The sequence below is a fragment of the Oncorhynchus nerka genome, linkage group LG13 (genome assembly GCF_034236695.1).
Source record: "Oncorhynchus nerka isolate Pitt River linkage group LG13, Oner_Uvic_2.0, whole genome shotgun sequence".
Lineage (NCBI taxonomy): Eukaryota > Metazoa > Chordata > Actinopteri > Salmoniformes > Salmonidae > Oncorhynchus > Oncorhynchus nerka.
The window spans coordinates 21402221-21474309 of record NC_088408.1 but is presented as its reverse complement, the minus strand read 5'-3'; the positions used below and the strand labels follow the sequence as shown (position 1 = coordinate 21474309).

The window sequence follows — 72089 nt, the reverse complement described above, 5'->3', positions numbered from 1 at the left end:
GGTAATGACAACATTGACATCTGTCTAAAGTAGGAATTTGACAACATGATAATGATGGCAAAGTTATTTCCTACCAAATAGTTGCCTACTTTAGCAACGTAATCGTATTTCCAGGACACATAGTGTAATTTAGAATAAACAGTCATTAGCCTCAGTCCAGAATGACTGGGCTTATCACGACTTTTGGGCACCACTATGGCGCCGATGGCAGAGGGTGGCTTGAGAACATTTATGATATAGGCTGTATTAATTAAGACACCTGGATAATATAGGCTGTATGAAGACACTTAACCAGTCTGGATGATATAGGCTGTATGAAGGACACCTGACCAGTCTGGATGATATAGGCTGTATGAAGGACACCTGACCAGTCTGGATGATATAGGCTGTATGAAGACACTTGACCAGTCTGGATGATATAGGCTGTATGAAGACACCTGACCAGTCTGGATGATATACTGTAGGCTGTATGAAGACACCTGACCAGTCTGGATGATATACTGTAGGCTGTATGAAGACACCTGACCAGTCTGGATGATATAGGCTGTATGAAGACACCTGACCAGTCTGGATGATATACTGTAGGCTGTATGAAGACACCTGACCAGTCTAGATGATATACTGTAGGCTGTATGAAGACACCTGACCAGTCTGGATGATGTAGGCTGTATGAAGACACCTGACCAGTCTGGATGATATAGGCTGTATGAAGACACCTGACCAGTCTGGATGATATACTGTAGGCTGTATGAAGACACTTGACCAGTCTGGATGATATAGGCTGTATGAAGACACCTGACCAGTCTGGATGATATAGGCTGTATGAAGACACCTGACCAGTCTGGATGATATAGGCTGTATAAAGACACCTGACCAGTCTGGATGATATAGGCTGTATGAAGACACCTGACCAGTCTGGATGATATACTGTAGGCTGTATGAAGACACCTGACCAGTCTGGATGATATACTGTAGGCTGTATGAAGACACCTGACCAGTCTGGATGATATACTGTAGGTAGTATGAAGACACCTGACCAGTCTGGATGATATAGGCTGTATTATGACTGTAGGCTGTAGGCTGTATGAAGACACCTGACCAGTCTGGATGATATAGGCTGTATGAAGGACACCTGACCAGTCTGGATGATATAGGCTGTATGAAGACACCTGACCAGTCTGGATGATATAGGCTGTATGAAGACACCTGACCAGTCTGGATGATATACTGTAGGCTGTATGAAGACACCTGACCAGTCTGGATGATATACTGTATAAGGACCAGTCTGGATGATATACTGAAGACACCTGACCAGGCTCTGGGCTGTATGATATAGGATATAGGATGTATGAAGTACCAGATGGCGAGGTGGTCGAGGAGGATGCTAGTTATTTGACAGATGCCCTCCCTACCTCCCCCACCCTGCCCTGAGTCATGTGCCTGGCCCACCTGTTTAGGCCAGCAGATAGGCCCTGAAAGCGTGCATGGCTGTGTGGATACACGCAAGGAGAGGTGGAAGGGGAGCTGGGGTATATCAATTCTGGCACGTGCGAGTCTTTGGAATAGTGTGTATATCTATTTGTGTGTGTGTGTGTTTGTATGAATGTGTGTTTTTTGTGTGTCCAGTCCCTCTCTCAAGGCTCGGACACAAAGTGGAGCATTTGTGTGTGTGCGTGTATGTGTTTGTGTGTATTTGTGTTTGTGTGTGCGTAGGTGTGTTTGTGCGTGTGTCTGTATGTGTTTGTGTGTACGTATGTGTTTTGTTTGTCTGTGTGTCTGTGTGTCTGTGTGTGTGTGTGTGTGTGTGGTGTGTGGTGTGTGTGTGTACGTGTGTTAGGCGAGGCAGGAGGAGTGTGCCTTCTCTGCACCCCCACGGACACCACACGCCTGGCCACCTGCTCGTGGATTAGGGAGCATGCGGATTACACACGTCACAATGGAGACACACTAACACAAATTCACCAAACACCACACACCACCCGCACAACAAAGGATACACAGCATCGCCTGTCAACATGACCCCACAACAACTATAGCTTTTGGCATTTTCATTAGTTTTAAATAAGGAGACATTTCATTGGTCTATTGTATTGAACTGGAGAGAGGATGATCAAATCCATAGCATATAGTGCCAATGTTTGACATTCGATACTGTATGCATGTGTTGACCCAATGTTTTTGTGTAAGGATAGTTGTGGATTATATTCAATATTATGATGGTGTAAATATTTACAGTTCATAGTAACCATGTGAGATGTGGTTAACAAGAGTGTGAAGGTTTTCTATGTATTGTGTTTGTGTATTCCTGTGTTTCACTTGAGTCATGTGTTTATCCTATACAATCTGGTGTGTTATCTGGGAAAGAGTGGGATTGTGTTTGTGGGAGTGTGTTGTTGTTCCAGGGAGTGTGTTTTCCACGCAAGGAGGGACGAGATGACGCACTCTGACCCACTACAGCCCCACTGGCCTAGTTTAACCAACAACAACACTGTGATGTCACCATCCTAGATCCAGCAAGCTGGCACGACCCGGGAAAAGAGGGTCAAGTGAAGAAAAAAACACAACAACAATAATCCACAAGACAACAACATACAGTAAGCAACAATGACCATTCAAAACAACACCTTTGAATTGCCATGTACGTCCTTCCATACAAAGCACTTGTTATGGACAATGAGTAGGCCTAGCTAGCCTACTGTGACATGGGGAGATTCTTTTGTGACCACATTTTTTTGTTATTTTTTTTGTTTGGATGGTTACAGGTACATTATTCGTTTCAGATTGTAATATGTTTATGTACCTGTAGGCTGCCACTCAAATGAAAGAAAACTGTAAGAAATACATACAGAGTTTAATAATAAATAATAAAACCAGGAGGATAAAAAAAAGAAGTGGACCTCCACCCTCGCATCCCATCCCATTCCATCCCATCCCATCCCATCCCATTCCATCCCATCCCATCCCATTCCATCCCATCCCATTCCATCCCATCCCATCCCATTCCATCCCATTCCATCCCATCCCATTCCATCCCATCCCATTCCATCCCATTCCATCCCATCCCATTCCATCCCATCCCATCCCATTCCATCCCATCCCATCCCATTCCATCAAGCCTAACCAACCAACATGTGTCCATCCACATTTTTCTATGCTACAAAAGGCCGCCTTTCAGATCACAAGGCATTATTGTGAAATATTGGACTATGGGCATGCCATTTTGATTCCCAATTACATTGTTTTTCAAATTTGTGTCAAACAGAAATTGCGGGAGAAATGTATTTAAATGTTTTATTTAATCTTTATTTAACTAAGCAAGGCCATATACAGTGAATTCGGAAAGTACTCAGAACCCTTCACCTTTTCCATATTTTTTTAAGTTACAAAAATGTATTAAATGTATGTTTTTCCTCATAAATCTACACACATTACACCATAATGACAAAGCGAAAACAGGTTTTTAGAAATGTTTGTGAATGTATTAAAAATAAAAACAGACATATCTTATTCACATAAGTATCTAGACCCTTGCTATGAGACTCGAAATTGAGCTCAGGTGCATCCTGTTTCCATTGATCATCCTTGAGCTGTTTCTACAACTTGATTGGAGTCCACCTGTGGTCAATTCAATTGATTGGACAAGATTTGGAAAGGCACACACCTGTCTATATAAGGTCCCACAGTTGACAGTGCATGTCAGAGCAAAAATCAAGCCATGAGTTCAAAGGAATTTCCCGTAGAGCTTCGAGACAGGATTGTGTTGAGGCACAGATCTGGGGAAGGGTACCAAAAACGTTTTGCAGCATTGAAGGTCCCCAGGAACACAGTGGCTTCCATCACTTTTAAATGGAAGAAGTTTAGAACCAACAAGACTCTTCCTAGAGGTGGCCGCCCGGCCAAACTGAGCAATCGGGGGAGAAGGGCATTGGTCAAGGAGGTGACCAAGAACCTGATGGTCACTGACAGAGCTCCAGAGTTCCTCTGTGGAGATGGGAGAACCTTCCAGAAAGACAACCATCTCTGCAGGACTTTATGGTAGAGTGGCCAGACTGAAGCCACTCGTCAGTAAAAGGCACATGACAGCCCGTTTGGCGTTTGCTGAAAGGCACCTATAGGAGTCTCAGACAATGAGAAACAAGATTGTCTGGTCTGATGAAACCAAGATTGAACTCTTTGGGCTGAATGCCAAGCGTCACATCTGGAGGAAACCTGGCACCATCCCTACGTTGAAGCATGGCGTGGCAGCATCATGTCTGGAGGAAACCTGGCACCATCCCTACGTTGAAGCATGGCGTGGCAGCATCATGTCTGGATGAAACCTGGCACCATCCCTACGTTGAAGCATGGCGTGGCAGCATCATGTCTGGATGAAACCTGGCACCATCCCTACGTTGAAGCATGGCGTGGCAGCATCATGTCTGGATGAAACCTGGCACCATCCCTACGTTGAAGCATGGCGTGGCAGCATCATGCGTTGGGAATGTTTTTCAGTTGCAGGACATGGAAGATCAGTTAGAATCGGGGGAAAGATGAACGGACCAAAGTACAGAGAGCTCCTTGATGAAAACCTGCTCTAGAGCGCCCAGGACCTCAGACTGGGGTGAAGGTCCACCTTCCAACAGGACAACGACCCTAAACACACAGTCAAGACAATGCAGGAGTGGCTTTGGGACAAGTCTCTGAATGTCTTTGAGTGGCCCAGACAGAGCCCAGACTTGAACCAGATCGAACATCTCTGGAGGGACCTGAAAATAGCTGTGCAGCGACCGCCCCCATCCAACCTGACAGATCTTGAGAGGATCTGCAGAGAAGAATGGGAGAAACTCCCCAAATACAGGTGCCAAGCTTGTAGCGTCATACCCAAGAAGACTTGAGGTTGTAAACATTCTGAATACTTATGTAACTGTGATATTTTTATTTTATGTTTTTAATACAGTTTTAAAAAATTCAAAAAACCTGTTGCTTTGTCATTATGGTGTATTGTGTATAGATTGATGAGGGGAAACAATTATTAATCCGTTTTAGAATAACGCTGTAACGTAACAAAATGTGGACAAAGTCAAGGGGTCTGAAAACTTTCCGAATACCTTGCCATATACATTTTGAAACTGCACTATGGATTTTATCCCAATAGCCAGAAGGGGGAGACAAGTGAAGCATTGACCTACCAAAATTCAGCCGTGGCAATGTATTCATTTTGACAGTGGATATTTGGCCGCGAAAGCAAGTGGGACATTAGCCCATCTATTGAGGTCAAATTGAATTGATCTGAGCGTTCTGTTAAAGCTTCTGACAATGGTTTTATGAAAGGAAATATATATATTTTAAATGGGAAACGATTGGGATTCCATAAGTAAAGATGGAGTCCTCCATCGGGGTCTTGAGGCAGTAGGGAGGATTTGGTTAGATTTATTTTATAACTTGAGATAGAGCTGAATTTGTCTATGATCTTAAAAGCTTTTGGGAGGGATTGAGATACATTGTCTAGATAAAGTATAATATCATGAGATGACGTGATCTGTAGAATTGAGAGATATTGGTGTAATTGGGCCTCGGCCAGGGGCGTAAGAGACAATAAAAATAGAAGAGGTGAGATGGAATCACCTTGCCTGCTACTTCTAGTTATTCTGTACGGAACAGAGCATGCATTTACTGCTATTGCTATGGCTGAGGTATTGGTATATAGTATTTTAATCATATTAATTAAATTGGAGCTAAGTCCAATATGTTCCAAAACTGACCAAAGATATGAACATTTTAGTCTACCAAAAGCTTTTTCTGCATCGAAATGTAGAACTACCCAAGGAGCTTTAGTTTCTGATGAAGCATCTAAGATATGTAACAGATGACGGAGATCATCTGAAGATAATCGTCTTTTAACAAACCTGCTTTGGTCCAGATGTACCAATTTGGGTACATTTCGAGACTGGGTGTCAGAATTTTAGAAAATAGTTTATTATCTGTGTTTATCAACGATAGAGGGCGATAGCGAGAGCACCTTTTTTTACATCTTTTTTTACAAAAGTAAAATTAGTGCTGTATTTACATCCTTTGTGAACCTCTGTGTTATTCATTTCAATTAACAGTGGTTCTAATTGGTTACAATATTTTAAAAGACCTCAGGAGGAATACTGTCACAACTAGGTGATTCACTGCCCTTTTGTATTCATGGAGAGAGATGTTGGGTTCCAGCAAGCCGGCTTCTTCAGTTGAGAGAAGACTCCTTATATCTTTATAAAATGACTTCATCTGACTTGGTGTGGATTTACGATCAGTGGTGTACAACTCTTTATAGAAACGGGAGGATCTTTGGTTGATTCATTTTGGCTCTGATATCAATTCACCCGATTCAGATTCAATAGTCGCAACATCGGCTAATTGATAATTACTGCGAAGCTTGATAGCCAGTCGACGACTGGGTCGATTGCAATGGAAGTAATAGCCAAGTCTAAGTCGATGGATGGCAAATTCTGCTCTCTGCCTTATCAATGGATACAGTTCTGTCTTGACTTTGAAAAGAGTAGTCGCTACCTGGTCTGAAAAAAGTGTTAGTTGAGAATGATCTAACGTCGTTAACAACTTTTCCAATTCTGATATCTTCTTTAATTGTTATTTATTTAGCCCAGATGCAAATGCAGTTGCATTGTTTTTAATAAAACCTTTAATGGCCCCCATGTCACGCCCTGACCTTAGTTATCTTTGTTTTCTTTATTATTTTGGTCAGGTCAGGGTGTGAATAGGGTGGGTATGTTAGTTTTTATATTGTCTAGTTTTTTTTGTATATCTAGGGTTTTTTGTAAGTCTAGGTATATGTAGGTCTATGGTGGCCTGAATTGGTTCCCAATCAGAGGCAACTGTCTATCGTTGTCTCTGATTGGGGACCATATTTAGGTAGTCATTTTCCATAGGGTATTTGTGGGTTCTTGTTTAGTTGCCTATCTGCACTACTCATATTAGCTTCACGGTTCGTTTTGTTGTTTTTGTTAGTTTGTTTAGTGTTCTTTCTTCATTAAAAGAAGAATGTATGCATATCACGCTGCGCCTTGGTCTCCTCATTACAACGAACGTGACACCCCATCAAATCTGATGATCATCAAATACATTTTTGTTAGTCAATATGGATTCATTCAATTCAGTTTCAAATTGTTCAGAGAAAGTAGGATTTTGTAGCAAGGAAATATTAAAGCGCCACCTTGAGGTTCTTTTAGGATATTCATAAAATTGTATCTAGCAATAATAAGCATGATGATCAGATATGCTCATATGTCAAATGTATATTTTCTTGATTATTAAATAAAATAAAGGAGTAGGTAATAGCACAAAATCGATTAGGGATCATTTTTTGTGCCTATTTGAATACTACAGTAATGTCCACAAAAACACCAGTAAATACTACAGTATATTACATCTGCAAAAACACTACAGTAATTTCTATAGTATTTACTACTGATTTTTATATACTATAGTAATCTGTAAATATACTACATACTAATATACTACAGAGTATACTACAGTCATGTCTGCAAAACTACAGTAAATACTACAGTATTCACTGTAATATTTTGGTGAACTTTAGTCTCTCAAAAGCACTACAGTGAATACTACACTAAAGTCTGCAATAGTATTTAACCATAGTATGTCACGCCCTGATCGGTTTCATCTGTCCTTGTGCTTATCTCCACCCCCTCCAGGTGTCGCTCATCATCCCCGGGGGATTTATACCTGTGTTTTCTGTCTCTCTGTGCCAGTTCGTCTTGTTTGCCATGTCAACCAGCATTTACCTCCTAGCTCTTATTTTTCCCAGTCTCTGTTTTTCATAGTCCTCCTGGTTTTGACCCTTGCCTGTCCTGACACCAAACCCACTCGCCTGCCTGACCTTTCTTCCTGCCCTTACCTCGAGCCTGCCTAATGCCTTGTACTGTTTGGACTCTGACCTGGTTACTGAACCCCTGCCTGTCCTGACCTCGAGAACGCCCTGTACTGTTTGGACTCTGACCTGGTTCATGAACTCTCGCCTGTACCCGACCTGCTTTTTGCCTACCCTTTGTGTTATAATAAATAACGGAGCTCAACCATCTGCCTCCTGTGTCTGCATATGGGTCTCGTCTTGTGCCCTTACATAGTATCCTATAGTATTTTTTCATATGGGGAGGAGGGAGGAGAGGAAATGTGGAAACAAATGCGCTTGTATGAAATGAGACTCTTCACTCACGTGTCATCAAGCAAATTATGTTTACAGGGTTGCAATCCCAAATTAGTAAAAATACATTTTGATAGTTGTGCTAGACATTTTATAGATAAAAGGATAAGTAGCATATTGTTTGATGCATGCTTTTCTCCTCAGAGTAAACAACAGCTGCTTCAAAGGAGGTGTGGCAGATATCAAAACTATTTGGCGGGTAGAGGCTATCGAGGAGGCGAGGACACTCCTCCTGCTAACTAATTGACACTCTCTTTGACCACTCGATCACTTATCAGTTTCCGGGTCACGGAGGAGAGATAACGGAGTACGAACAAGTCGAGGAGAGGACGGTATTTTGCCCAAATGTAAATCTCCCACAGTGTCCCTCATGCTCCACTATCATGTAATGACAAGGGTCATCCCAAGTCCCCAAGCCCATCCAGGGTCTCCTCCAAGGGTCTCTTTGTGGATATGAGAGGTCTTGAGAACAGAGATGACAGGAAGGCAGTGAACCAAGTGGTTCTTCACTTGGTAGACAGACATCATTTGTTAATATGTTAGTGGTGGAGGTGGAAGATTAATTTAGCTCTGGTCCAGGGTCAGTTAATGGTTAAATAATGTTGCGTTTAAGGTAGAGAAACTTATCCTAGAGCAGCACTTATTACATGGACGTCAATCTTTTGTCCTCATACTGAACCCACCATTATGGTCCATCACAGTGCCACCAATAGGTTTGAGGATGTAGTGCATGGAAAAGAATTGACATAAAAGGTGAGAAGTACAGTACAGTAGCTTAGTGATTTTCTTAGGAATGGAGAAGGGCATTCTTTATAGTGATGTCACACATTTCTATCCTACTAATTAGATGAGGAATCTCACTCAGTAGTGATTATTTCTCCCCCCTTTGGGGCTTGTTGTGTGGGGTTGGGGTTGGCAAGAGCAAAGTTTGGGGGAGTGTGTGAGAGGGGAGATTTGCGCAATTGGGGGTAACTCTACTGCCCCTGCCACCCCTAGCCACCTCCTCCGGGGTTTATTTTGTTGATGACATGGTATTACCTCTGTTAATTGGTGGCACACTGACACGATGTTGTCCTCCAGGAGGGCCTACTTCACGTCGCTGTGGAATAAACTCTAAAATTTCCCCACAGCGACCTGAGAGACTGATCATCAACCAAAGGAAGCATTTGGTTGGAGTCATTGCAACTAAAGGTGGCACAACCAGTTAGAGTGTAAGGGGGCAATTCATTTTCTCTGCATATTTTTTTATAGCGAATGTTATCAACCAAAATCTAATATTAAATAAAGGGAACCTGAGAAAACAAATAACACAACAATTACATACTTGTTTAATTTATTTCCTAAAGAATGTTATGCAACACCCAATGCCCCTGTGTGAAAAAGGCAAGTACTTTTTCACAGCACTATATGTCAGCTAATGTGGCACAAAATTACCCTCCTGAGGTGTTGAGAGGAGCTCCACCTTGACCAGGAGAAATGTCCACTCTGGCAACCTGTATCATTTTTATAATCTGGCAACCAGGAACATTCCACTTGTAGCCCATACGCCTCTGAAAGCAGACAGAAATGTCATTGTTAGAAACGCCCGTGGCCGTCCATGGCCATGTGTCTGTTTACACTCCATTACTCAAATGGGTCTAGGGTGTGTGTGTACGAGAGATGGGAGAGAGAAATAAACGGGGGGATATAAAAAGAGGGAGAGCTGCACCCATGACTTCAGAAATGTGCCACCCATGACTTCAGAAAGTCCCGCAGTGGTTATCGCCTATCAGAAAGTTTGTGTGTGTGTGGCTGTGTCTGTGTTTGTGTGTGTATGTGTGTGCGTGTGCACACATTAATTGAGTAGCCTTTTCACACATATTCAATATACAGTGTAGGTGCTCCACATAACATGTCAAATATGATAATAATGCATATGATGCAATACTGCAAATGTTCCAGCCAGGTCCAGCCAGGTCACACCTGATACAAGTCAGTATTCGACGTCCATCACTGTCTGAGGACGAAGGGAGATTACATGGAAAACGGCCACTATGGGCAACAGTGAGCACTGTTAACTTCAAGTAGATTTTAGTTTTGCTAGGGCATTGTGGATGGGAATGTCAGATGGGATCTGCCTCTGATTCCAAAGGTTGCTAGTTTGAATCCAGTGAGAATGTTTTTTGGAGATTTTTGGAGATTTTTATTTTAACAAACCTTAACCTTAAAATTTGATTTGATTTGATCCATTTGGAGTTAATGCCTAACCTTAAGATTTCTGAGTTAATGCCTAAACTTAACCATTAAAACCTTAAACAAATTTGTTGTTTTGCAACAACTTCAGAATTGGATGAACATGGACAAACATCTAACTCTGATGTGAGACTGTGAGAGCTAGTTGAATGTTCGGGTGCATCAGAGTCTATAGTGTTGTTGGCGGGTGAACACTGAGCAGACTACTGAAGTAAGGCAGGATGATAAAGATGAGAGAAGAGGGAGGAGGAGAAGGATGAGTAGGCGGGAGGAAGAGAGGAACAGGGAAAAAAGAGATGGAAGGAGAGGTAAAAGGTCATTTAGCTTCATCCTCGTTTGAAGGTTTCAAAGTCCTGCCATTGAGTTGTGGCACAGCCTCACAGTAGGCCAAAGACTAGCATAGGTACCAGTCTTCCTGCTACATTTGAGGGTTTTCTCATCTAAACAGAAGGACCTATGGTGTTACAAATATGCCATGCTTGAAGGTGAGCACCACTGGGACCCAAGACAGGTAAGAGGATTTTAGAGGATTTCATTCACTTGTTCATTCACACACATACACTTACAGAGTGAAGCACACACACACACACACACACACACACACACACACACACACACACTCTTCCTTTTCAGACTCAGCGGGTGGCAAGTAAAAGTCATATTTGCAGCTCCCTCTCTCCCTGCCCCTCTCCCCTTCTCCCTCCTTCCCCCACTCCCTCCTTGCATCCCTCCCTCCACTCCAGCCTCTATCACATCGGCCAGGGTCTACTTAGAGCAGTGCGCCACCACAGAGAATAGGTAGAGAATGGGTATTATGACAGTGGGTAGAGAAAGAGAGGGAGAGAAAGAGAAAAGAAAGGCAGACAGGGTATTATGAGAGAGAGGGATGAGAGCAGTGAAGGCATTTGGAGTCTTTATTCTCGGTTCTAAGCCGCAGGTTCTGCTCTGCAATCCAATTGGTCGATACAGCCAGGCATGTAAATGAAATGCAAAGCAGAGTGAGGCTGACTTTTCCTTCGCCAATTTGTGGCCCCCTTCTTCTTTCTCTCTTAAAGAGAAAGGGGGAGAGTTTAAATATGTGTATCACTCTCTTTCTTTCCATTTCTGTGTAGCACTCTCTTTCTCTGTTTCTCTCTCTATCTGTCTCCCCCTCCGCTGTTCTATTTGTCGTTGTTCTCCCCCTCCGTATCCTTCTATGTCTCCCTCAACATCTGTCGCTCTCTCCCTCCTTTACTTGCTCTCTAACGCTCTCTCTAGCTCTTTCTCTCTCTCTCTCTCTGAGGAAATATAATCATTTGCCTTTTCAGTGGGAGCTGAACTGTGCACTTCTCTAATGTTCTGCTCTGAGGGTTTTAATCCACAGAGGCTTTTTGAGTTCCTGGGAGACTCCAGTGGTGATTAAGCACATGCACTAGATTTATCGCTCTCTCCCCTTTTTCTCTCTTCTCTCTCTCTCTCTCTCTCTCTCTCTCTCTCTTTTGTGTGTGTGTGCTTGTAAGTGTGTAAATATGAGCCCTTTGTTTCGACTGTACTTTTACTGCTGTGTATGTGACAGTGAAGTCAAGTTGCTCTGCCAGGCCAGTGTTTGTTCAACTGTCTGTCTGCATAATTACCTGTCCAAGCATTCCAATGTGGCCAACTGTATTTGGCTATCACCATCCAGAAACAGAAAGGTAGATATGATGCAGTGTGCCACATCACGTGGCTGGCCTAGGGTTTTGGCTATACCCTAAGAGGGTACTGTGCGCTCCGAACACTCACCAGGGGGTAGAGTGGTGTTAATGGGGTGTCTGGCTGACCATAAAGCCCCCAGTTTAAAAAAAAGCCTGATCAGCCCTAGCAGTGTTTAGTGCACTAACAGGACTAGGCTGGGGCAAGGCGCACACACACAACAGACACACACACCACACACACACACAGGGGGTAGTCAGTGGGACTGTTTTTAAGTGCAGATACACACAGACAAGGACAGTCTGTGACAGATTAAATACTAGCACCACTGTAATCCCTGGCCTGTCCCTCAGCCAAAATATAAGCTTTCCTTTACCCCTCGGAGAGAAAGAGAGAGAGGAGGGAGAGATAGAGAGACAGAGAGAGACAGAAAGAGAGAGAGAGAGAGAGAGAGAGGAAAATCAAAGAAACAGACATGCAGATATATAGACAAAAATAAAGAGGGGTAGATGGGGATTAGTCAGAAAGAGAGAGAGACGAGATGTGTTCTCAACTGCCTCTGTTACTTTTCATTTAATTCCCATGTTCATTCTCAACTAACCCCTCAACCCCTCCAGGACATATTCACCCCCACATGCATGCACCCCAAACTGAAGCCCTGTGTGGTAGTGTGGTTGTCTTGGTTCAGTGGGGTCCTCTGGTTGCAGTGGAGAGTTCTCCAAGCAGATACTGCCCTCTGCAGGACACTGGTATATGGCCTACAGGGTTGGTCCAAGTTGACCTCAAGAGTATATCATCCTAACAACACTAAATTATGATCCTGTTTCCTTATTTAGTCTTTTCATGTCACACACAGGGTGAGTTTCCCAAAGCCTTTGTTGTTTGTTTTGCGTGGCTGCGTGCAGTGTGTTTGAACGTTGTGACGGTCTATGCTGTGTGTGCCAGAGAACTCTCTCTCTCTATTGTGTGATGAAGCTTAGAGAGCTCTCTGCAGACTATCAGTTCACTGACAGACATGGAGGAGAGAAGGCCTGCTCTATTCTATTCACACTATGGGCCAAAACAACACTTGTGCCAGCTCCCTCATGACCCCACAATATACTCCTCTCTTCAACCCCTCTATATCTCCTCATCAGCCACCATCTCCTGAATTTCACTCCTCCTGCTCTTCACCTTCCCTTTCTTTCAGTCTCCTCTTCTTCCTCTCCCTCCTGCCATCTTCTTCTTACTTCAACCCCTCTCCCTCTCCTCCTCAGTCCTCATCTCCTCCCCCCATCTCCTAGCTTTTTTTTCTTCTCCCTTTCCTCTCCTCGCCCCCCACAGCCCACCAAGCTGACAGCTCCAAGCTCCGTGGCAAATGAGTCTCGCTCGCATTACAATCGCGCGGGACAGATTCCATTAGCGCTATCTGAAATTGAGTGTGATGAGCAGGCAGGCGGCAGCGCAAGAGGCCGGTTATCAGAGAGGGAAAGAGAGCGCTGGAGTTGTAACCGACGACCTCATTAATCTGGAGGGTGGGATGGAAGAACGCACACAACGAAATCGAACAACCTCGCGTTTCCCGCTCTTGTTGCGACAAAAGGAGCCGTGTTGAGACTGAGACATTAAGGGAGAGAACATGTTGAGAACAAATGCCATATGAAGGAAATAGTGATGAAACTGAGGAAAAGATCAACTCTTTCTCCCTTTTACACACACACTCCATTTGTCTCTTATTTCTTACAACCCTCTTGTCAGGGGATTTGTAATGTATTAGTCAAGAGGTTGGGACTCTCTCTCTCTTTCACACACACCACTTGAACCCCCCCTCCTCCCCAATATACTCATCCTTATAGTTATTAACCCTTGACACGTAATCCAAGGGTATGCGGTATGCGATATTAGGTATGGGGGTGGGTCATATTTTATGTAGAGAGCTCTTTCACACAAGATCACTCAATTTAAATAGACCACCACTTTGATGTCTCTCCTCCCTTCTGTCTCTTGAACACACTCTCATTTCCATCTTGTAGCCCTCCAGTGCTGCTACGATAAGGAGTAATGAGAAATGTTTTCAAATTACTCATAGGCATAGGATGCCGACCTGTCTAATAGGCTAATTGAGCCTGTAACTGATGCCCAACCTCACTGCTGGCTACTTCATATCAAGAGTGCCAATGTCTACTCTGGGGACTCCACTATATTACACCCTATTCTGGAGCCAGGATCAACAAGGAAGGAGAGTTAAAGAGAAGAGTTGAAATATTAAACACAAGTGGAGAAAATTGTGGTGGATGAGGCATACACACACAGTAATGAGGAAATAGAACATGTTCATTAGGCATCATTTACAGTGTATTATGGTGTGGTCCCTGAGGGCTGTATCGTTCCCACTGTACCACGCTGACAGTTGAGACGTTGGGGAAGAAAAGATGGCTGTTCTTATGCTTGTATCCACCATCTTCATTTGTCCTCTATTTTGAGTATAATCTCACATAGTCTTATAATTGTTACCAAGCTTGAGAGAGCTGTGTTCAAGTGGTTATGTCGATACTCAATTCTGTATTATTGAAAGTAATATGTGGACAACTGTTTAGTCCTACTGTAGTCATGGTATGAAAATAAAATAAAACAGACCTGTGCCCAGTTAGACATGAACAGTCTGGTCTGAACAGTCAGTTAGGTCTACAGAGGACAAGACACAGATATTTTCTTAAAGGCCAAGTGCAGTCAAAATCAGGATTTCCCTATGTTTTATAGATATATTTCCACACTCTAAGGTTGGAATAATACTGTGAAATTGTGAAAAATATGTCCTTTTAGTGTAAGAACTGTTTGAAAATACCACCTTAAATTTCAGCCTGTTTAGGTGGGATGGAGTGACATCACCAGGTGGCAAATTAGTTAACGGGCCAATAAGAAAGAGAGTTCCAAACCTCTTTGCCAATAGCTGCTAGTTTTGAGTTTTTCCTTCCCCACTCAGACCACTCCCATACCGTCCTGGCAAAATTCTTGCTTGGGAAATTGCTCTTTGCTAAGAAGGTATGTGTTTCTTTTTGACCATTTTAATGGAAAAATATCACAATAAGGTATTTGATAATGATATTGAGATAAAAACGGCTGCATTGGACCTGTAAAAGGAAAAGCACACAGACACCGGCAACAGGCTGGGTTTTTAAAGAGACCACTCAGAGCGATGGGAGACACTCAGGATTACCACAACACCACCTCCCTAATAGGATAACACAGCATAATAAACTCCTTTCAATAACCAAACTTATTATAACTGCTAACCCTATTTAATACATTATTCTCCAGCTTACACATACACACACTGGTTGTTCTACCCACATAAGAGGATAGTATTATAGCTAAGACTATGCACGGGACAGCTTGTGAAGCCTTACTATTGACTTTAATTGGATTTGTATATTGTGTGGCTAAATTAGTGCATTCTGTAGCATCCCTGACTTAGCAAACGAAGTGTACAGGAAAGAATAGAAGAAGTCAAGTCTTAAAGTGATTTAATTGCGGCAGGCCCCAAGCTTAATTCAAGTTGTAGTGCGTTAATGAGTGAATTGATTGAACAATAGAGAAGATGGCCTCTGCTGCTCTGATCATCGCTCCATAGGGACACAGAGGAAGAGATGATTATAGAACCCAGTGATTACCAGAGACACACACAAGACGAACGAACACACACAAACACAAGTCCCCTTCAAACTTCCCTGTCACAAATACCCAGTTGTGCCATTGAGGGCTCCAAGTTAATTAGCCAAGATCAAAACCTGGAAATCCCTCCTCATAGAATTGAAACTGTTTGACTAAACCCTGCCTCCATCTCCATCACGCCTGATTTTCTGACACACACACACGAGTTACTGACATGAACACACATACCCAGTCACACACACACAGTCTGGCCATCAATATTGCACATGAAAATAAAGGTAATTACTGTTCAATTATATATGTTACTGTTATACAATAAAATAATTGAGTTCAGCTTGTATCTGCACTGTATTATAGAACAGTATTAAGGTTTCTGCTCTCTCAGATCAGTTCTAATGAAAAGAGTTTGCTGACACAGTGACAAGAGAAGAGGGTCCCCTCCTGAAGAATTTTGGCAAACCAGTTCATATTTGGAATATACAGTGTATAAAACATTTAGAACACCTTCCTAATAATGAATATGAATGTGTACTCAAGCTGCTTCCCAGGAAATGACCCACCAACAAACTCTGAACAGCTAGCTCTTTGGATCTCACAGAAACTCTCTTTCGCTCTCCTCTCCCTCCTCTCTCTTTCTCTCTCTCTATGGAGGATGAGGTGAAATACTCTGTGTCACTAAGATACCCATGAAATAGGCTTCATAATCTTTTTAAGGGGAAAAAACAGTCTCCTCTTCAGTTGAAGAGTGAAATAATTTCTGAACAAACTTTTATGTAACAGTCAGCAGGTTCTTTCTGAGTTTTCAGGCATCCAAAGAACAAACTGTCTCAACTCTTCCTAAACATTTATCTTCATATCGAGGTAGTTCTATTATTACGAGTAAAGTAGCATAGCGTCTTATCTGGGTTAGGGTTGTATACTTAAGGCAGTCAGAATGACTCATTCTAATCAGTGAGATGAGTTGAAGAGGTGATGCAACACAAGAACAACCCTTATATGATGGAGATTGTGGATGCATTCCTCTACCCAAGCGTTGCTGACACCTGTCAGATCTTACAATGCCTGGATAGGTATTTTACATATCAGCTAACCACATCATATGTTATGGCAATTTGTCAGTCAATGACACGGCATGCAGCCATTGGTTGATGCATACAACCGCTAAGCAGATGAACCCAACCGATGAGCTGATGGCCTCAGTCGGAGTTAGCAGAGGCTGCCCCCTGGTGGTCTGGGTGGAAAACACATCTAGGGTCACCATTTGATGTCTCAGGCACAAACTTCAGTCAAGTCATCCTCAAATATTTTCTAAATAGTCAACTCATACAGGTATATTCTCTAGATATCTCATTTCCACTATCAATATAATTAGTGCAGACAAAGACAGTCACCAGAATCTGGGAGCTCCAGCCCATGTGATAGAAGGGTAAAATAATGATATTCAAATGAAAATGTTTATTTAAAAACATTTTTTATTTTACCTTTATTTAACCAGGTAGGCTAGTTGAGAACAAGTTCTCATTTACAACTGCGACCTGGCCAAGAAAAAGCAAAGCAGTGTGACACAGACAACAGAGTTACACATGGAATAACATGGAATAAGCAATAAACAAGCCAATAATACAATAAACAAGTCAATGACACAGTAGAAAAAAGAAAGTCTATTTACAGTGTGTGCAAAAGGCATGAGGTAGGCAATAAATAGGCCATAGTAGCGAAGAATTACAATTTAGCAGATGAACACTGGAGTGATAAATGAGCAGATGATGATGTGCAAGTAGAGATGCTGGTGTGCAAAAGAGCAGAAAAGTAAATAAAAACAGTATGGGGATGGGGTAGGTAGATTGGCTGGGCTATTTACAGATGGACTGTGTACAGCTGCAGCGATCGGTTAGCTGCTCAGATAGCTGATGTTTAAAGTTGGTGAGGGAAATATAATTCTCCAGCTTCAGCGATTTTTGCAATTCGTTCCAGTCACTGGCAGCAGAGAACTGGAAGGAAAGGCGGCCAAATGGGGTGTTGGCTTTGGGGATGATCAGTGAGATATACCTGCTGGAACGTGTGCTACGGGTGGGTGTTGTTATCGTGACCAGTGAGCTGAGATAAGGCAGAGCTTTACCTAGCATAGACCTATAGATGACCCAAGCCAGTGGGTCTGGCGATGAATATGTAGCGAGGGCCAGCCAACTAGAGCATATAGGTCGCAGTAGTGGGTGGTATAAGGTGATTTGGTAACAAAATGGATGGCACTGTGATAGACTGCATCCAGTTTGCTGAGTAGAGTATTGGAAGCTATGTTGAAGATGACATCGCCGAAGATGAGAATCGGTCTGATAGTCAGTTTTACTAGGGTAAGTTTGGCGGCGTGAGTGAAGGAGGCTTTGATTTTGGATCGGAGATGTTTAATATGAGTCTGGAAGGAGAGCTTAGTCTAGCCAGACAACCTAGGTATTTATAGCTGTCCACATATTCTAGGTCGAACCGCCCAGGGTGGTGATGCTAGTCGGGCGGGGGGGTGCGGGCAGCGAATGGTTGAAAAGAATGGGTTTGGTTTTACTAGCGTTTAAGAGCAGTTAGAGGCCACGAAAGGAGTGTTGTATGGCATTGAAGCTCGTTTGGAGGTAAGTTAGCACTGTGTCTAAGGAAGGGCCAGAAGTAGACAGAATGGTGTAGTCTACGTAGAGGTGGATCAGGGAATCACCCGCAGCAAGAGCGACATCATTGATATATAAAGAGAAAAGAGTCGTCCCGAGAATTGAACCCTGTGGTAGCCCCATAGAGACTGCCAGAGGTCTGGACAACTGCCCTCCAATTTGACACACTGAACTCTGCCTGCAAAGTAGTTGGTGAACCAGGCGAGGCAGTCATTAGACAAACCAAGGCTATTGGTTCTGCCGATAAGAATACGGTGATTGACAGAGTCGAAAGCCTTGGCCAGGTCGATGAAGACGGCTGCACAGTACTGTCTCTTATCGATGGCGGTTATGATATCGTTTAGGACCTTGAGCGTGGCTGAGGTGCACCCGTGACCGGCTCGGAAACTGGATTGCACAGCGGAGAAGGTACGGTGGGATTCGAAATGGTCTGTGATCTGTTTATTAACTTGGCTTTCGAAGACTTTAGAGAGGCAGATATACGTATATAGCAGTTTGGGTCTAGAGTGTCACCCTCTTTGAAGAGGGGATAACCGCAGCAGCTTTCCAATCTTAACCTCTTCAGTCGACCCTCTACTTTTTTGAACATTTTGTTAAAAATCGCGCAACATTTCAGCGCCCTGCTACTCATGCCAGGAATATAGTACGTTCATATGGTTAGAATGTGTGGATAGGAAACCCTCGGACGTTTTTAAAACTGGTTAAATCACGACTGTGGCTATTACATAACGTGCGTTACATCGGAAAGCGCAGGAAAACCTGATCACAGAAAATGGAAATAAATATCCTTGCGCCACTTCCAGCAATTGTTAACAGTGAGCCGAATTAGATAAGACCGAGCATTCAACTCCCACAGCATCCCCATGTTGTCTAGAGTCTTGTGAATTGAATCATCTTTGATTCTTGGTTGAACCGAAAGAGGGGCACGACTTACCTCCGGTCTCCGCCCAGATCATTCCGGAAGAGCTCTCTCCTGAAATTTTTTCCAAGACGACAGCTAATGATTTCTACATCGCCTATGGATGATTTTTATCGCTTATTAACGTTTACTAATACCTAAAGTAGCATTACAAACGTATTTCAAGTGTTTTGTGAAAGTTTATCGTCTACTTTTTGAATTTTAAAAATGACGTTACGTTGTGAAATCGCTGTTTTTTTAGTTTATCACACAGTCTACATATAACGATATCTTGGCTTTATATGGCCCGATTTAATCGAAATAAAGACCCAATAGTGTTTATGGGACATCTAGGAGTGCCAACAAAGAAGATGGTGAAAGGTAATGACTGTTTTCTATTTTATTGTGCGGTTTGTGTAACGCCGAAATGCTAATTATTTTGTTTACGTCCCCTGCTGTGCTTTTCTGTTGTAGTGTATTGGTGCATGCTATCAGATAATAGCTTCTCATGCTGTCGTCGAAAAGCATTTTAAAAATCTGACTTGTTGCCTGGATTCACAACGAGTGTAGCTTTAATTTGATACCCTGCATGTGTATTTTAATGAACTTTTGAGTTTTAACTAATACTATTAGCATTTAGCGTAGCGCATTTGCATTTCCAGAGCTCTAGTTGGGACGCAAGCGTCCCAAGTAGAGGCAAGAGGTTAAGAGATCTTGGACAATACGAAAGAGAGGTTGAACAGGCTGGTAATAGGGGTTGCAACAATGGAGGTGGATAGTTTTAGAAAGAGAGGGTCCAGATTGTCTAGCCCAGCTGATTTGTACAGGTTCAGATTTTACAGCTCTTTCAGAACATCTGCTATCTGGATTTGAGTGAAGGGGAAGCTCGGGCGAGTAGCTGCGGGAGGGGGGGGTGGAGCTGTTACTCACGGTTGGCGTAGCCAGGAGGAAGGCATGGCCAGCCGTAGAGAACTACTTATTGAAATGTTCGATTATCATGGATTTATCGGTGGTGACCGTGTTACCTAACCTCAGTGCAGTGGGCAGCTGGGAGGAAGTGCTCTTGTTCTCCATGGACTTTACAGTGTCCCAAAACTTTTTGGAGGTAGAGCTACAGGATGCATATTTCTGCTTGAAAAAGCTAGCCTTTGCTTTCCTGACTGACTGCGTGTATTGGTCCCTGACTTCCCTGAACAGTTGCATATCGCGGGGACTATTCGATGCTATTGCAGTCCGCAACAGGATGTTTTTGTGCTGATCAAGGGCAGTCAGGTCTGGAGTGAACCAAGGACTATATCTGTTCTTAGTTCTGCATTTTTTTGAAAGGGGCATGCTTATCTAAGATGGTGAGGAAATTACTTTTAAACAACGACCAGGCATCCTCGACTGACGGGATGAGGTCAATATCCTTCCAGGATACCCGGGCCAGGTCGATAAGAAAGGCCTGTTCGCAGAAGTGTTCTAGGGAGCGTTTGACAGTGATGAGGGGTGGTCGTTTGACCGCGGACCCATAGAGGATACAGGCAGTGAGGCAGTGATCGCTGAGATCCTGATTGAAAACAGCAGAGGTGTATATGGATGGCAAGGTGGTTAGGATAATGTCATGAGGGTGCCCATGTTTACGGATTTAGGGTTGTACCTGGTGGGTTCCTTGATGATTTGTGTGAGATTTAGGGCATCTAGCTTAGATTGTAGGACTGCCGGGGTGTTAAGCATATCCCAGTTTAGGTCACCTAACAGAACAAACTCTGAAGCTAGATTGGGGGCGATCAATTCACATATGGTGTCCAGGGCACAGCTGGGAACAGAGGGGGGTCGATAACAGGCAGCAACAGTGAGAGACTTATTTCTGGAGAGATTCATTTTTTAAATTAGAAGTTCGAACTGTTTGGGCATAGACCTGAAAAGAATGACAGAAATTTGCAGGCTATCTCTGCGGTAGATTGCAACTCCTCCCCCTTTGGCAGTTCTATCTTGACAGAAAATGTTGTAGTTTGGTATGGAAATCTCAGAATTTTTGGTGGCCTTCCTAAACCAGGATTCAGACACGGCTAGGACATCAGGGTTGGCGGAGTGTGCTTAAGCAGTGAGTAAAACAAACATAGGGAGGAGGCTTCTGATGTTAAGGGGAGAACAGCTATTCCTTTTGACATTCATGACCCCCAAACCTTAATCTCATCCCCTTCCAGTCAGTAAACAGACAGACAGTCTAGTTTTAAAACAGGTTTATTGACGTGTGTACAGTGATTGTCTGTGCACCCCAGGATTACAGTGAAGTAAGAGGCAAAGCACTTCATAAGCATTTAGAGTTTTGATCGCTCCAGAGTAATAGTTGTGAGGTTAACAGGACCTTACAAATCAAAGGTAATCTGCGAGGTGGGGATAAACAGATAGAAAAATGGTTTAATGTTGGTTTAATAAGGTTTAATAAATCCCTCAGATCTAGGATCAGATTATGCTCACCCCAATTCCAGAATGAAGCATTAGAGGGACTGAAACGATATCTGACCATGGACCCGTCGTTGGGAGTGACTTATACAGACTCTGGGGTGCAATGGGAGAATAAATCAGAGGAGAAAAAAACAATGGATAAAATAACCCAGAACAAAAAGGATATAAAACAATAAAATATGACAAAAGTCTGGGCAAACATTATTTCATTCACCTGCTATATCATAATAATAGGCCTACATTTAAGAATTGGCACGTTCAATAGCAGAATATGCCGTGGACTGGGGCAAATGGAGATTTCGGCTATTTTAATGGGGTAGGTAACAGAAATGTAACTGACTTTAAAAAAAATCCTGACTAGTTCCACCACAACCCCTGAGGGACTGGGTAACTGTATTATTACCCGGATATGGAAGTCATCAGACTGATCTCAGACCAGGTCTGAGATCACCCGCCCCTGTACTAAGGTCTTGAGAAATATTGAAAGGTGCAGTAACTGGGGCCTATTAAAAAAGGTAATAATGTTTTACCGAATGTTGCAAACAGAAATGGACTTTACCGAATGACATGACTCACTATTCATGTATTTCTAAACAATGTATTCTTAACGGAATGTTCTCTAACGTTGCAACTCTTTCAATGTGGCCATGAAATAAATGACCATCCAAAATCTTGTCTACTACTAGCTTACTGTAGCCGAGTGTCCTGTGCTGCCCCGTGGGCAAACACTGGGTATTCTAAACCTGAGCTAATAGACAATCGGTTTGGTTAAAATACTGGCACTGAGGAAGAGAAGGTTGTTCTTTTAACAACTGAACTCGGAAGACGTCCTGATTGGTTGTAACATCCTGAAGTGCTTCTATCTTTACCCATTGGTAATATTACCCATTTCACACCACACTACCACAAGTATGTGGACACCTGCTCATCAAACAACTCATTCCAAAAACATGGGCATTAATATGGAGTTGGTCCCTCCTTTGTGGCTATAACAGCCTCCACTCTTCTGGGAAGGCTTTCCACAAGATGTTGGAACATTGCTGCAGGGACTTCCATTCAGCCACAAGAGCATTAGTGAGGTCAGGCACTAATGTTAAGCGATTAGGCCAGGCTCGCAGTCGGCGTTCCAATTCATCACAAAGGTGTTCGATGGGGTTGAGGTCAGGGCTCTGTGCAGGTCAGTCAAGTTCTTCCACACCTATCTCAACAAACCATTTCTGTATGGACCTCTCTTTTTCATGCTGAAACAGGAAAGGGCCTTCCCAAACTATTGCAACAAGGTTGGAAGCACATATTCATCTAGAATGTCATTGTATGCGGTAGCGTTCAAATTCCCCTTCACTGGAACTAAGAGGCATAGCCCAAACCATGAAAAACAGCCCCAGACTATTATTACTCCTCCACCAAACTTTATAGTTGGCATGATGCATTCGGGCAGGTAGCGTTTGGCTTCCGCCAAATGCAGATTCGTCCATCAGACTGCCAGATGCTCCAGAGAATGCGTTTCCACTGCTCCAGAGTCCAATGGTGGCAAGCTTTACACCACTCCAGCCAATGCTTGGCATTGCGCATGGTGATCTTAGGCTTGTGTGCGGCTGCTTGGCCATGGAAACCCATTTCATGAAGCTCCCGACGAAGACAGTTCTTGTGCTGACATTGCTTCCAGAGGCAGTTTGGCAATCGGTAGTGAGTGTTGCAACCGAGGACAGTTGATTTTTACGCACTTAGGCGGCCCCCAAATCCACTAATTTCAAGGTGTCCACATACTTTTGTATATATAGTGTATGTCAAATACAGCATGGTAGTGTGCGGAGGACTGACGGCTGTAAACCTGAAAAAGTTCATACATGATAGAAAGGTAATATAGAGCTGACACGATTATCTCTATTCTAGATAACTACATCATGTCGGTTCTGCTGCATGTTCTCTGTCCCTGAATAGCAGCTGAGTAGGCGTGTACATTTCTTATATGGGAAAGAACATGTTTAAATTATAGATTTCTGTTGGACTGCTCACTTCGCCAGCATTTCTTTTCACTTGAGGCATTTAGTACTGTGTATAATTAACATGTAACACTGTGTACAATTTAGCATAAATGCAAGGTTTGGCAATCCACAGTGCAATATGTGTGTGTGTGTGTGTTCATGCAAGATAAACAAGAAGTAGTGTAGGTATGTTATTTAACGGGTTCATCTTCTTGAAGCAATTTGAAATGTTCCAGCTATATCACGATGTTTAGATAAAAAAATAGTAGCATAATATAGAACAATTCAATACGAGCACATTGGAAGGCTAAGCTAGTATAGCCTGAGTATTTGGCTACATTCATTGTCTGGGCAATTTTTTATGGTTGTGTGACACAGTGTTGGCAATTTTCTCACACTCACAAGCTCTCCCAGTTTCATCGAACACACATAATAATAATAATAATAATCATACACATATAGAAAACGCTTACATTGACAAATCACATTTAACTAAAAACAATACTCAAGATAAAAAAATAGTTGTATCTTAACATCTAAATAAAATCCTAACCCATCCCAAACATCCCCAATTTTAATAAAATAGTTAAATTTTAATTGAAAAACTGTTGTCTTATGAGGTTACCTTCGGTCACAGCCTTTGATCTTTCTGCTATATTGTCACATGGCACAGACCTTGTCTGTCTGACTGGTTCCCAACCTGAGGTGTGGTCAAACTGCAGAATGTTCACAAACATCACTTATCTTTGCTACTATAGAGTAAGTTATTGGTAATTGCGAGGTGAACCGCTTCGCAATATTACAATGTTTTGTTTTCAGAAAAATTCAAATTTTGTCAAATGGAATATTCAATCAAAAACTTTGGAAGCATCATTACATTGTTGGTTCAAAATTAAGCTGAGAGGGAAACCATTAACCATTATTTTCAGGAAACCATTAAATATGAACATCCAGTGACTTCAACATACCCCAGGTTTAGCCCTTGAGCTGCAGACAACATTCAGCCATGTCTGAAGAGACAACTGGAAACATGGATGACTAACGGAACAACTAGCTTATCTATGAGTGTAATGCTTTGCTATAGTGGAGTTCTTATTGCTTTTGAAGTGAGGTTCTGTTATGGACAAAATCATACCTTGAGAGAAACGTGAGTCTAACTTAAACTTCCACACAGATCCTAAACTGACATCAACGCATGATTTACAAAGATGTTTAAAAGTTACACGCACTTGTCTAAAATCATACATCAAGGATGCAGTGTAAATGGAAGAAATATTCACGTTAGTTCCGCACTATTATCTCAAGTTAGGATTGGGCCCTTGGCTTAGTGACGTGGTTGGTTCCACGTTTGCGTAGTAGTTGTGGTCTCCATTCCCGGGGGCCCGAGCTAGTCGATAGGGCCCTGGAAGATGAGGCGTGTCCAGCCCTGTGGGGTGCTGCTGAGAGGAGCAGAGCAGAAGGGACAGGTGGGCCGGAAGGCGTGTGTCCCATGAGGCAGTGGGGTATCCGCCCAATACTTGGCTGTCCTCTCCGAACAAACGTGGCCGCAGGGTACAAACGCATATGTGGGAGCTCCAGCATCCACGTACACTGCGGGCTCACACCCCAGCCACAGTGGCACGTAGGGCCCTACACTCCTGCATAGAGGGCACTCCCGGCGGACCGTTGTGATCCCTTCCTCCCCCTCTTCTCCTCCCTCCTCCCGGCGCTCCGGACGCTGGCCCCAGTCATGGTGGCCATGCACATGTCCACAGGTCAGGTAGACCCAGGGCTGGCGCTCCTCCAGACTGGGGGGGAAATGACAACGACTTGGTTTTAGCTTTTATCAAACTCAAAGCATAATTTTTATTCGTTTTTGGTAGTAGTTATATTATATTGCAAAATAGCTATAAATAGATTACATGGGATAAAATCAGATTTGGGTCATGTTGTGTCATGCTCAAGGTTGAATTTGCACCTGATCACTAACAGTAGATAGGGGCAACTTATGAATAGGTATAGCTCCTAGTGTACCACTGTTTAGTAGCTACCCATCTGTGGCTGCTTACTGAGGCCTACGGGCCAGGAAGTGTTGAGCTCCTAGTGTACCACTGTTTAGTAGCTACCCATCTGTGGCTGCTTACTGAGGCCTACGGGCCAGGAAGTGTTGAGCTCCTAGTGTACCACTGTTTAGTAGCTACCCATCTGTGGCTGCTTACTGAGGCCTACGGGCCAGGAAGTATTGAGCTCCTAGTGTACCACTGTTTAGTAGCTACCCATCTGTGGCTGCTTACTGAGGCCTACGGGCCAGGAAGTGTTGAGCTCCTAGTGTACCACTGTTTAGTAGCTACCCATCTGTGGCTGCTTACTGAGGCCTACGGGCCAGGAAGTGTTGAGCTCCTAGTGTACCACTGTTTAGTAGCTACCCATCTGTGGCTGCTTACTGAGGCCTACGGGCCAGGAAGTATTGAGCTACTAGTGTACCACTGTTTAGTAGCTACCCATCTGTGGCTGCTTACTGAGGCCTACGGGCCAGGAAGTATTGAGCTACTAGTGTACCACTGTTTAGTAGCTACCCATCTGTGGCTGCTTACTGAGGCCTACGGGCCAGGAAGTATTGAGCTCCTAGTGTACCACTGTTTAGTAGCTACCCATCTGTGGCTGCTTACTGAGGCCTACGGGCCAGGAAGTGTTGAGCTCCTAGTGTACCACTGTTTAGTAGCTACCCATCTGTGGCTGCTTACTGAGGCCTACGGGCCAGGAAGTGTTGAGCTCCTAGTGTACCACTGTTTAGTAGCTACCCATCTGTGGCTGCTTACTGAGGCCTACGGGCCAGGAAGTGTTGAGCTCCTAGTGTACCACTGTTTAGTAGCTACCCATCTGTGGCTGCTTACTGAGGCCTACGGGCCAGGAAGTGTTGAGCTCCTAGTGTACCACTGTTTAGTAGCTACCCATCTGTGGCTGCTTACTGAGGCCTACGGGCCAGGAAGTGTTGAGCTCCTAGTGTACCACTGTTTAGTAGCTACCCATCTGTGGCTGCTTACTGAGGCCTACGGGCCAGGAAGTGTTGAGCTCCTAGTGTACCACTGTTTAGTAGCTACCCATCTGTGGCTGCTTACTGAGGCCTACGGGCCAGGAAGTATTGAGCTACTAGTGTAGCAGTGTGTAGTAATAATAATAGTAATTGTGGGTGCTTATATTTGTCCTATTTCACACAAGTACAAGTGTTTATTAATACGCATTTGTGACTTAGATATATATTTTTGCATATCCCCTTGGAGTGGGGTATCTGCCATTATCAACGGAGACCATGGCGCAATTAGGGTTAAGTGCCTTGCTCAAGGGCACATACACAGATTGTTCACCTTGTTGGCTCAGGTATTCAAACCTTTCGGTTACAGGCCCAACACTTTGACCGATAGGCTATAACCGCTGTGTGTTTGTGTGTGGGTGTTGTAATGTAGTGGTAAAAAAAAGTAGGTGGGTTAACGCTGATCACCGTACAGGGTGAATCAACTAACACTCCCTATACTTGGTGATGATATTTATTAACAATAATTTTGATCCAATTGAGCAAACTGTACAAAACAGATCCGAAAAGGTAGAAGGATTCTTTTAAATATGTTATTGGACCATAAACAGATTTGGCTCATTAATCTATACAGTCCAAATAATGATGATCGAAGCTTCTTAAAAATTAATGTATCAAGCCTACATGCAATACAAGCGTCTGTTATTATGGTGGGAGACTATAATACGGTTTTAAATACTTTAATGGGCTGTAAAGGAAATCACACTACAAACGATTACCCTCATGTACTTAAGGAAATCACAAAATACCATGGATATATAGGAACTAGTGGATATATGGAGGCTTTAATATCCTGACCTACACTACCAGTCAAAAGTTGACACACTTACTCATTCAAGGGTTTTTCTTTATTTTTTACTATTTTCTACACTGTAGAATAATAGCGAAGACATCAAAACTATGAAATAACACATAGTAACCAAAAGTGTTAAACAAATCTAAATAGATTTTATATTTGAGATTCTTCAAAGTAGCCACCCTTGCCTTGATGACAGCTTTGCACAGTCTTGGCATTCTCTCAACCAGCTTCACCTGGAATGCTTTTCCCACTGTCTTGAAGGAGTTCCCACATGCTGAGCACTTCAGTCTGCTTTTCCTTCATTCTGCGATCCAACTCATCGCAGACCATCTCAATTGGGTTGAGGTTAGGTGATTGGAGGCCAGGTCATCTGATGCACCACTCAATTACTCTCCTTCTTAGTCAAATAGGCCTTACACAGCCTGGAGGTGTGTTTTGGGTCAGTGTCCTGTTTAAAAAAAAATGGCAGCCCCACTAAGATGCAAAATGCTGCGGTATCCATGCTGGTTAAGTGAATTCTAAATATATCACTGACAGTGTCACCATCACACCTCCTCCTCCATGCTCCACGGTGGGAACCACACATGCAGAGATCATCCGTTCACCTACTCTGCGTCTCACAAAGACACGGCGGTTGGAACCAAAAATGTCAAATTTGGACTCATCAGACCAAAAGGACAGATTTCCCCTGGTCTAATGTCCATTGCTCGTGTTTCTTGGCCCAAGCAAGTCTCTTCTTCTTATTGGTGTTCTTTAGTAGTGGTTTCTTTGCAGCAATTGGACCATGATGGCCTGATTCACACATTCTCCTCTGAACAGTTGATGTTGATGTGTCTGTTACTTGAACTCTGTGAAGCTTTTATTTGACTGACCTTCATGTTTTAAAATAATGATGGACTGTTGTTTCTCTTTGCTTGTTTGAGCTGTTCTTGCCATATTATGGACTTGGTATTTAACGAAATAGGGCTATCTTCTGTATACCACCTTGTCACAACACAACTGATTGGCTCAAACGCATTAAGGAAAAAAAATCCACAAATTAACTTTTAAATAGGCACACATATTAATTTAAATGCATTCCAGGTGACTTACCTCATGAAGCTGGCTGAGAAAATGCCAAGAGTGTGCAAAGCTGTCATCTAGGCAAAGGGTGGCTACTTTGAATAATCTAAAATATATTTTAATTTGTTTAACACTTTCTTGGTTACTACATGATTCCATATGTGTTATTTCAAAGTTTTGATGTCTTCACTATTATTCTACAATGTAGAAAATAGTCAAAAGAAAGAAAAACCCTTGAACGAGTAGGTGTGACCAAACTTTTTACTGGTACTCTATATACAAAATAAAATATATGGGGGAATTGGAAATGATGCAGGTAATTACATTGATAGAAGCCACAATCTGCAATATTAAAGATAATCTACCCACTAAATTGAAATAAATAAACACTCCCTATACTTTCAATGTATTTTTCCACAAATGGTGGGTAAACCCCCACGCCAAAAAAAGGTGTGTGAACTCTATTTACCCTCCACTACATCACTGTGCATATTACTAACCTATGGCTGCGTGGCAAGCTGGGGAAGGCCAGGGTACTGAGGCCTACAGGACACTGTGGCCGGGCAGCGTTGAGCTCCTGTCGCAGTGCCTCCAGGTGGCGGAGGGTGGGAGCGCGGAGCAGGCCCTCTCCAGTACGCCACAGCAGAGTGGCTCCACACAGGTCCACCAGAGAACCATCACGAAGGGCACTACTTTCTCCCTCCGCCTGAGGGAAAATACCTTTTATTTAGCTTGGCAAGTCAGTTAAGAACACGTTCTTATTTTCAATGACTGCCTAGGAACTGTGGGTTAACTGCCTTGTTCAGGGGCAGAACGACAGATTTTCACCTTGTCAGCCCAGGGGATCCAATCTTGCAACCGCACAGTTAATTAGTCCAACGCTCTAACCATTGCACTCCACAGGTAGCCTGCCTGTTACGCAAATGCAGTAGAAGCCAAGGTAAATTGCTAGCTAGCATTAAACTTATCTTATAAAAACAAGCCATCATAATCACTAGTTATAAATACTGATCCAGTTTAGCAGGCAATATTAACCAGGTGAAATTGTGTCATTTCTCTTGCGTTCATTGCACGCAGAGTCAGGGTATATGCAACAGTTTGGGCTGCCTGGCTCATTGCGAACTAATGGGCTATGGAAGCTATACTGTTACACTGGCAATACTATAGTGCCTATAAGAACATCCAATAGTCAAAGGTATATGAAATACAAATAGTATTGAGAGAAATAGTCCTATAAATACTATATTAACTACAACCTAAAACCTCTTACCTTGGAATATTGAAGTCTCATGTTAAAAGGAACCACCAACTTTCATATGTTCTCATGTTCTGAGCAAGGAACTTAAACGTTAGCTTTTTTACATGGCACATATTACTTTCTTCTCCAACACTTTGTTTTTGCATTATTTAAACTAAATTGAACATGTTTCATTATGTATTTGAGGCTAAATTGATTTTATTGATGTTTTATATTAAGTTAAAATTAGTGTTAATTCAGTATTGTTGTAATTGTCATTATTACAAATATATATAATTTTTTTTGTTGAAATCGGCCGATTAATCGGTATAGTTTCTTTTGGTCCTCCAATAATCGGTATCGGCGTTGAAAAATCATAATCGGTCGACCTCTAGTTTAGAGCTTGCGGTAGTCACCTCATACAAGTACTCGGAGTATGGCTAGACTGTCCTTCTCTCAGCACATATCAAAGCTGTAGGTTTAAGTTAATTCGAGACTTGGTTTCCTCTATCGTAATCGCCCCTCTTTCACCCCAGATGCCAAACTAACCCTGATTCAGATGACCATTCTACCTATGCTAGATTACGGATACATAATTTATAGATTGGCAGGTAAGGGTGCTCTCGAGCGGCTAGATGTTCTTTACCATTCGGCCATCAGATTTGCCACCAATGCTCCTTATAGGACACATCACTGCACTCTATACTTCTCTGTAAACTGGTCATCTCTGTATACCCGTCGCAAGACCTACTCGTTGATGCTTATTTATAAAATCCTCTTAGGCCTCACTACCCACATCTGAAATTTCTACTGCAGCCCTCATCCTCCACATACAACACCCGTTCTGCCAGTCACATTCTGTTAAAGGTCTCCAAAGCACACATCCCTGGGTCACTCCTCTTTTCAGTTCGCTGCAGCTAGCAACTGGAACGAGCTGCAACAAACACTCAAACTGGACAGTATTGTCTCAATCTCTTCATTCAAAGACTCAATCATGGACACTCTTACTGACAGTTCTATTGTTGTCTCTACCTTCTGCCCTTTGTGCTATTGTCTGTGCCCAATAATGTTTGTACCATGTTTTATGCTGCTACCATGTTGTGTTGCTACCATGTTGTTGTTATGTTGTTATTATGTTGTGTTGCTACCTTGCTATGTTGTTGTCTTAGGTCTCTCTTTATGTAGTGTTGTCTCTCTTGTCGTAATGTGTGTTTTGTCCTGTATTTATATTGTATTTTGTATTATCCCAGGCCCCCGTCCACACAGGAGGCCTTTTGCCTTTTGCTAGGCCATCATTGTAAATAAGAATTTGTTCTTAACTTCTTCGAGATAGGGGGCGCTCTTTTAATTTTTGGATAAAAAACGTTCCCGTTTTAAACAAGATATTTTGTCACGAAAAGATGCTCGACTATGCATGTAATTGACAGCGTTGGAGGGAAAAAATCTCTGACGTTTCCAAAACTGCAAAGATATTATCTGTGAGTGCCCCAGAACTAATGCTACAGGCGAAACCAAGATGAAATTTCATACAGGAAATGGTCCAGATTTTGAATGCCCTGTGTTCCAATGTCTCCTTATATGGCTGTGAATGCGCCAGGAATGAGCCTGCACTTTCTGTCGTTTCCCCAAGGTGTCTGCAGCATTGTGACGTATTTGTAGGCATATCATTGGAAGATTGACCATAAGAGACTACATTTACCAGGTGTCCGCCCGGTGTCCTCCGTCGAAATTATTGCGTAATCTCCAGGTCCATGCTCTCTTCAGAGGAGAAAGTCAACTGCCACGAATGATTTATCATCGATAGATATGTGAAAAACACCTGGAGGATTGATTCTAAACCACGTTTGCCATGTTTCTGTCGATATTATGGAGTTAATTTGGAAAAACGTTTGCGTTGTAATGACTTAATTTTTGGGTTTTTTTCTTACCCAAACGTGATGAACAAAACGGAGCGATTTGTCCTACACAAATAATATTTTTGGAAAAACTGAACATTTGCTATCTAACTGAGACACTCCTCATTGAAAACATCTGAAGTTCTTCAAAGGTAAATGATTTTATTTGAATGCTTTTCTTGTTTTTGTGAAAATGTTGCATGCTGAATGCTAGGCTTAATGGTATGCTAGCTATCAATACTCTTACACAAATGCTTGTTTAGCTATGGTTCAAAAGCATATTTTGAAAATCTGAGATGACAGTGTTGTTAACAAAAGGCTAAGCTTGAGAGCTAATATATTTATTTAATTTCATTTGCGATTTTCATGAATAGTTAACGTTGCGTTATGGTAATGAGCTTGAGGCTATAAATAGGATCCCGGATACGGGATTGCTCGTCGCAACAGGTTAACTGACTTGCCTAGTTAAATAAAGGTTAAATTTTTTTTTTTTTAAAGAGTCTAGCTAGCTACCTTTTCAGATATTACAACTTTCAAATTTGGTTAGAAAGTCGAACCTGGTAGGTTAGCTACCTGCAGATTCATGCAGGGTAGTAATGTCACGAGTTGGGATTATGGTCCATTGTTTAGCTACATGTCTAAAAACTCCACTATGCAAGTAACTATTTCCATAGAATGTTTATGATGTCACTGCAACAATTGTCGATAGACGTAGCTGGTAAATTTGTTCTGGCCATCTACTCCGATTTCAGAACACTCTCGTCTGAGTGTGCCTGAGTGCAGAATAACTGATGAATTTACAAATGCCCAACAACAATATGGCCGGTGTCAGTAAACGTTGGCAAAAAAAAAGCACAAGTAAATTGTTGCCAGCAGCACAGTTGCAGTCACCAACACTCTGGATAAGATAAAAACAGCCCAAGCAGATCTACTAGTGCGAGCAAAATGGTCAGAGATGGGTGGGGCTAAAGCTTAAGAGTGTGTTAACGATGCTAAATGGGTGTAAACAAAGAAGAGCTCGCCAGTAGGTACCAAAACACTCAAGGGCCATTTTCTCAAAAGTGAGGTTACAAGTTTATCAACTTTCAAAGCAGAATTACTTTCCCATTGTTTCTCAACTGTAGTGTATGATATACCATTTTGTAGCTCTAAATCTCTACTTTTATCCAATGTAAAAAACACAATTTCAAATTTCGCTACATGAGACCGAATCGAGCCGGTGGGTAACATATATAGAATAGGGTGCCATTTGGGGCAGAGTTCTGGTTGTGCCTCTTGTGGCTTAAGTACTGACCAGTTTTCCTCGGCTGGGTCCGGAGCGTGTCTCTCGGAGGGCGTAAACGTCCCCACATACAGAGATCTCCCTCCATAGACCCTGTCTGCTGTCCTCAGGGAAGCCCTCGGGGTGCATCACCAGCACCCCGTTGGTGGTCAAACCATCCATGTGGCCATCCGGGTTCTTCCACTTAGTGGCTTTCTCCTGAAGGAGGAGGAGATGATGAAGAAGAAGAAAAGGAAGAAAATTGGGAGAGAACAGAAGCTTGGTTATTTGTATCTATTGCATTCAGTAGAGGGAAAAAATGTAGGTAGGTACTGCCGGCACCTGTCCAATAGGAACACACTCGTTTGTGCCTATTGAATTTGGCCATAACGAAGTGTGATTCTTCTCCAACTCATTTTCAACTGACATCCAACTGTCTGGTCCAGCGATGGTGGGTTTGTGCCCATACATCTCTCCATTTGGTCTCTCTACCGAGCCTGTGCTACACACTAACCCCTAGGAAGATGTTTTTGGAGGAGTCGAAGCCAGCGGCATAGATGCGTGCGGTGTAGGGGGGGTTGCGTTCACACACCACCCTGCAGGCGAAGCGGGAGATGGTGCTGGGGGCCACCGAGGGGTCCTCACCCTCCTTCCCCTCTCCTGAAGTGTCCGTCACAACAAAGTCTATTGGACTTTCTGTGGAGCGCCCAATCTGCAGGGAAACGAGTGAGACGGAGAGAAACATTACATGGGATCTTTATTGTGTTCAGAACAGGGTTCGATTGGAAAGCAATTTTAAGGCCCTTTGCTCTACTAGTAGCTAAAAGTAATATTTTATGTCAAGTCATGACTTTCGTTTTATTGATGATTTGAGCTTTTCTTTAGCTTGTTAATTATTCCAGGACTTGAAGGATCCTGTTGTGCTTATGACTTACCAATACTTTATCTTTCACACAAAAATAGCAGTAACATCCAGCAACATTTATTTTCAAGCTGTGTGTAGTTACTCATATTAAATTAACCACCTGTGATAAAACACTTAAGATACAAGTACATGTATTTATAGTTCTACACCCCTCTCCATGCTTTGAATGTATCTGGGTCCCTGTTCTCAGCTGGCCACCAACAGCCATCTTTTCAGAACTGAATCTTCATCACGTTCCCCTGCGGTTGTAATGTGTGATGTGGTTCTTTCAGTACAGTAAGGGGTTTGGTGTGGGATTGCCAAGCCCATTGATGGTTCAGAGTATACCCAGCATCCGAGTCAAAATTAAGCATCCAATAGAAACTCTGGAGGACGTGGTATACACATAGCAGAAGCAATAAATAATAACCAAGTCCTTCAATTATCTATTCAAAAAGGGAAAGTGGTAGCAACCCCTCTTTCTGTTCTTCCTGGTTATGGAAGACAAAGAACTCAGTGTTCTCTAGATAAGCTGGCATCATTCTGGTATTTAGCCTAAATGAAACCCTTGTTGTGGTGTTTACCTGGAACATGTCAGTGTCGTTGTCGTGGCAGTACTCCACCACCACTGTCTGGTTGCGGGACAGAGTGAAGGAGATGCTGTGCTGCCCTCTGCTGTGGACTGCCTGCAATCACACACGGACACAGACACAGCAATAATCCTTTTACCCTGTCCACTCTTACTGTAGGTTACCATGAGAACAGAATTTCCCACCATAGGAAGACTATGGTAACATCACACACACACCTTGCTGTCGTGTGGTGTGTTGAGGATGTGAACAGTGCTGGGTTTGACTCCGTTGGCCTTGGTCCTCCGGTACAGAGCGAAGCGGCTCTTCCTCCTCCCCCTGTCCCCACTGGGCAGAGAACCATTGTACCTACAGAGAACACAAAAACAAGTACACAGAGAGGCTACATAATTAGCGAAAGGGAATACCCCATGTATCCCATTCACCTCATGTGATCATTGAAGACAGTTGATATCGCAAATCAATACTGATCATTAGGCTCTTTTGTTTTGGCAGTTGGATGCCTGTAGGCATACTTTGCCACATAATTAAACATCCCTTTTATTATGCTAGCCTATCACACCCACCACTCATTCCTCACAGACAACTAATGTATTGTACAACTGCCTGCTCATCCATTGGTAAGTACAACATGAGCCCAATTCACTGACAGGCAGCTTAGAATAGTGTGGTTACTGTGTGAACCCTCTTTACACTGAAATACCAATTAAAATGTATTCCGTGTGTGTGTGTGTGTGTGTGTGTGTGTGTATGTGTGTGTAAGCAAGCAAGAGATGGAAAGAGAAAGAGTGGATGAGTAAGCGTTAGCCTAAGTGGAACAGTGCTGACATCTCAGCTGATTGTTCAAACCTAAACTCTTTGTGCCTAGTCTCTAGCTTCCTGGGCAACAGAGTGGAGCTGCGCTGTCATGCTAGGAGTTCACAGACAGGGCCGCATGCTGGTTTTAGCTTTCAGCTAATCAGCGGTATTGTACCTATTAAAGACTATTCGGATGATGCCCAGTGGGCACAAAGCCCTTTGTGAGGGGACATCAACTCTGCTTCCAAATCAACTCTCCCGCTCTTTCTCCCTCCATCCCTAAGTTGTAGCTACTCTTCCTGGACGATTAGAATAATTTAAGTTCTAAACCAGACCTGACTAGAAAAGCCAAGATCGTTCCCTTTCCCAGTGTTAGACCAGACCAGACAAACCAATATCTTTCCATTTCCCAGTGTTAGAATAGGGCGGCCCTGTCATGAGATCTGAGGAGAGGACAGCTGAAGGGAACACACTGCTACCTGTACAATTACCCTGTGTCACATTAGGACAGAGCTGAGGGAGAAGGGAGAGGAGGAAGAGGGCAGGGAGAGGGCAGAAAGAGGAGAAATATACCAGAAAGAGACAGAGCAGGAAGAGAGGGCAGAGAAATATAGGGAGAGAGGGCAGAAAGAAAGGGGGTGGACATGAGGGAGAGGGGGGGGGGGGGCAGAAGGAGAACAGGGCAAAGGTCATGAAGAGGGATACAGAAAGACTGCGGTCCAAACACTTAAAAAGACACACCCTCGTCCACTTATCCTTGCCTTATGCCCTTGGGGGAATCCCTGTCACCATCTTGGAGGGCGGTACAAATGACTAGCCAAGCAAGGGACGTTTTCAACGTAAGCCCCTCAGTCTTCGTTTTTTAGTCGGCTTTGCGAGTGCACAATAATGTTCACTCCCGGGCCTGAAACTCCCCATAATTCAATTTGCGACGATTGTACATCTGCTAAGAAAAGTCAGTGTAAACTTAAAAACAACATGAATGGAGAAGTCAACATACTAGTGTCATGACGTTGGTCTGTGGGTAAGGTTTATGACCCCCCCCATAAATACCTTTCTCCCTTCCCTCTCTCTGACTACTGAGGGACTCTTGAATAGCCTTTGTTAAACATAGAGAGTCTGGGAACATCAAACAAGTGGAGGGAAAGGAACCATATTTCGGTAATAGAACCAGTTGAAAATATGCGTCTGTACTTAATAAATATGATGTCAGTTCGGTTGTCATCTGAGACATTATGACTGATGACAGGATGACATAAACTGTATCTGGGAAAGTCTACACATTATAGTTATCAGATTCACATGGAATTGTTGTGCAATTTAAATGCAATTTAAATAAAACTATTTGTGAAAAGATTAAATGTAATTTTAGCTTCCAAATGAGAGAATTGGGTTTTCATAAGATTAGAGCTCTGCTCAATCAGTGGCCTGCCCCTGTGAAGAGACATGGGTTATAAACTATGAAACACAGCCTTCTCTCCCTCCACTATATAAGCCCTTGACGAAAATGTAACCTTCTGTTCCGGGTACATTAGGACGACGGTCCGATGTCAGAAGAATTCAGATAATAACTACAGAACAAAACAAACCTCAGCGTGAGCTTTGGTTGCGAATGGTATGAACTTTGAACTCTTATTCGCTACAGAAGTGATACCTCCTAGCCGTTGAGTTCGCAGCGGCCGCTGTAAACGTGGGCTAGGAAAGGACGGACAGAGTATTCCCATCTACCACACAACGACGACACTACAACGTATCCCGTTCACCACCAGAGACACTCTTCAAAGGACAAAGGACTCCGTTGGGCAACACGGCCTTCCATCCACCACCAAAGACACTCTTCAAAGGACTCTGTTGGGCAACACGACCTTCCATCTACCACCAACCTATTGAAGCGCAGCTCAGAGTAAATATTTATTGCATTTTCCTTTTCCAAATGGGCGGTGATTTAGAATGCATAAGATTTTGTATTTACAATAGAGTAGCTACCTAGATAGAGACATAGCTTCTCCCTTTGTTCCTCAAGTCTACCCGCTCTTTCACTCAAACCCAATCCCCTTTTCTTTGTGTAACCAGCGGTCATATCTGTTCCGTCCGCTAGGGACGTTTTCCTTCATGACATAATTTGTAATGAAGGTATGATTCATTCTGTGCGATTAGTTAGGTATTTAGTAAATAAATAATTAAACCCAATTTTGTATTGCTGATTCAACTTGTTAGCCAGGGTTCGTGAAGAATTTACAACTTTCAGATGAGACTGAAATAAGGTGACGATTAATATTGACTGCTATTGGTGTAAAATATTACTAGATCTTTAAGAGTTTCTTCGGAAGATAACTGCTCTATAATTATTATTTCGTGGTGCCCTGACTTTCTAGTTAATTACATTTACATGATTAGCTCAATCAGGTAATATTAATTATAGAGAAAGGATTTTATAGAATAGCATGTCATATCACTTAATCTGGCATAGCCAAAGACACGACACTAATGTAAGTAAAAACGAATGTAAATAAGATAGATATGGTGCTACTAAATGCACATGACGGCACAAACATGTCTCGGAAAAAGTAAATATGTTTTTGTTTGGAAAATGTGGAAATAAAACATTTCCCTTTTCCAGCTAGGCAGGCTAACATTAGCTAGCTAATTAACTTGATAGCTATCGTACAGTAGGCGTATATTAATAATTACATATTTAATATAAGTAGACATGCACTCATAATTGACTGTTGTGCATATAAAGTACCCACAAGCTACCGGTGGCTGAAAACACAATCATCGCAGGATGAACCAGTGACTAATTTCCGGCTAAGGGTGGTCAATTTAAAAATCATTCCTTCCTCCCTCGCCCCTTGCCCTGCAAGTGTAAACTCGTCAAATGTAATGATATGTCATCATCATTAAGTGTCCACTTAATTTGAGGCTGAAGGGATAGGGTGGCTTTTAAGTGTTTGGACCGCAGCCAAAAAGATGAGAGGGTTGAGATTCGATGAGATACATTTGACCTGGCCAGTTCTGGTCCGACAGCGTCACGCATATGCACCTCGGCAGCACATTGTACACAATATGAAATATTCACTCCCTCTGCTGAGAGAAAGGCAAGCGATAGCAGCAAAGTCTTGTATGGTAATACTTTGAGAAGTTAAATGAGAAGAAAATGCTAACTTTAGGAGATGAGATTGAGGTACAGTAATGGTAGTACAGGTACAATGCTTAACCATCCAGAAGGGACGCCAGTGAGACCCAAACCGTTAAGTGTGAGAGAGAAAGAGAAGACACAGGCTAGCACACAGAGCCCACTCAGCCCAGTGTAACTAAGGTAATGAAGGAGAGATAGCAGACAGGGACTCACTGCAGAACAGACATCACATCACCTCACATGCCCTGCACTGAGATAAACAGGCAGAGACTGCAGAGCATGTGATCCTTAAGGTGTACCTGGCAAATCATTCCATCGCAGCAGGATATAATCAAATTCATATTTATTTATACAGCACATTTCAAACATGGAATGCAACGCAATGTGCTTTACAGGAAAACAAAAAAACAACAAAAAGACAAGCTGAAATATTTACTACAGAGCAAATATAATATAAAAAAATTAACTATGACAAATTGAACAACTAAAAAGCACACTAAGGAAAAGCATAGCTAAGAAAATGTGTCCACAGTTTCAGCCCCCCTCCGCTTCTCGGGCAAGCAATTCCAGAGCCTGGGGCATAATAACTAAAGGCTGCCTCTCCATGCCTCTTGGTCCTAGGCTATGGGATAGTTAAAAGGCCAGTGCCAGAGGACCTGGAGGGACCTACTGGGTACATAACCTAATAGCATGTCTAACATTTATTGGGGTGCACATTCATGGATTGATTTAAAAACCAATAGAATCATCTTTAATTAATTTGAAAACTCACTGGCAGCCAGTGCAGAGACCTTAAAACCACACCGTGACTGGGACGGGGAAAAGGGTTCCAAGCCGAGTCACGACAGACCAGAAAAATGCCAGTCCAATTCAAGACCATGATTGTAATTTTATCAAATCAGCACCATAAGAGTTGAAAATGTCAAGTATTTCAGAACATATAGATTCTTTAGACATTCAAAATAGTGCAAAAGGGAATGCTGAAGGAAAATAGAGCCGCTCTACAAATTATTACTAACCCAAACACAGTGGTAAACAATGGATCTACGCCTTCAGAGAAGGGCTAAGGATTTAAAAAATAATGATTATAACAATATATTAATGATAATAATTATGTTATTTTCAAAGATGTTCTGATTTAATCTCGGGGGTTAACACTGAAGAGAAAGAGAAAAAGAGGAAGAGAAAAAAAAAGTCCAATCAGCAGTTCTTTGCTGGTCTCTGTGGAGATAAATCTAAACTCAGCAAAAAAGGAAACATCATCTCACTGTCAACTGTGTTTATTTTCAGCAAACTTAACATGTGCAAATATTTGTATGAACATAAGATTCAACAACAGACATAAACTGAACAAGTTCCAAGGAGATGTGACGAACAGAAATTGAATAATGTGTCCCTGAACAAAGGGAGGGGGTCAAAATCAAAAGTAGCAGTCAATGCAGCTGGTGGCCACACCAGATACTAAGTACTGCAGTGCATCTCCTCCTCATGGACTGCACCAGATTTGCCAGTTCTTGCTTTGAGATGTTACCCCACTCTTCCACCAAGGCACCTGCAAGTTCCCGGATATTTCTGATCCTAACCCTCTCCCTCCGATCCAACAGATGTGCTCAATAGGATTGAGATCCGGGCTCTTCACTGGCCATGGCACAACACTGACATTCCTGTCCTGCAGGAAATCACGCACAGAACGAGCAGTATGGCTGGTGGCATTGTCATGCTGGAGGGTCATGTCAGGATGAGCCTGCAGGAAGGGTACCACATGAGGGAGGAGGATGTCTTCCCTGTAACGCACAGCATTGAGATTGTCAGCAATGACAACAAGCTCAGTCCGGTGATACACCGCCCCAGACCATGACGGATCCTCCACCTCCAAATCAACCCCGCTCCAGAGTACAGGCCTCGGTGTAACGCTCATTCCAACGACAATAAACGCAAATTTGACCATCACCCCTGGTGAGACAAAACCGCGACTCGTCAGTGGCACTTTTTGCCAGTCCTGTCTGGTCCAGCAACGGTGATGTCTGGTGAGAACCTGCCTTACAACAGGCCTACAAGCCCTCAGTCAAGCCTCTCTCAGACTATTGTGCATTCCTGGTGTAACTCGGACAGTTGTTGCTGCCATCCTATACCTGTACCTGTCCCACCCACACGTGTTGTTACACGTGGTCTGCCACTGCAAGGAAAATCAGCTGTTTGTCCTGTCTCCCTGTGGCGCTGTCTTAGGCGTCTCACAGTACGGACATTGCAATTTATTGTCCTGGCCACATCTGCAGTCCTCATGCCTCCTTGAAGCATGCCTAAGGCACATTCACGCAGATGAGCAGAGACCCTGGGCATCTTTCTTTTGGTGTTTTTCAAAGTCAGTAGAAAGGTCTCTTTAGTGTCCTACGTTTTCATAACTGTGACCTTAATTGCCTACAGTCTGTAAACTGTTAGTGTCTTAACGGCCGTTCCACAGGTGCATGTTCATTAATTGTTCATGGTTCATTGAACAAGCATGGGAAACAGTGTTTAAACCTTTTAAAATGAAGATCTGTTAAGTTATTTGGATTTTTATTAATTATCTTTCAAAGACAGGGTCCTCAAAAAGGGATGTTTATTTTTTTGCTGAGTTTAGATATCCAAGTCAGCCATTGGCTAGGCCATCATAAGCTAGATAAAGCCATCTGCCATTCAACTGTATCAGGGCAAAACTTTGGCATGACATTAGAATCAACCAATCACATTTTGACTGAATGGGTGGAACCATTAACAAAAACCTATGGAAACCTCTGAATTCTTAAAGGCCAACAGGTCACGACGGCAAAAGCGAGCAGTAGTTTTCCCACGGTCTAGCTAGCTAGCTTTTGTTGTCGACTAGTTTGCAGGGGCTGCAGCAGGTGTTATCGAAGATGATGTTGTTGCTAATTTTTTTAGCTTCTTAATTTTCAAGAATAACGTTCAACAAGAAGTTACGTTTCAAATGATCATCACCTGGTGAGTGGAACGGTGTTTTTTTATTGCAGCGTGCTTGCCGTTACCCATCTGTTTGAAAATAACTTGTGTGTGAAACATTGTTGCATTTAAAGTGGAACTGACAGCATTTCAGCAACATGACATCTTATTAATATCTGTTCATATACACTTCCAGGAAGAAAATGGCACTTCTTAAAAACATTATCTGACAAGCGACCACTTGGTCATTTTCACAATTTCATAAATTCTTAGAATGTTTGTTAAAATTCTTTAACAATATAGAGTGGGAAAGCGTCCGTGCGTTTGGACAATTAATAGACACTGCAGTAAATAAATCAGAATAAAAACATCTGTCTTGTCCAGGACCGGAGTCTACACAGACTGGTGCGCTATTGCCAATCAGAGCAACAGTAGGCCTTTATACAAACAAGCCATTTGCCACATGGGCCTGCTAACATTCGCTTTGAACGGGTCTTTACAGGAAGTTGCAACAGCGCAACTTTAGATCATTAGAACGCATTCGCCAAAAGCCACCTGAATGAATTTCTGCAAATATGTAAACACCACGGGAGTCCTCTTACATTTTGAAACTTATCCTGCAGCTTGCCTGCCAATGCATGCTTGTCCCAACCAAGCATCCAAGCTAACTGGCTAAAGTTGGCTAGCTTTCTAGCTAGCTAGCTAGCCAACTACTGCCAGACACAAATGAGAGAACACCTTATTTTACTCGCCGTAGCAGAGCTGGTTAGCCTGTTAAAACCTCTTAGGGATAGTGAGACGCTAGCGTCTCAAGTGGCCAATAGCCTTGGGAAATGCATAGCGCCAAATTCAAATAAAACGCAATAAAACTCAAACTTTCATTAAATCACACATGCAGGGTACTCAATTAAAGATACACTCGTTGTGAATCCAGCCAACATGTCAGATTTTTTAAATGCTTTTCGGTGAAAGCATGAGAAGCTACTATCTGATAGCATGCACCCCCCCCTGAACCACCTGAACGAGTTGTAAACAAAAGAATTAGCGTAGCCGGCGCTACACAAAACGCTGAAATAAAATATAAAAACATGCATTACCTTTGACAAGCTTCTTTGTTGGCACTCCAATATGTCCCATAAACATCACAATTGGTCCTTTTTTTCGATTAATTCCATCCATGTATACCCAAAATGTCAATTTATAAAGCAGGTTTGATCCGGAAAAAAACAGCTTTCCAAAACACATCGTCACTACAAAACATTTCAAAAGTTGCCTATAAACTTTGCCAAAATATTTCAAACTACTTTTGTAATACAACTTTAGGTATTTTTTAAACGTTAATAATCAATCAAATTGTAGACGGGGTATACTGTGTTCAATACCGGAGGAAAACAAAGTGGAGCGTGCTTTCAGGTCATGCGCCTCTAACAAAGAGTACACTTCCCTCGAGCCTCATTCTGAACAGTGTTACTTCTTAATTTCTCAAAGGAAAAACCTCAACCAATTTCTAAAGACTGCTGACATCCAGTGGAAGCGATAGGAACTACAGGAAAGTGGATTAGAAATCTGGATTCCCAATGAAAACCCATTGAAAAGAGTGAACTCAAAACAAAGGGTTTTTGCAGGGTTTCGCCTGCCAAATAAGTTCGGTTATACTCACAGACATGATTCAAACAGTTTTAGAAACTTCAGAGTGTATGCATATCTTAGCTTCTGGGTCTGAGTAGCAGGCCGTTTACTTTGGACACGCTTTTCATCCGGACGTGAAAATACTGCCCCCGGTCCCAAAGAAGTTAATCGACAGCCACGTCGTCAGCACCCGGAGAACAGTGGGTTAACTGCCTTGCTCAGGGGCAGAATGACAGATTTTTTACCTTGTCATTAAGTAACCTTTTGGTTACTGGCCCAACGTGCCAACCTGCCAGGCTGGAGAAGTGGGTATACACAGATTTTGCCAAAAAGTTCCCAATTGGCCTGCCCAGCGAAGGAAAGGCACCCTGTGTGAGTTTTTCCAGATTATTTTTTTTGATGGTCTAAGTCCACAACAATGCTTAAATCACATCAATCTGATTTGGTGGGCCTGGCTCCCCAGTGGATGGGCCTCTGTCCACCGAGGCCCATCCATGTCTACACCCCTGATGCAAACAGTGCATGATGACAATTACACATCACAAATAGCCTACTAACCAACACTTTGGACTAAACTTTTTAAATACTTGGTTTGCATACCCATCGTTGCCTTAGTTAACATTTACTGGTAGATATCTTAAATTGTAAACGTCTTTCCGACCCCACCAGCTACCGATGTCATTCTTCTGTGAGTTGCTTTCTTGCTGCCTGCAGATGATATTCTGCTGAAACTAGGCTGTGTGCGGCGTGCATGTGAATATATTTCACGTGCCTTGCGATTGTGTAGACTACGTTGGGCATGACTACTCTACTGTACTACATACTTGATAAGTAGTAGAGAGTCAATGTAGTAGAGAGTCAATGTGTGGGGACACCGGTTAGTTGAGGTAATATGTACATGTAGGTAGAGTTATTAAAGTGACTATGCATAGATGATAACAAAAGAGAGTAGCAGCGGTGTAAAAGAGGGGGGAGGGGCAATGCAAATAGTCTGGGTGGCCATTTGATTACATGTTCAGGAGTCTTATGGCTTGGGATAGAAGCTGTTTAGAAGCCTCTTGGACCTAGACTTGGCCCTCCGGTACCACTTGCCTTGCGGTTGCAGAGAGAACAGTCTATGACTAGGGTGGCTTGAGTCCTTGATACTTTTTAGGGCCTTCCCCTGACACTGCCTGCTATAGAGGTCCTGGATGGCAGGAAGCTTGGCCCCAGTGATGCTCTGGGCCGTAAGCACTACCCTCTGTAGTGCCTTGTGCGCGGAGGCCGAGCAGTTGCCATACCAGGCATTGATGCAACCAGTGCTCTCAACGGTGCAAGTGTAGAACCTTTTGAGGATCTGAGGACCCATGCCAAATCTTTTCAGTCTCCTGAGGGGGAATATGTTTTGTCATACCCTCTTCACGACTGTCTTGATGCTTGGACCATGTTAGTTTGTTGGTGATGTGGACACCAAGGAACTTGAACCTGCTCCACTACAGCCCCGTCAATGAAAAACGGGGGCGTGCTCTGACCTCTTTTTCCTGTATTCCACAATCATCTCCTTTGTCTTGATCACGGTGAGGGTGAGGTCGTTGTCCTGGCACCACACGGCCAGGTCTTTGACCTCCTCCCTATAGACTGTTTCGTCATTGTTGGTGATCAGGCCTACCACTGTTGTGTCAACGGCAAACTTAATGATGGTGTTGGAGTCGTGCCTGGCCGTGCAGTCATGAGTGAACAGGGAGTACAGGAGGGACTGAACACACACTCCTGAGGGGCCCCTGTGTTGAGGATCAGCGTGGCAGATGTGTTGTTACCTACCCTTACCACCTGGGGGCGTCCCGTCAGGAAGTTCAGGATCCAGTTGCAGAGGGAGGTGTTTAGTCCCAGGGTCCTTAGCTTATTGATGAGCTTTGAGGGCACTATAGTGTTGAACGCTGAGCTGTAGTCAATGAATAGCATTGTCACATAGATGCTCCTTTTGTCCAGGTGGAAAAGGGCAGTGTGGAGTGCAATAGAGATTGCGTCATCTGTGGAGCTGTTAGGGCGGTATGCAATTTGGAGTGGTTCTAGGGTTTCTGGGATAACGGTGTTGATATGAGCCATGACCAGCCTTTCAAAGCACTTCATGGCTACTGACATGAGTGCTATGGGTCGGTCGTCATTTAGACAGGTTACCTAACCCTATTACAGGGGCTGAGTCACTGGCTTACTGGTGCTCTTCCATGCCATCCCTGGGAGGGGTGCGTCACTTGAGTGGGTTGAGTCACTGACGCGTCCTTCCTGTCTGGGTTGGCGGCCCCCCTTGGGTTGTGCCATGGCGGAGATCTTTGTGGGCTATCCTTGGCCTTGTCTCAGGATGGTAAGTTGGTGGTTGAAGATATCCCTCTAGTGGTGTGGGGGTTGTGCTTTGGCAAAGTGGGTGGGGTTATATCCTGCCTGTTTGGCCTGTCCGGGGGTATCATCGGATGGGGCCACAGTGTCTCCTGACCCCGCCTGTCCATAGGCAATTCGTATAGGCTCAGTGACTGCTAGATATCAGCCTGTGACTAGAAACATGATGGTATGTACTGGTGAAGAGAGAGGAGTTTTAGACCCACAGCTCTGCTTCCAGTTCTCAACTACATTCTAACTGCTCTGCTCACACACAAAAAAGGTATAAATCCCATATAACATAACCATGGAAGGGATCCACCATATGGTGCAGCTTTCTGGGACAGGTTATTCTTGTAATTGTTGATGAAGATTCAATCAAAATGTTTATTTCTGCATCTCTTTCAGTCATGTTTGTTTGCCTGTTTGGCCCTGTCCGGGGGTATCATCGGATGGGGCCACAGTGTCTCCTGACCCCTCCTGTCTCAGCCTCCAGTATTTATGCTACATTAGTTTGTGTCGGGGGGCTAGGGTCAGTCTGTTATATCTGGAGTATTTCTCCTGTCTTATCCGGTGTCCTGTGTTAATTTAAGTATGCTCTCTCTAATTCCCTCTTTCTTTCTTTCTCTCGGAGGACCTGAGCCCTAGAACCATGCTTCAGGACTACCTGGCATGATGACTCCTTGCTGTCCCCAGTCCACCTGGACGTGCTGCTGCTCCAGTTTCAACTGTTTTGCCTGTGGCTATGGAACCCTGACCTGTCCACCGGATGTGCTACCTGTCCCAGACCTGCAGTTTTCAACTCTCTAGAGACAGCAGGAGCGGTAGAGATACTCTCGGCTATGAAAAGCCAACTGACATTTACTCCTGAGGTGCTGACTTGTTGCAACCTCGACAACTACTGTGATTATTATTATTTGACCATGCTGGTCATTCATGAACATTTGAACATATTGGCCATGTTCTGTTATAATCTCCACCCGGGAAAAGTCAGAAGAGGACTGGCCACCCCTCATAGCCTGGTTCCTCTCTAGGTTTCTTCCTAGGTTTTGGCCTTTCTAGGGAGTTTTTCCTAGCCACAGTGCTTCTACACCTGCATTGCTTGCTGTTTGGAGTTTTAGGCTGGGTTTCTGTACAGCACTTTGATATATCAGCTGATGTAAGATAGGCTATATAAATACATTTGATTTTATTTGATTAGTGTTCTTGGACACTAATGGTGGTCTGCTTAAAACATGTTGGTATTACAGACTCAGACAGGGAGAGGTTGAAAATGTCAGTGAAGACACTTGCCAGTTGGTCAGCGCATGCTCGCAGTACACGTCCTGGTAATCCGTCTGGCTCTGCGGCCTTGTGAATGTTGACCTGTTTAAAGGTCTAACTCACATCGGCTGCGGAGAGCGTGATCACACAGTCGTCCAGAACAGCTGGTGCTCTCATGCTTGTTTCAGTGTTATTTGCCTCGAAGCGAGCATTTAAGTACTTTAGCTCGTCTGGTAGGCTCGTGTCACTGGGCAGCTCCAGGCAGTGCTTCCCTTTGTAGCCTGTAATGGTTTGCATGCCCTGCCACATCCGACGAGCGTCGGAGCCGGTGTAGTATGATTCGATCTTAGCCCTGTATTGACGCTTTGCCTGTTTGATGGTTCGTCTGAGGGCATAGAGGAATTTCTTATAAGCTTCCGGGTTAGAGCCCCGCTCCTTGAAAGCGGCAGCTCTAGCCTTTAGCTCAGTGCGGATGTTGCCTGTAATCCATGGCTTCTGGTTGGGGTATGTACGTACGGTCACTGTGGGGACCACGTCGTCGATAACACTTATTGATGAAGCCAATGACTGATGTGGTGTACTCCTCAATGTCATTGAAGGAATCCCGGAACATACTCCAGTCTGTGCTAGCAAAACAGTCCTGTAGCTTAGCATCAGCTTCATCTGACCACTTTTTTTATTGATCGAGTCACTGGTGCTTCCTGCTTTAATTTTTGCTTGTAAGCAGGAATCAGGAGGATAGAATTGTGGTCAGATTTGCCAAATGGAGGGTGAGGGAGAGCTTTGTATGCATCTCTCTGTGTGAAGTAAAGGTGGTTCAGAGTGTTTTCCCTCTCGTTGCACATTTAACATGCTGATAGAAATTTGGTAAGAAAGATTTAAGTTTCCCTGCGTTAAAGTCCCCGGCTACTAGGAGCAAAAAAGAGGAATCTGACAGTCCGTGGTGAGTAATAGCAGTTTTTATGTCCAGAAGTTATTTTCGGTCATAAGAGACAGTAGCAGCAACATTATGTACAATATAAGTAAAAAAATAAGTTACAAACAATGCAAAGGAATGAACAAAAAACACAAACGTCAGCCTTGTTCTCCGTAGCCCTCTTGTCGACACTGAGACAAGACCGGGACACTCAATATGTGGTCTTGAGACCGGACTCGAGACGATACTACTTAACAGCTTAAAACCAGTGTAATGTGTGATCTCTGTCTGGTCTTGGTCAGTACCTGTGCTGTTGCATTCTGTATGTTTTGCAGTTTACCAATGGCTTTCTTGGGTAGACCAGACAGGAGAGCATTACAGTAGTCAAGCTTGGTTGTAATAAAAGCATGGATGTGTCTCTCTGTTATCAGCTTGAGAGAGAAACGGACGCACCTAGGCTAGTGAAAATGTACACATGATGTCTGATAGCGACGAGGAGAGGGTTCTCTCAAGATTATACTGTAGCTAGTTATCCAATATAGAGAACAGAGAAGAACATTCAGCATTTCATAGAACATCATTGGGTCTGGGGTGTGTGACGAATATTGTAAGAGTGTTGGGTCAGTAACCAAACGGTTACTGGATCAAATCCCCGAGCCAGCAAGGTGGAAAAATCTGCCGTTCTGCCATTGAACAAGGTAGTTAAACCCCAACAACAACTGCTCCCTGGACGGCGATGTCGATTAAGATAGCCCCTCGCACCTCTCTGATTCAGAGGGGTTGGGTTAAACGCATAAGACACATTTCGGTTTGAATGCATTCAGTTTTGCAACTGACTAGGTATCCCCTTTCCCTCTACCTAAATCATTACAGTGTAATTACAGGCCTATTCTCACTACAAAAGAGAGGAGTATTCTGATTCTGAAGACTGAGTACCTTGTGTCAGCAATGGCTGTTTTCTCTCTGTCACTGTCTGTCCTTTAGCTACATCCAGTTAATCATTATTCAAGTGCCCATGATTGGTCAGCAGCATATGTATGGATAGCATTGTCACGGGGGCTAGGTGGAGATTTGACCATACTATTACTAGACAATCTACAATTACTAGAGCTAGTAGTCAGTCAGTTTATTTTCAAATGAGTGGAACTGCCATCTCCTTACATATTTTTTGCACTTTTTTGAGACAGTACTGAAACGAGAGGGAAAGACAGTCCAGTGTGAGAAGGGAGGATGCAAGGATTGAACCCCGGTCTCTGGAGGGGGAAAGCATAATGTGGTTACAGCCGGGAGCGGTAGTTAACACAAGACTGTATCAACCCCTAGCACCTACCCTTATGTTGTGTTATCTGTGTAGGTCTGAGAGCATTGGAGATGTACATGCAATATGCCAGAAGTTCCACCCTGGCCTATCAGAAGACAAGTGGTAGGCTAGATATATTAATCTAACGTAACATGTGTAAAAAGATGCCTGAACGGAGTCCCCACACTCATTTTTCAAGGGAAACAGAAGTTAGGTTGAAAATAATGTATCCCTGAGAAACGGAAACATCTGCTTTCTGCCACCCCACAGAGAGTGAGCTGTATTAACCATACTGTTCACACCTATCCAATCCTTTCAGATCTGTGCCAGGGTCAGGGCAAGGGGTTGATTTTGGATTGGGCAATGGTCTAGTCCAAAAGGGCTGCAGAGGGGAAGAGAGGGGCATTATGGGGTCACCACATCACAGGCGTGTATACAGGAAGCAGGACGGAAGTGTGGGTATAAGAGAGCACATGAGAGAGTAGTTAACCCACTGATCCTCTGGACTATAGACTGGGCAGAGATGGAAACGCTGAATGTCTGTCTCTCCCTTATGCACATCCTGTCTTGTATGTGTTGGGATAATATGTTTTCAGCCTACATGAAGGAGCCATTTTTGAATGCTCCAATAGGCCAATGTGTGTCTGTTGATTTAATTCCCCTATGTGAAACACGAACGTGAGCTATATATACACACACATCAATGGTGGTGGCATATGTTAGGCTGAGTTTAATCGGTTGGTTTGGTTTCATCCAGTGTCCCACATTCTGCGATCTTCACAGATCCAGAATAGTATGACATCAGATATTTTCAGCCTATGCAATCGAGTGCTGATTTTACACCCACTCAGACATCCATTGAAGAAAAAAAGGCTACATCCTTCTTACTAATTTCAGTATGGGCTTATGATGATACAATGTAACGTTAGTAGGCTACTTATTATAACGATTATCTCCAGGCGCTGTTACAAAGTAACACAGGCTATTGTGCTCAGCGCCTTTGGGCGAAAGTGTATATTAGTTCCAACGCAACAATGTTGTTGATGTAACCACCAGTGTATCAAATCTGTCCTAAAGTGTTACAAAGTTACTGTAACGTGTCCTTAGCGCTCGTTCTCCTGAAACTTCACAATAATTCTCCCACAATGTGTGGGGTAAATATGTTACAAAACAACAATACGTTTTCTGTACAGCACAGTAAATGACAACGTTTTTCTGTGTAGACCTAAACCAACCGAACTCAACTGCCTCGCACGTCATCCTTTCCATTTTTTTTGTAGTAGGCTAACATAGTAGACTGGTAGCCTAAGTGTCCTACTACGACTATTAGCTCAGTTTCGAGACAGTGATATGAACTACAATTTATCCGTATAGCCTACCGTTACTCACCCCAATATGACCAACTCTCCGTATTTTACCGGGTCTTTAACGGGCACATCATCTTCGTCCTGGTTTGGCGAATTCATCCGACTGGCGCGAGCTTGCTCTTGTAAACCTTCGAGTGCAATAGTAGTGAAAAAAAGAGATAGGCTACACCTTTCAAACTATGAGGAAGTTACTTGAATGTTAGTATATCCGAGTTTGGATAGAGGCAATTGTTCTTGTTCTTCGTTTTATTGTTTTAATTCCGTGAGCTACCATCTTTTGGAAAGATTGTTGCAAAGCTATCGATTAAAGGCCCGCGCGACACGAATCTGTTCTGTGGCAGAGTACAAAAACATCTCGCGGCAGGGAGTCGACTGACCCATTTTTTTTTTACAGGGAAGGACAATAAACATCTCTATATTATAAATATATATAATACAGTCCCTATACGCCCAAAATATTTTTTATTTTTCATATGTATTATTATAAATAAGAAATACTGTGTGGGAATAATACTGAAATACAATTTTGTGTTTTATGAAAATTATTCAGTTACCACAATCTCCCTTTGAAACCATTCAGAGTGATGAGGTCTTGATGATACGCTTGCTACTGACTGTTATGTAAAATAAAAAGGTTCAAATTCTGGAGGAAAAACACTCGCTTTGTAGCCTAAGCCAATTTACACCATGGGACATTCTTGTTTTCAAATTTTCAAAAATGTACAGAAAAGCGTGAAGAATTGTTCAATGTCTCTGGTGCCAGTCATTATAAAGTCCGACGTAATGAAACAGTTTGCCTGCTTCTCTAATTTACTATTTCGATTTCGTTTGGATTTCATTTACATTTGAGTCATTTAGCAGATGCTCTAATCCAGAGCGATTTAGAGTTAGTGTATTCATCTTAAAATAGCTAGATGGGACAACCACAGGCAAAGAAAGTACATTTTGCCTCAATAAAGTAGGGGGGGGGGGGTCAAGGCGAGGAGGATGGATTATTTAAAATACTGTTTCAAGAGGTGTGTTTTCACAAGATTGGCAGTGACTGCTGTCCTAGCTTCAGGGGGATGCTGATTCCACCATTGGGGTACCAGGACAAGGAATTGCTTGGACTGGGCTAAACGGGAGGGCCAAGAAACCTGATGTGGCAGAATGGAGTGCTCTGGTTGGGATGTGGGGTTTGAGCATAGCCTGAAGGTAGGGAGGGGCAGTTCCTCTTGCTGCTCCATAGGTAAGCACCATGGTTTTGTAGTGGATGCGAATTTCGACTGGAAGCCAGTGGAGTGTGCGGAAGAGCGGGGTGACATGAGAGAACTTGGGAAGGTTGAAAACCAGGCGGGCTGCATCATTCTAGATAAGTTGCAGGGGTTTGATGGCACAGGCGGGGAGCCCAGCCAACAGCGAGTTGCAGTAGTCCAGACAGGAGAGGACAAGTGCCTGGATTAGGACCTGCACCGCTTACTGTGTAATGTAGGATCATACTCTATGGATGTTGTACAGCATGAACCTGTAGGAGCGAGTCACTGCTTTGATGTTTGCAGAGAATGACAGGGTGTTGTCCAGGGTCACGCCAAGGTTCTTTTCACTCTGGGAGGGCGACACTGTGGAGGTGTCAACCGTGATGGAGAGGTCTTTGAATGGGCAGGCCTTCCCCGGGGGGAGGAGCAGCTCCATCTTGTCGAGGTTGAGCTTGAGGTGGTGGGCCGACATCCAAGTTGATATATCTGCCAGGCACGCAGAGATACGTGTCGCCACCTGGGTGTCAGAAGGGGGGAAGGAGAAAAGTAGTATCCTCCGCATAGCAATGATAGGAGAGACCATGTAGAGCCGAGTGACTTGGATTGTAGAGAGAAGAGGAGAGGGTCTAGAACCGAGCCCTGGCGGACATCAGTACTGAGAGTACGTGGTGCAGAGTCTGATCGTCTCCACGTCTCCTGGTAGGAGCGGCCTGCCAGGTAGGATACAACCAAGAGTGTGCAGAGCCTGAGATGTCCAGCCCTCTGAGAGGGTGGAGAGGAGGATCTGATAATTGTCAAAGGCTTTGATAAGTGCCTTTGATAAGTGTCAAAAGCAGTGGATAGATTAAAGAGGAGGAGAACAAAGGAGAGAGAGTCAGCTTTGGCAGTGTGGAGAGCCTCTGCGACACAGACAAGAGCATTCTCGGTTGAGTGACCCATCTTGAAGCCTGACTAGTTAGGGTCAAGAAGATTGTTCTGAGAGAGATAACGGGAAAGTTGATCAGAGACAGCACGGTCAAGTGTTTTGGAAAGAAAAGAAAGAAGGGATACAGGTCTATAGTTTTTGACGTCAGATGAGTCGAGTGTCGGTTTCTTGAGGAGGGGAGCAACTCGGGCCATTTTGAAGTCAGAGGCAACCCAGCCAGTGGTCAGGGATGAATTGATTAGGAAAGTGAGGAGTGGGAAAAGGTCTCCAGGTCTGGAGGTCTGGAGAAGAGAGGAGGGAATGGGGTTGAGCAGGTAGGTTGTCAGGCAGCCAGACCTCACTAGTTGCAGGATGTCATCTTGGATGCGGTCTAGTCAGCCATTCTTTAATTACAGGTAACCTAAAGCCAATTCCAGCATATTGGTCCAATTCACTCAGGATGGCAGGCAGCATGCATTGGACATGTAATAGATTTCTGATTAAAATTCAAGTAATCAAAGAAGTAATACATGTTGTTGGTCAGTTCCACCATCTATATTTTACAAAACAAAAACAATACCTATGACTTTTTGTGAAATATTTGTAAGTGCTCACTCATTTCTGTAATGTCTGAATCTTAGTCACATTGGGTCAATACAATTGTGTTTACTTTAGGTGACTACTGCTAAATACTACACTTTAGACAAACTTCCTCCCTCTTGCCCTCGCTGTGTGTGTGTGTGTGTGTGCGTGCGTGTGTGCGTGTGTGTGTGATTGCGAGCGCAGGTGCATTGTGTGAGAGAGAGACAGAGAGGGAGAGAGAGAGAGACATTGAAATTCACTGACAGCTTCAACTCGGGGACTGTTCCCCTTCGGCAGAGAAATGTCTGCTTCCTGCCACAGGAGGTCAGTGCTTTTCACAAAGTTCCTGAAGTTTTCAAATACAAGTGAGGAAATTAAAATGGTATCTATTTATCACCATAAATGACTGTGTTGACAATCACTATACACCTCACTGTGGTTAGAGCGTTGGACTTGTAACCGAAAGGTTGTAAGATTGAATCCCCGAGCTGACAAGGTAATAATCTGTCGTTCTGCCTCTGAACAAGGCAGTTAACCCACTGTTCCTAGGCAGTCATTGAAAATAAGAATTTGTTCTTAACTGACTTGCCTAGTTAAATAAAGGTAAAAACCGGGCCATGGTGTGCCACTATGTCTGTAAGGGTGTATGTTTGGCCTCCACAAGGTCAGAGACTGACTCTAAGGCTGAGGCATCACCTGTTGCTATGCTAGGGTTAGGTTGGGTTGCCAACTGGGATCAAAGTCCTTCTGGTATGTCATCAAAGTCCTTCTGGTATGTCATCAAACTCCTTCTGGTATGTCATCAAAGTCCTTCAGGTATGTCATCAAAGTCCTTCTGGTATGTCATAAAAGTCCTTCTGGTATGTCATCAAAGTCCTTCTGGTATGTCATCAAAGTCCTTCTGGTATGTCATCAAAGTCCTTCTGGTATGTCATCAAAGTCCTTCTGGTATGTCATCAAAGTCCTTCTGGTATGTCATCAAAGTCCTTCTGGTATGTCATAAAAGTCCTTCTGGTATGTCATCAAAGTCCTTCTGGTATGTCATCAAACTCCTTCTGGTATGTCATCAAACTCCTTCTGGTATGTCATAAAAGTCCTTCAGGCTTTAACACAGTGTACATTTGAAAGTATTAATTTCAGTCTGGCATTAGAAAAAATCTCCCAGAATAGCTCCACTGCTCCCTGGGAGGTAAAGGGGTAAATGTTATTTCCAGGAGACTTGGAAACCCTATTCAGAGTGAAACGTCTAAATCTGCTGGTTTACAAGGGCCAGCCTGAGTCAAGGTGTTGGTCAGATGATCTGATCTACAAATCACTTAAACTTCTAAACAACTGGGGGTTGACTGGTCCTTATTATAGAAAGATTAGCTAATCTCAACAACGCTTACCTCTAGCATACCTTAAAGAACAAGCAGTCTGACTTATGAATGAACTTGACTCTATGTAACCCTAACCACATCCTCATTTAGTGAAGTAGTAGTACACCATGTCTATAGTAAGCCTAATAAAAGGCTGGAGTCACTGAAAAGGTTCTTGTGGTTTCACTTTGTAGCTGGATAGTTTATATAAAGCAAAAACAACCAGTTTACTTTATTTATCTACAAGTCGCTGTCACAGAGAGAGACTGTCTAGGAACCATATTTGGTATGCTGATTTGAGATCTGACTGTGTGCCTTATTATCGTGATAGTGCGGAATGCATTACTCTCTGCTATCACTGTGCAGCCAGCCGTTGATGCAGATTTATTTCAGTGCAAGAACAAGAGCACAGAACAGCCAGTACAGAGTTTGCTTTTGGAAACACACACATTTATATACACAGATATACAGGCACATACATGCACATACACAAAGCATACACTCACTACTACTAAATGTTTGAACAACCAGTCATACATTCCATAAGAACACGTTCCCCTCATTCCCACTCTCACTGAAACATTCTTTCTTTCAAACTCTCTCTCTCCCTCTCTCTTACATACACACACAAGCACATGGCGCACACACGCAGGCCCGCACACACACACAGTAATTATGTCATGGCTCTGGAGAGAGGGGTGAAGTATTTTGGCTGCTGATCATGCTCCACATGCAGCATCAAGATGTTTCCTGGTTGTGGTTAAGTTATCGGCTGCTAAGTCTGAGCTCAATGATGAATGGGACTTAATTTGGCAGACTATGGGAGAACACTCAATTTATAGTGTCTAATGCTCAACACCCCCTCCCCCTTTCCTGACATATAGATGGTGTCAGGTAGTCACCACTGACACAAGTGCCAACAAAGCAAAGGTATTTAACAGTGCAGTGATCTAACCTCCTGTGTCTGTGTGCTCACTAGTCTAGTTATGCTTTGGATGCTTTCAGCATTGTCTAAGGTAAAAAAGGTGAAGGTGTGTGTGTTCCTTCACACTTTACATGATATGAGGGTTATATGCTAGGCAGTTCTTGACTGACTGAAATAGGTGGGGATAATCATTTTGAGTGCTGGTACTCTCTATATTTAGGTGCAGGAACTCCACAACACTTTTGAGCTAATATTCTATAAGAGGTGCAGAGAACATTTGAGGTGCTGGTACTCAGTTCTGGTGAGTTCCTGCCTGGGTCAAGCACTGGTTATATGTGTGTCAGTAGTTCAGTTGATATGATAGAGGGTTATATTTGTCAGTAGTTCAGTTGATATAGAGGGTTATATGTGTCAGTAGTTATGATATAGAGGGTTATATGTGTCAGTAGTCATGATATAGAGGGTTATATGTGTCAGTAGTTATGATATAGAAGGTTATATGTGTCAGTAGTTCAGTTGATATCGAGGGTTATATGTGTCAGTAGTTATGATATAGAGGGTTATATGTGTCAGTAGTCATGATATAGAGGGTTATATGTGTCAGTAGTTATGATATAGAGGGTTATATGTGTCAGTAGTCATGATATAGAGGGTTATATGTGTCAGTAGTTATGATATAGAAGGTTATATGTGTCAGTAGTTCAGTTGATATCGAGGGTTATATGTGTCAGTAGATCAGTTGATATGATATAGAAGGTTATATGTGTGTCAGTAGTTCAGTTGATATGATATAGAGGGTTGTATTTATTTTATTTTACCTTTATTTAACTAGGAAAGTCAGTTAAGAACAAATTCTTATTTTCAATGACGGCCTAGGAACTGCTTTGTTCAGGGGCAGAACGACAGATCTTGTCAGCTCGGGGTTTCGATCTAGCAAGCTTTCGGTTAGTAGTCCAATGCTCTAACCACTAGGCTACCTGCTGCCCCATATGTGTGTCAGTAGTTCAGTTGATGTTATATGGAGGGTTATACTTACAGTACCAGTCAACAGTTTGGACACCTACTCATTCCAAGGTTTTTCTTTATTTTTTACAATTCTCTAAATTGTAGAATAAAAGTGAAGACATCAACACTATGAAATAACACATATGGAATCATGAAGTAACCAAAAAAGTGTTAAACAAACCTAAATATATTTGAGATTCTTCAAAGTAGCCACACTTTGCCTTGATGACAGCTTTTAACACTTGGAATCCTTGGAAGGTGTGTGTGTGTCCAGCAAGTGTACATAGCAGGTGTTTGAGCTCTTGGGAGGGAGGTTATTTAAGGATAACATGTCTTGTTGAGAGAGAGTGAAGTGGCAGACTATTTAAGGATGCAGTGTTAATGTGAGGGTCTGTCTGCGGCAGGTGTGTGTGTGTGTGTGTGTGTGTGTGTGTGTGTGTGTGTGTGTGTGTGTGTGTGTGTGTGTGGAGGATATGAGTCAGCTGAATATGCCGTTCCACGTGGTCTTGCTGACCTTGCAGAATTCCTCTTAAACTCAATCCAGATAATTGCAGTCGCTTTGCCAATTAACAAACAAACAACAGGATTGATATCTTGGATCAGAATCAAGTAATGTGTCTTTGATTGTTTTATTTTTCGGATATACTCAAGTGGATTAGAGAATGTCTGTGTGTTGTAGTAGAAGGGTTATTATCCCAGTAGGCCGGTGGGAGGAGTTATTTACATTTACATTTACATTTAAGTCATTTAGCAGACGCTCTTATCCAGAGCGACTTACAAATTGGTGCATTCACCTTATGACATCCAGTGGAACAGTAGTGCATCTAAATCTTTTAAGGGGGGTGAGAGGGATTACTTTATCCTATCCTAGATATTCCTTAAAGAGGTGGGGTTTCAGGTGTCTCCGGAAGGTGGTGATTGACTCCGCTGTCCTGGCGTCGTGAGGGAGTTTGTTCCACCATTGGGGGGCCAGAGCAGCGAACAGTTTTGACTGGGCTGAGCGGGAACTGTACTTCCTCAGTGGTAGGGAGGCGAGCAGGCCAGAGGTGGATGAACGCAGTGCCCTTGTGCTGTTGTCCACTGACACAAATATTAACTGAACACAAGTTCCTGCCAACTGGCCTTCTTTGTGGGGGGGGTGACAGAACCCAGAGAGAACCCCAGTGTTTTATGGGAAATCCTACATTGTACACACACACACACCATTAAAGGGTGCACTGGACAGTCCACCCCCCCTACATCCTTCAGTAAAAACATCTCTCCACCTGTCCCCCGCTCTTCCATGCGCTGCCCCAAAACACAACCTCTCCTCTCCCTTACTCCCAGATCATTACTCAGACAAGGTTTTATGCCTTAAAGATGCACTATGCAGAAATTGCTCCCCTATTTCCTGGATGCGAACATTTTTACAGTTTGCCTAATTTCACTTTATGTGACAAAACAACCAAGTATAGTGTAATCATTGTACCATCTAAACCGCTGTGAAATAGATTTAAAATAGACCAGAAATATTTTATTTTCAGCTGTTACAAGTTGGTGTAAAAAACTGAAAGTAAAAGACACAAAAACAAAACTTTACGGGAAGAATAGAAATAGCTAACATAGAACAGATCTCCCACTTAGACTTGCTTTCAACGAGAATGACAGATCTATAACACATAGTTCTATGTGAATTTGGTCAGGTCGCCCAAAAAGTTACATACTGCAGTTTTAAGAATTACACTCTCAGGCCATCTTATTCTTACAAAATCTCTATAAAATCTGACAAACGTCCCAGCCATATTTAAGCAAACATCAGTGATTAAACACAAGAACACACACACAATAAAGGCCTATGTGTGTGATCCAAGCCTGTTTGACTGCAGTGAGATCAATGTTAGAATCCATAGTTTAAAACGACTGCCCAGCTGAAGTCTTCAGCATGCAGTGATGTGAAGTGTTTCTGTTGATAAGAGAAATAGTGTGTGTGTGTGTGTGTGGCCCTGGACACTGCTGTCCTCTCTCTTAACACCAGCTCAGTGAAGTGTGAGTCTATTCACTGTTAATGATTATTTATCCTAACCAACACACTGCTGTTGGAGGGAAAAATCACCTCAGCCTTTTTTTTACCTGCTGGGCCTTACTGCTACACACACACTTAAATATATACACACACAGTGCATTCAGAAAGTATTCAGACCCCTTGACTTTTTCCACATTTTGTTACGTTACAGACTTATTCTAAAATGGATTAAATAGTTTTTTCCCCCTCATCAATATACAGACAATACCCCATAATGACAAAGCAAAAACAGGTCTTTAGAAATGTTTACAAAAAAAAACATTTTTAAACAACTGAAATATACAATTACATAAGCATTCAGACCCTTTACTCTGTACTTTTTTGAAGCACCTTTGGCAGCGATTACAGCCTCCAGTCTTCTTGAGTATGACGCTACAAACTTGGGGAGTTTCTCCCATTCTTCTCTGCAGAGCCTCACAAGCTCTGTCAGGTTGGATGGGGAGGATTGCTACACAGCTATTTGCAGGTCTCTCCAGAGATGTTTGTCGGGTTCAAGTCCGGGCTCTGGCTGGGCCACTCAAGGACATTCAGAGACTTGTCCCAAAGCCACTCCTGCATTGTCTTGGCTGTGTGCTTAGGGTCATTGTCTTGTTGAAGGTGAACCTTCACCCCAGTCTGAAGTCCTTGATGTTCCTGTGACAATCAGTGAATGTGTTATTGATTTATACCTCTTTAAATGGCATTTGATAGATTTTATGTATTTCTGTCAAATTAAAACTGGAATTTATATTCAAAACAAAAGGTTGTAAAAGTATGCTCAACATTTATAGGAGAACTGGCTGGAATAGAATGGAGTCAAACGTGTGGTTTCTATATGTTTGATACTGTTCAATTTATTCCATTCCAGCCATTACAATGAGCCCGTCCTCCTATAGCTCCCCCCACCAGACTCCTCTGCCTGAGTATAACCATCTGTCTTTGGACCTCACAGCAGCCTTTTTCACTCATTCTGTCGTTAGCATTGGATTGGTCCAATGCTTTATACTGTATCCTATAGGTGGAGGGAACAACTGCAGACATCAGGAAGGAGGAGACTCAAGATTGGAATCTGCATAGAGGAACTTAAAACATATAATTCCTTTATATTTGGGACCTGTTACAGCACTTTTCAAAAACACATCCATTCTTCCTCCCCTTCCCTGGAAGTAATCACTAAGCAATCAGCATGATTGGATAAGCCTTGCTTTTACCTAACCAATCGTGATCAGTGACTCCAAGTAATCTAGAAAGGAAGGATACATAAAAAATGAAAAGGGCTCAATTCCACTCATATTTATTTAGGTCTAGCAGCTCGCATCACATCCTGTTAAAGAGGGTATCAACACGCATCCCTCCCACAAATCCCTGCCACCAGATGCACTAGGCCCTCAAGGCACTATAGAAGTGTTAGCATGTGGAAAAATGCAGAAGGAAAAGCTCTCTGTGACATTTTCTAAAGAGGCTGGTTGCAGCCTCAAGGCTGAGTGACACTGTTGAAGCACAGCATGGCTGTTTTATAGAGCAGTGTAAAGCATCCACAGCTGACCAGACAGTGTGTGTATGTGTGTGTGTGTCTCATTAGACCAAAGTGGTTTCCTCTCCCATCAGCATTCATATGAAGGCACACTGGGTATATGTGAAATCTTTCATCTCCATCTTGACTATATTGTAAGATTCCATGCTCAAGTGTAAGGATAAATTAAAGGAGATAGGAAGCTATTTTGAGTATTGAGATGCATCCTGAGTGATGTCACACCTGAACAGGATGGCAGGTGAGTAGAAGGGGCAGATAATTACTACTAATTGATCAGAATACAGCTGCGCCATCAATTGGAAAGCTGCCGCGGTCATCCCCCTCTTCAAAAGGGGAGACAGTCTAGACCCAAACTGCTACAGACCTATATCTATCGTACCCTGCCTTTCTAAGGTCTTCGAAAGCCAAATTAACAAACAGATCACCGACCATTTCGAATCCCACCGTACCTTCTCCGCTATGCAATCTGGTTTCTGAGCTGGTCATGGGTGCACCTCAGCCACGCTCAAGGTCCTAAACGATATCATAACCGCCATCAATAAGAGACAATACCGTGCATCCATATTCATCGACCTGGTCAAGGCTTTTGACTCTGTCAATCACCACATTCTTATTGGCAGACTCAACAGCCTTGTTTTCTCAAATGACTGCCTCGCCTGGTTCACCAACTACTTCTCAGACAGAGTTCAGTGTGTCAAAAAGGAGGGCCTGTTGTCCGTACCTCTGGTAGTCTCTATGGGGGTGCCACAGGGTTCAATTCTCGGGCCGACTCTTTCTCTGTATACATCAATGATGTCACTCTTGCTGCTGGGGATTCTCTGATCCACCTCTATGCAGACGACACATTCTGTATATTTCTGGCCCTTCTTTGGAAACTGTGTTAACTAACCTCCAGACGAGCTTCAATGCCATACAACTCTCCTTCCGTGGCCTCCAGCTGCTCTTAAATGCAAGTAAAACTAAATGCATGCTCTTCAACCGATCGCTGCCCACACCTGCCCGCCCGTCCAGCATCACTACTCTGGCCGGTTCTGACTTGTGGACAACTAAAAATACCTTGGTGTCTGGTTAGACTGTAAACTCTCCTTCCAGACTCACATTAAGCATCTCCAATCCAAAATTAAATCTAGAATCGGCTTCCTATTTCACAACAAAGCATCCTTCACTCATGCTGCCAAACATACCCTCGTAAAACTGACTATCCTACCGATCCTTGACTTCGGCAATGTCATTTACCAAATAGCCTCCAACACTTTACTCAGCAAATTGGATGCAGTCTATCGCAGTGCCATTCGTTTCGTCATCAAAGCCTTATATACTATCCACTACTGCATCCTGTATGCTCTAGTTGGCTGGCCCTCGCTTCATATTTGTCGCCAGACCCACTGGCTTCAGGTCATCTATAAGTCTTTGCTAGGTAAAGCCCCGCCTTATCTCAGCTCAATGGTCACCATAGCAGCACCCACCTGTAGCACGCACTCCAGCAGGTATATTTCACCGGTCACCCCCAAAGCCAATACCTACTTTGGCCGCCTTTCCTTACAGTTCTCTGACGCCAATGACTGGAACGAACTGCAAAAATCACTGAAGCTGGAGACTCATATCTCCCTCACTAACTTTAAGCAACAGCTGTCAGAGTAGCTCACAGATCATTGCACCTGTACATAGCCCAACTGTAAATAGCCCATCCAACTACCTCATCCCCATGCTGTTATTTATTTTGCTCCTTTGCACCCCACTATCTCTACTTGCACACTCATCTTCTGCACATCTATCACCCCAGTGTTTAATTGCTAATTGTTACCTCCCTTATCCTACCTCATTTGGACACACTGTATATATACTTTTTCTATTGTATTATTGACTGTATGTTTGTTGTTTGTGTTGCACTGCTTTGCTTTATCTTGGCCAGGTCGCAGTTGTAAATGAGAACTTGCTCTCAACTACCCTACCTGGTTAAATAAAGGTGAAATAAAAAATGTAATAAAAAATCGAGAGCATCTGGTTGCATCACCGCCTGGTATGGCAACTGCTCCGCATCCGACCGTAAGGTGCTACAGAGGGTAGTGTGTACAGCCCAGTACATCACTGGGGCCAAGCTTCCTGCATCCAGGACCTATACACTAGGCGGTGTCAGAGGAAGGCCCAAAACCTTGTCAAAGACTCCAGTCACTCAATTCACAGACTGTTCTCTCTGCTGCCTCACGGCAAGTGGTACCGGAGCGCCAAGTCTTGGTCCAAAACACTCCTTAACAGCTTCTACCCCCAAGCCATAACCCTGCTGAGCAATTAATCAAATGGCCACCCAGACTATTTGCATTGCCCCCCTTGTTTTTACACTGATGCTGCTCACTGTTTATTATCTATGCATATTTTCTTAACCCTGCATTGTTGGTTAAGGGCTTGTAAGTAAGCATTTCATGGTAAAGTCTACACCTGTTCTATTCAGCGCATGTGACAAATAAAATACAATTTGAAGGTAGAATCTCCCAGTGTGTCGGTTTATGTGCTTGTCACCATACAATAGGCCTTCCTTCCTACTGATCCTAAGGACTTTCAGTTTGATGTTTTACACATCAGATTGCTGCTCGTGTCTGAGATTGAAGTTTGGGACATATTACTAAAATAAAATACAATTTTATTGGTCACACTCACATATTTAGCAGATGTTATTGTGGGTTAAGCGAAATGCTCCTAGTTCCAACAATGCAGTAGTATTTAACAATTCACAACAATACACACAAATCTCAAAGTAAAAGAATGGAGTTAAGAAATATATAAATATTAGGACAAGCAATGTCAGAGTGGCATTGACTAGAATACAGTACAATACAGTATATACATATGAGATGAGTAAAACGGTATGTAAACATTATTAAAGTGACCAATGGTTCCATGTCTATGCACATAGGGCAACAGCCTCTAATGTGCAAGATTGAGTAACCGGGTGGTAGCCAGCTAGTGACAGTGACTATGTTCAGGGCAGGGTACTGGGATGGCTATTTCAGTCTGATGGCCTTGAGATTGAAGTTGTTTTTCAGTCTTTCGGTCCCAGCTTTGATGCACCTGTATTGACCTTGCATTTTGGATGATAACGAGGTAAACAGGCTGTGACTCGGGTGGTTGATGTCCTTGATGATCTTTTTTGCCTTCCTGTGGCATCGGGTGCTGTAGGTGTCCTGGAGGGCACCTCTGGCGATGCAATGGGCAGACCGTACCACCCTCTGGAGAGCCCTGTGGTTGCGGGTGGTGGGGTTGCCGTACCAGGCAGTGATACAGTCGGACAGGATGCTCTCAATGGTGCATGTAAAAGTTTGTGAGGGTCTTAGGGGCCAAGCCAAATTGATTCAGCCTCCTGAGGTTGAGAAGGTGCTGTTGGGCCTTCTACACCACATTGTCTGTGTGGGTGGACCATTTCAGACTGTCAGTGATACAGTGGGGAGAAGTATTTGAAACACTGCCGATTTTGCAGGTTTTTCTACTTACAAAGCATGTAGAGGTCTGTAATTTTTATCATAGGTACACTTCAACTGTGAGAGGCGGAATCTAAAACAAAAATCCAGAAAATCACATCGTATGATTTTTAAGTAATTCATTTGCATTTTATTGCATGACATAAGTATTTGATACATCAGAAAAGCATAACTTAACCTCTTGATTCTAGCCATCCCGGATCCGGGATCGTGAATACAGCCTCAAGCTCATTACCATAACGCAACGTTAACTATTCATGAAAATCGCAAATGAAATGAAATAAATATATTTGCTCTCAAGCTTAGCCTTTTGTTAACAACACTGTCATCTCAGATTTTCAAAATATGCTTTTGAACCATAGCTAAACAATCATTTGTGTAAGAGTATTGATAGCCTAGCATAGCATTTAGCCTAGCATTCAGCATGCAACATTTTCACAAAAACAAGAAAAGCATTCAAATAAAATCATTTACCTTTGAAGAACTTCAGATGTTTTCAATGAGGAGACTCTCAGTTAGATAGCAAATGTTCAGTTTTTACAAAAAGATTATTTGTGTAGGACAAATCGCACCGTTTTGTTCATCACGTTTGGCTATGAAAAAAACCTGTATCCAGGAGTGTAATTCTCTCGGCAAGCTCATTAGCATAACGCAACGTTAACTATTCATGAAAATTGCAAATGAAATGAAATAAATATATTAGCTCTCAAGCTTAGCCTTTTGTTAACAACACTGTCATCTCAGATGTTCAAAATATGCTTTTGAACCATAGCTAAACAAGCATTTGTGTAACAGTATTGATAGCCTAGCATAGCATTAAGCCTGGCATTCAGCATGCAACATTTTCACAAAAACAAGAAAAGTATTCAAATAAAATAATTTACCTTTGAAGAACTTCAGACGTTTTCAATGAAGAGACTCTCAGTTAGATAGCAAATGTTCAGTTTTTACAAAAAGATTATTTGTGTAGACAGGCTCATTCCTTGCGCATTCACAGCCATATAAGAAGACATTGGAACACAGCGCCTTCAGAATCTGGGGCATTTCCTGAATGAAATTTAATCTTGGTTTCGCCTGTAGCATTAGTTCTGAGGCACTCACAGATAATATCTTTGCAGTTTTGGAAACGTCAGAGTTTTTTCTTTCCAAAGTTGTCAATTACATGCATAGTCGAGCATCTTTTCGTGACAAAATATCTTGTTTAAAACGGGAACGTTTTTTATCCAAAAATTAAAAGAGCGCCCCCTATCTCGAAGAAGTTAATATTTGGTACAGAAACCTTTGTTTGCAATTACAGAGATAATACATTTCCTGTAGTTCTTCACCAGGTTTGCACACACTGCAACAGGGATTTTGTCCCACTCCTCCATACAGACCTTCTCCAGAACCTTCACGTTTCGGGGCTGTCCTGGGCAATACGGACTTTCAGCTCCCTCCAAAGATTTTCTATTGGGTTCAGGTCTGGAGACTGGCTAGGCCACTCCAGGACCTTGAGATGCTTCTTACGGAGCCACTCCTTAGTTGCCCTGGCTGTGTGTTTTGGGTTGTTGTCATGCTGGAAGACCCAGCCACGACCCATCTTCAATGCTCTTACTGAGGGAAGGAGGTTGTTGGCCAAGATCTCGCAATACATGGCCCCATCCATCCTCCTCTTAATACGGTGCAGTCGTCCTGTCCCCTTTGCAGAAAAGCATCCCAAAGGAATGATGTTTCCACCTCCATGCTTCACGGCGGCGATGGTGTTCTTGGGGTTGTACGAATCCTTCTTCTTCCTCCAAACATGGCGAGTGGATTTTAGACCAAAAAGCTCTATTTTTGTCTCATCAGACCACATGACCTTCTCCCATTCCTCCTCTGGATCATCCAGATGGTCATTGGCAAACTTCAGACGGGCCTGGACATGTGCTGGCTTGAGCAGGGGGACCTTGCGTGCGCTGCAGGATTTTAATCCATGATGGCGTAGTGTGTTACTAATGGTTTTCTTTGAGACTGTGGTCCCAGCTCTTTTCATGTCATTGACCAGGTCCTGCCGTGTAGTTCTGGGCTGATCCCTCACCTTCCTCATGATCATTGATACCCCACGAGGTGAGATCTTGCATGGAGCCCCAGACCGAGGGTGATTGACCGTCATCTTGAACTTCTTCCATTTTCTAATAATTGCACCAACAGTTATTGCCTTCTCACCAAGCTGTTTGCCTATTGTCCTGTAGCCCATCCCAGCCTTGTGCAGGTCTACAATTTTCCCTCATGTCCTTACACAGCTCTCTGGTCTTGGCCATTGTGGAGAGGTTGGAGTCTGTTTGATTGAGTGTGTAGACAGGTGTCTTTTATACAGGTAACGAGTTCAAACAGGTGCAGTTAATACAGGTAATGAGTGGAGAACAGGAGAGCTTCTTAAAGAAAAACTAACAGGTCTGTGAGAGCCGGAAATCTTACTGGTTGGTAGGTGATCAAATACTTATGTCATGCAATAAAATGCAAATTAATTACTTAGAAATCATACAGTGTGATTTTCTGGATTTTTGTTTTAGATTCCGTCTCTCACAGTTGAAGTGTACCTATGATACAAATTACAGACCTCTACATGCTTTGTAAGTAGGAAAACCTGCAAAATCTGCAGTGTGTCAAATACTTGTTCTCCCCACTGTGTGTACGCCGAAAATTGTGAAGCTTTTCACCTTCTCCACTGTGGTCCCGTCGATGTGGATGGGGGCGTGCTCCCTCTGCTATCTCATGAATTCCACAATCAGCTCCTTCATTTTGTTGATGTTGAGAGAGAGGTTATTTTCCCGGCACCACTCTGCCAGGGCCATTACCCTGTATTCTGTCTTCATTGTTGGTAATCAGCTGTGGTGGGAAAAGTATCCAATTGTCATACTTGAGTAAAAGTAAAGATACCTGAATAGAAAATGACTAAAGTAAAAGTGAAAATCCTACTTGAGTAAAAGTCCAAAAGTATTTGGTTATAAAATATATTTAAGTATCCAAAGTAAAAGTATAAATCATTTCAAATTCCTTATATTAGCAAACCAGACAGCACGATTTTCTTGTTTTCTAAGTTTATGGACAGCCAGTGGCACACTCCAACACATAATTTACAAACAAAGCATTTTTGTTTAGTGAGTCCGCCAGATCAGATGCAGTAGGGATGACCAGAGATTTTCGTGAATTAGACAATTTTCCTGTCCTTCTAAGCATTCAAAATGTAATGAGTACTTTTGAGTGTCAGGGAAAATGTATAGTAAAAAGTACATTATTTTCTTGAGGAATGTAGTGACGTTAAAGGAAAAGTTGTCAAAAATATAAATAGTAAAGTAAAGTACAGATACCCCCCAAAAAAGACTTAAGTACTCTAAAGTATTTTTACTTAAGTACTTTACACGGCTGGTAAATCAGGCCTACTACTGTGGTGTCTTCTGCAAACTTGATGATTGAGTTGGAGGTGTGCGTGGCCATGCAGCCATCGGTGAACAGGGAGTACAGGAGGGGGCTGAACACGCACCCTTGTGGGGCCCCTGTATTGAGGATCAGCATTGTGGAGGTGTTGTTTCCTACCTTCACCACCTGGGGGCGTCCTGTCAGGAAGTCCAGGACCCAGTTTCACAGGGCTGAGTTCAGACCCAGGGCCCCAAGCTTAATGATAAGCTTGGAGGGTACTATGGTGTTGAAGGCTGAGCTGTTGTCAATGAACAGCATTCTGACATAGGTATTCCTCTTGTCCAGATCGGATAGGGCAGTGTGGAGTGCGATGGATATTGCATCGTCTGTGGATCTATTGGAGCGGTATGCAAGTTGAAGAGGGTCTAGGGTGTCAGGTAAGGTGGGGGTGATATGATCCTTAACTATCTTCTCATTGCACGGTTTGTTGTTTTGAAAGTTTTCAACGTCTCTGAAAAAGTGTTCTATTTAAAAAGTTTGGTTACTAGCTACCTTTAGAATTTTGATCCCGTGACGCGGTTACCATCAGTTGCTGGGACCACTAATATTTGTCCAGGGATCCTGCAAACAAAAGTCTGAAGAGCTGCTTGGCATAGCAGCTAGCCTAGCTGCCAAGCTAGCAAGGTTTCCTGAAAGCTGAAAGCCATGAGGAATAACATCGTTGTGGATGACATACCAGTTTTCGAGAACTGAGCCGGATCTAAAGAGAAGGTAAAAAAAAAAGATCACTGAAAAGCTGCAGATGGATCATAAGAAGATTGAGGTTGAGCCATGCTCACAGGTCTGGAAAACCTGTAACCAGCCCAGGTGACAGACCCAGGCCGATAGTGACCAAGTTCCTTAGGTTTAAGGGTAAAGGAAAATATGGCTGTTCTGGAAAGTGCCAATAACTTGTAGAGGAACCAACATCTTCCTTAACGAGGACTACTTAGTATCCAGTAACCGGAAGCTTATTATCCTAGCAATGAAAGCTGCCAGAAAGCATGAGGACATTGCTTACAGTTAATTCCACTATGAGTGGGAGGAGTGAGAGGGCTTAGTTCCAAAGGCTGGGCCTAAAATAGTGTACAAGAGATCATACAAAAGTTTTGTACTGATTCCTATGTTGAAAATGCAAAAAATATTTGTTGGTCTGATGTGTGTAATGAGGAGCATCTAGATGCTGCACTTGATGTATTTATTAAATTGTTTCTTCCAGTTATTAATAAGCATGAACCTATTAAGAAACTAACTGTTAGAACTGTTAAGGACCTGTGTATTGATGTGGAATTGAAAAGCTGTATGGTGGAACAAGGCAAACGGAGTGGTGAATAAGTCTGGCTGCACATCTGATTGGCAAACTTACTGTAAATTGAGACATTATGTGACTAAACTGAACAAAATAAATTGTGTTATGAAACCAAGATAAATGACAAAGTATACTTTAAATAAAATTATGGGCAGAAAGGCTAATTCATCTACATCTTTCATTGAATCAGATGGCTCATTTATCACAAATCCTTTTGATGTTGCCAATTACTTTAATGACTATTTCATTAGCAAAGTAGGCAAACATAGGCATGAAATCCCAACAACAAATTGTGAGCCATCATTTTCATGCATAAAATACCTAACAATTAAAGCAATGCATTGTCATTTGGAATTCTGTAAAGTTAGTGTGGGCGAGGTGGAATAATTATTGTTGTCCATCAATAATGAGAAACCAACTGGTATTGGTTTTGACAAACTTAGATGGAAAGCTACTGAAGATGGTAGCAGACTAAATTGTCACTCCTATTTGTCATATTTGATCTGAGTCTGGAGAAAACATTTTGTCCTCAGACCTGGAGGGAAGCCAAAGTCATTCCGCTACCCAAGAATGGTAAAGCACCCTTTAATGGTTCTAACAGCCAACCAATCAGCTTGCTGCAGACTCTTAGCACACTTTTGGGAAAAAATTGTGTTTGACCAGATACAGTACAATGCTATTTCTCTGTAAACAAATGAATAAAAGACTTTCAGCATGCTTATATGGAAGTGCACTCAGCATGTACTACACTGTCACAAATGATTGATGATTGTTCTAAATCCATTTATAATAATAAGATTGTGGAAGCTATACTGTTAGATTTTAGTGCAGCCTTTGATATTATTGAGCAAAACCGATTGTTGAAAACGGCTTTTCAACCTTTTCCATATCGTGGATTCAGAGCCATCTACACTGAACAAAAATATAATCACAACATGCAACAATTTCAAAGATTTTACTGAGTTACAGTTCATCTAAGGAAATTAGTCAATTTAATTAAATTCATTAGGCCCTAATCTATGGATTTCACATGAATGGGAATACAGATATGCATCTGTTGGTCACAGATACCTTGAAAAATAAGGTAGGGCTGTGGATCAGAAAACCAGTCAGAATATGGTGTGACCACCATTTGCATCATGCAGCGTGACACATCTCCTTCGCAGAGAGTTGATCAGTCTGTTGATTGTGGCCTGTGGAATGTTGTCCCACTCCTTATCAATGGCTGTGCGAAGTTGCTGGGTGTTGGCGGAAACTGGAACACGCTGATGTCCATGTCGATCCAGAGCAATCAAACATGCTCAGTGGGTGACATGTCTGTTGAGTATGCAGGCCATGGAAGAACTGGGACATTTTCAGCTTCCAGGAATTGTGTACAGATCCTTGAGACATGAGGCCGGGATCTCCAGCGTGCCAGTGGCCATCATAGGTGAGCATTTGCCCACTGAAGTCGGTTACGATGCCGAACTGCAATCAGGTCAAGACCATGGTGAGGATGACGAGCACGCAGATGAGCTTCCCTGAGACGGTCTTTGACAGTTTGTGCAGAAATTCTTTGGTTGTGCAAATCCACAATTTCATCAGCTGTCCAGGTGGCTGGTCTCAGACAATCCAGCAGGTGAAGAAGCAGGATGTTGAGGTCCTGGTCTGGCATGGTCTCTAAAACAACATTAGATGTGGCTTATGATAGAGAAATTAACATTCAATTCTCTAGCAACAGTTCTGGAGACATTCCTGCAGTCAGCAAGTCAACTGCACGCTCCCTCAAAACTGAGACATCTGTGGCATTGTGTGACAACTACATTTTAGTGTCCTTTTATTGTCCCCAGTACAAGGTGCACCTGTGTAATGATCATGCTGTTTAATCAGCTTCTTGATATGCCACACCTGTCAGGTGGATGGATTATTTTGGCAAATGAGAAATGCTCACTAACAAATAAACAAATTTGTGCACAACATTTGAGAGAAATAAGCTTTTTTTGCATATGAAAGATTTTTGGAATCTTTTATTTCAGCTCATGAAACATGGGACTAACACTGTACATTTTGCGTTTATATTTTTGTTCAGTATAATAGAACACAGAGGGTTTTCTTTAATAATGTAAGCTTCTTTAATGCTAAACATGTAAATTGTGGTATACCACAGGGCAGCTCTCGTGACCATCTACTCTTTTCTATTTTTACTAATGACCTGCCACTGGCATTAAAACAAAGCCTGTGTGTCTATGTATGCTGAGTATTCAACCCTTTACGCGTCAGCAACCACAGCTATTAAAATCACTGCCACACTAAACAAAGAGTTGCAGTCAGTTTTAGAATGGGTGGCCAGTAATAAACCAGTCCTGAACCTCTAAAACTAAGGACATTTTATTTGATACCGTGCAAATCATCCTCTAAGTTCTAGACCTCAGCTGAATCTGATAATGAATAATGTTGCTATTGAGCAAGTTAATGAGACTAAATTACTTGGTGTTACCTTGGTTTGTAAACTGTCATGGTCAAAACCATATTGATTCAATGGTTGTAAAGACAAAGCAAGTCCTGCAGGCTATAGTTTATGATCTTGATTATTGCCCAGTCATATGGTTAGGTGCTGCAAAGAAGGACCTAGAAAAACTGCAGCTGGCCCAGAACAGAACGACTTGCTCTTCACTGTAATCAGAGGGCAAATATCAATACTATGCATGCCAGTCTCTTTTGGCTAAAAGTAGAGCAGAGACTGACTCCATCACTTCTTTTTATAAGAAACGTGTTGAAAATTCAAAATTGTTTGCATAGTCATCTTACACACAGCTCCCCCCCCCTCACACACACACACCACCAGGGGTCATTTCAGTCCCCAAATCCAGAAAAAAATCTAGAAAATGTACAGTATTATACAGAGCTATGATTGCATAGAACTCCCTTCTATCTCAGATTGCTTGTGAACAGAATACCTTGTTTTTAAAAAACTGATAAAGCAACACCTCATGGCACAACACCTCACCCCTATTTGACCTAGATAGTGTGAGTTTATGTACTGATATGTAAGCTATGTGTGACGTTTTAACTTTATGTAGTTCGGTCCTTGAGCTGTTCTGGTCTATTAATGTTTGGTATTATGTCATGTTGTCTGGACCCCAGGAAGAGTAGCTGCTACTTTTGGAACAGCTAATGGGGATCTAATAAAAGACTAGATTCAAGGACCCAACACTGAAAACAGTTATCCTTTCACTGAGTTCAGCATGCCAGTTCCTTATTCTATACAAAGACACAAACTAGAGGTATACAAATACAACCTTGAAGGGGGGTTAGAGATTCAGAAAATAAAATATTTTGTATTAACCAGAATTCCGTAGCGGTGTGTCTTGTGGCCTCCAGAGACGCACAGCGGTCTAAGGCACTGCATTTTAGTGCTAGCTGTGCCACTAGAGATTCTGGGTTTGAGTCCAGGCTCTGTTGCAGCCGGCCGTGACCTGGAGACCCATGGTGCGGCGCACAATTGGCCCAGCGTCATCCGGGTTAGGGGAGGGTTTGGCCGGCTGGTATGTCCTTGTCCCATCGCACACTAGTGCCTCCTGTGGTGGGCCGGGCGCAGTGCACACTGACACGGTTGCCATGTGGACTGTGTTTCCTCCGACACATTGGTGAGGCTGGCTTCCAGGTTAAGTGGGAATTGTGTCAAGAAGCAGTGTGGCTTGGTTGGGTTGTGTTTCGGAGGACGCACGGCTCTCGACCTTTGCCTCTCCTGAGTCCATACGGGAGTTGCAGCGATGAGACAAGACCAACTACCAGTTGGATACCATGAAATTGGGGAGAAAAAGGGGTAAAAAAATAAATATATAAATACACAAATAAAATAAAAAATAAGGTGTGTCTTGTAACAACTGATGCTATGTTGATGTTAGTGTTGGAGTTGGGTTAATGTGTGTGTGTGTGTATAGCTGTTTCATAGGTAGGCTTGAATGAAGCTGTCATGTGATGAACATCATTAACACTTTTATTAGTCACCCCAGTGAACACAACAAACATCCCCTTTACCAATATTGTGTGATTGTAAATGTAC

At 42.9% G+C, this 72089-nt stretch overlaps 1 protein-coding gene across 1 annotated transcript; it reads right to left on the bottom strand.

The window, feature by feature from the left end:
* Positions 1-21516: 21516 nt before the first annotated feature.
* On the bottom strand, positions 21517-50588 carry LOC115139199 (E3 ubiquitin-protein ligase pellino homolog 2-like). Its single transcript, XM_029676339.2, has 7 exons — positions 50284-50588; positions 34779-34908; positions 34555-34656; positions 33581-33778; positions 33100-33285; positions 29174-29379; positions 21517-25529 (listed from the first exon to the last, which is right to left on the bottom strand). The coding sequence occupies exons 1-7, from the start codon at positions 50358-50360 to the stop codon at positions 25130-25132; spliced, it is 1299 nt and encodes a 432-aa protein (XP_029532199.1). The 5' UTR covers positions 50361-50588; the 3' UTR covers positions 21517-25129.
* Positions 50589-72089: the final 21501 nt, after the last annotated feature.

Bases quoted from the DNA above. Each gene is read 5' to 3' on its own strand.
- LOC115139199 (XM_029676339.2), bottom strand. From the start codon at position 50,360: ATGAATTCGCCAAACCAGGACGAAGATGATGTGCCCGTTAAAGACCCG. The intron at 34,909-50,283 runs GTGAGTAACGGT...TGTTCTCTGTAG, and splicing joins GGAGAGTTGGTCATATTGGG to GTACAATGGTTCTCTGCCCA. The intron at 29,380-33,099 runs GTCAGTACTTAA...ATTTTCCCTCAG, and splicing joins GACCCAGCCGAGGAAAACTG to GCGGAGGGAGAAAGTAGTGC.